This window comes from Idiotropiscis lumnitzeri, chromosome 1 (genome assembly GCF_059441095.1).
Source record: "Idiotropiscis lumnitzeri isolate Australia: NSW breed Sydney's pygmy pipehorse chromosome 1, RoL_Ilum_1.0, whole genome shotgun sequence".
NCBI classification, from domain to species: Eukaryota; Metazoa; Chordata; class Actinopteri; order Syngnathiformes; family Syngnathidae; genus Idiotropiscis; species Idiotropiscis lumnitzeri.
In genome coordinates this window covers 37711952-37784040 of record NC_142391.1, presented here as the reverse complement: position 1 = coordinate 37784040, position 72089 = coordinate 37711952, and the positions used below count along the sequence as shown (strand labels likewise).

At 40.3% G+C, this 72089-nt stretch overlaps 1 protein-coding gene across 1 annotated transcript; it reads right to left on the bottom strand.

The window, feature by feature from the left end:
- Nucleotides 1–24319: 24319 nt before the first annotated feature.
- Nucleotides 24320–71312, bottom strand: lmx1bb (LIM homeobox transcription factor 1, beta b). Its single transcript, XM_088306001.1, has 10 exons — nucleotides 71239–71312; nucleotides 70836–71117; nucleotides 70469–70588; nucleotides 70014–70200; nucleotides 31043–31275; nucleotides 28966–29144; nucleotides 28790–28867; nucleotides 28352–28418; nucleotides 26369–26530; nucleotides 24320–25337 (listed from the first exon to the last, which is right to left on the bottom strand). The coding sequence occupies exons 3-10, from the start codon at nucleotides 70533–70535 to the stop codon at nucleotides 25180–25182; spliced, it is 1131 nt and encodes a 376-aa protein (XP_088162127.1). The 5' UTR covers nucleotides 70536–70588; nucleotides 70836–71117; nucleotides 71239–71312; the 3' UTR covers nucleotides 24320–25179.
- Nucleotides 71313–72089: the final 777 nt, after the last annotated feature.

Genomic DNA, 72089 nt, shown 5'->3' with positions numbered 1-72089 from the left:
GAGGCTGATAACCGCAGCTTCTTACCATTCTTCCGATCTCTATGGGTCTCGTCTCCACTCCATGTCTGGTCGTTCAGGCACAACATTTTCCGCATTCTGAACATCTGAGCGTGGGCCAACACAGGGTACATCATGCCAACTACCTCCTCTTCCTCCAACTCTTCAAATACTTGACTCCCCTCAGATAAGTTTGAAATATTGTTTTTTGAGTCAATTTCTTACTTGCTTTGTACACTTCCTATGTGGAACTCTGTCATAATTGTCTTGAAATGTTTGTTGTTGTTGTCTGTTGCTCGCCATGATTTCACTTTGGAAAAATGATAACTTTGTCAAATATACCACGTAAAAAGTATTTTTTCATGCTTTATTTTTGGTATGTTGTATACTTTTTATTTCGTTTGGCATTACTTGAAAGTACTTCACACAACGTCTTTAAGTTCATCCAAGAGGTAAGTGGGTCGAGGAAAAAAATGAGCACCAAACAAGCTCTAGTGCATTTATGGCCATAATCCAGTATGTTTACGTTAAAAAAAAAAAAAGGATTGGATTGAGCTTTTATGATTGAGGTACTAAGACAGATGTGACTGCCACACATCTCTAAATCAGTATACAGCAAGCATGTACCTATGAGACTTACCCTTTAGGTTACAATGAGCACATATTATCTGCCTGTGGAAGCACATTCAAAACAAATTCTTACTTACTGTATGTGTGTCTGAAGCGAAACGTTTAATTTGATTTGTTTTAGAGTCATTTAAAACAGCATGCACAGTTTTATTGTGGTATGTGTCACGGGGTTCACATTCACAAGAATACTCAGTAATTTCTTGGAACAAAGCAGCCATTACCACTATAGAGCAGCCTAAATTAAAAAACTTGCATGCATTAAATACTAACATGAAGAGTACCATACGACACATTACAGCAACACTTCTGGCAAAAAAAAAAAAAAAAAGGGGGTTTGAGTTCAACACAATATTTTGGAGGCTGAAAGATAGTAATTCAATTAGACAGGAATCCTTGCTCTTTCTTTAGGTCAAAGTTATCCATGTTAATCAGGAGAGACCGGAGACATATAAGCTCCTGGTTTCCTGCTGGGCCTCTTGTGTCTGTGTGCACAGTTGCCAGGGTTTGCTTTTAATATAAAAAGCTGTGTCAATACAAACTCACTGTATTGCGTTTGCAACACGAAGGGATAATTACGTGAAACTGTTCCGCGTCTACTTATTTACAACTACATAAGCCAAGTTAATATTGAGTAAATATTTAGAATTCAAACATACCATGTCCGTTGTGTAATGTTTATCACATATATTGTCCAAAATATTTTACACACGTTCTCATGAACTATTTATTGAATGAGCTAGAGAACAAACATTTGCGAGGTAGTGTGCATTCATGCCAATTTAATGATAGGTCCAATCAGTGTTGTCTTTATACAGAAAAAAACGGTGCATGCGACTCCAATTTATCTGTGATACTCAACATAACGGAGACTGTAGTTTTATGTACAATTTGTTGTTGTCCATGCATTTCTGTTGACAGTGTACCACAATGACACAACGGGCCTCATTCTAAGTATAAACCAACTTGACATTTTTTTTATATATAATTTGTATGATTGCGGTTGCTTCAGTTTGTCACCAGGTGGCATGTTGGAAGCACGTTTAGTACTACTGCCTCCCGCATGTTCTACCCGTGCCTGCATGGGCTTTGTCCGGGTACTCCGGTTTCCTCCCACATTTTAAAGACATGCTTGGTAGATGAATGGAACACTCTGAATTGGCTAGCAACCAGTCCAGGGTGTTCTCCGCCTACTGCCCATTGATAGCTGGAATAGGCTCCAGCACGCCTGCGACCCTCGTGAGGAAAAGCGGCTCAGATAATGGATAGATGGATGTTTATATGGTATTACTGGAACTGTACGTACCCCAGAACCCCAGAAAATAACGGCCCCTCCCATCTGTTCCCTTTGCATGAACTAGGAAGTAACCCGCTAACTCACAAGCAGTTGGACAAACGAGCCTGAATGCCAAAACCTGAATATATATACATATATATATATATATATATATATATATATATATATATATATATATATATATATATATATATATATATATATAGAGAGAGAGAGAGAGAGAGAGAGAGAGAGAGAGAATAGCGTCATTTTAGTTAGCTAAACTTTCTTTGATACATTTTGTTTCACCGTGGTATTCTCACTCCTCCTGTGTCCAATTCAAGTTAGGAATTCTGGACACTTTACAAGATAAGTTGCACCACTATTATTTGCCCTCAGCTGTGAAAAAAAAATGCTTCAATCTTACCCCTACCCGCTCATCTGGCTCTGCAAAAGATAGTTGCGTGCAATGGACAAGCAGCAAAATTGTTATCATGACTCCCCAATCAAGTGAACAATTAGGACGACAGAGACAAACTAAAGTGGGAGATGGCACAAATACTTCTGACAGGGGTGGATTTGATTTTGATAAGGGCTCTGAATTGTTTCAAAAGTGTATTTTGGGCCAATATAGCAGTGTCTCTAGCTATGATTGATCGAGTTGTAGAGAAAGCAATATTTCTGGAACAATTGAAACCATTAAATATGCTTTTAAGATGACAAAGTTCGGATTGCTCACAGTGTCTCTCTGATCCGAACAGTAATGACCTCAGGAGGATGACTGTGATAAGAAACCTAATGTAGAACCAACTAATCCACTGCCAACACTGATATACACTATACCCATCAAAAATAATGTCTTATGAATTATCTTATTAAATTATATTCCTATGTGCGTGTGTGTGACTCTTAGTCTTATGGCTGTGCAGGAATGTGCTTTTCAGTGTATTTCTTCTCCCGTTGCGTCGAGCTGCGGTGGTCCTGCGGCACCAGTCATGTGTCCACAGACACGCTGACTGGGCTAGGTTGGGCTCAGGTATCTCCACTAACCTCCCCTTTGTCCTGCTATAAAATAGCCCCTTTTGTCTGTGTTTTCTGCAGGTCATTGTGAGGAGCGCCTCTTAGTGTCAGCTTTAATTCACACTGTAACCCTATCCGTGATGCCTCCCAATGATCCACGCCGCCTGCCTGGCTCGCAGTTGGTCCTTGGAGAGCTGAGGCTGCATTACACCCTACCATAACTGCACCCATGGGATGACTTTACAAGTTTCTTGCTTAAATATTTAAATAGCCCTTTAATTGACATCCTTCCGACTTTACCCAGAGCACTATTTAAGTGCTGCTTTGTGAACGTATAAGGGAAATTTTTACGTGGGTAAATTGGCAAAAATATACATCCAAACTTGGTTTTCGCCCCCGTTGTTCATGAACTGAGTTAAAATATGTATGCCAGGGTTGGACTCAGATGAAATAAAAAACTCTGATAATTTTGGTTTAAACCAGTCCATTAGCAGAGCACAACTGACATGTAATACATGTATGTGTTCCCCAAGGGAATGTATTTTACACTTACTTTAATCCCATTCAGAACTCAACCCCAATTATTGTGGTGAACTGTATTGTATATATATTATACAGTATGGATATGTAGTCTCTCTTCTCTCGCCTCAAATGTAATTTTACCACCCTGGCTTGACTAAACACGGAGGGGTAGAGATTATTATAAGAAAAGTGCTTTGTGACAGCTCCATCTGTTGTGAAATGCGCTAAACAAATAAGATTGTGTTGTATTGTATTGCATTTGTAATGTTGTAAATCGAAAACACAATTTTAAAATGAATAAAAATTGTTATTACTATAATTGATATTAAATTATTTTAAGTTTTAGGAAACTATCTAAACCAAGCATCTCAAACTTGTGGCAAGGGGCAGTTAGATGATATTTTGCGGTCTTCTACTTGACATTGTTTAACTCACTCACTACCATTGACGGATAAATACGTCAAAGATCCATTTTCTTCGCTCGGCTGATAGTGAATGAGTTAATGTTTGTGTATACCCCACCTTTTTGTTGTTGTGTAACTGCCCAGAGCCTTATATTTATTTATTTATTTATTTTCAATCATGTATAGTCCTCCATAGCTCAGGCTCATGACAGCTTTTTGCAAAACATAATTCTGAAGTGACACGAAATGGAAAAATATCCAGTCACTCAGTCCCATACATGTCTTTTTCAAAGCCCGTCATGACATCAGGACAAAGGTTGGCGACGAGAACAGCCAATTTCAAGAAAAACACGAGATGGAATGGCTTTTGTTGGTGAGCACAGGGGCACCCCGACATGTCTTGGATACACTCGGAATTATAACGCATCAAATTATTTACCAGTTTTCACATGGATACCAGACACATATGTCATTTTATAATCGGGGTTTTCATGACATTAAATGTAATGCTAAAACCTAATTACTTTTTTTATTTTGACCCTTATATTAAATATTTTTCTGGCTATCATATTGTTGAGCAGTGTGGAATTGATTGAAACATATTTAAAAGCTTTGATGAAACTTTTATACTATAATTTATAAAATACTTTATGACCTTATTGAAAACATGTTTCAATAAAGGTCAAAACTGAAATATAAGATAATCTTCGACTGAATTTTGGGTTCAAGGTTTCAGAACCGACTCCCAAGGAATTGTGACTAACCAGTCACAGAACCTAATTGCATCACAAGAATATCAGTTTGGGTCATCATCCCAATTTGCATCTTCAACATCGCTTCTGTGGTGTACTCACTTTTTTGTTCACATTTAGATATGTTGCTTCAGGTAATACATTATCAAGGAATATTACTAAAATTCCAATCTCTATGACTTCAGGGGTGTTCCTCAAAGTCCACTTGTCTTTGTGACTACTTCACCTTTGATCTATTCATCTGAATGTGAGGCCTGTCAAGATGCACTCTAAAGAGCCTGATTGTTGCACAGGTGCGCTTTGGACTGGTTACAATAAAAGTCCTCTCTCCAATGTGAAGTTCAATCATACCACACATGCCAGAGGTTTTGGAGTATGCAACTCTCATTCAAACAGCAGGAATACCCTCTTGAGTGCAGTAACAAGCTCATTATTGTAAGCCTGCAAAATTGTTTCAGAGAATTTGGCAAAACATCCAAGAGGCCTCACATATGCAAAATATCAGAGATGGGATCAAGCCAGACACGTGCAAGTCACAAGTCGTAACTTTGAAGTCACAAGCATGTAAGGTTGGGCATTGAGAATCAAGAATCAAGTGAAGCCGGGGCTAATCTTTTGCTCCTGTAATGGTTCAGATTTTAAAATGATGGTGCTAAATTCTGATGCTTAGTTCACTGCGTGGGAACAAATAAGAACCCAGGATCTCCTAAGTAGCCAAGAAGTTAAACTGGAACTGAAACAGTTGGTCAACACACAATTGAGCACGAAAATACACATGCAGATTTTGTTAAATAACCCCTTGAATTTAGCCTTTTCTTTCTATAGAAAAACTTCACTAGGTTAGCTAATAAACCATCAAGAGCGATTTAAGTGTTTGCAGCATTATTATATTTACTAGAGATTCTCAACAATTTAGCTTTCCTGTGAAAAATTCATTCACGTTCAAAGGCTTGATAATAATGTGGTTAAAAATAGATTTTGAGATATTCATAGCTAAGTTGACAAACAGTAACAATTCAGGAAATTAAAAAAACAGAGAGAACTTTATACGACCAAAATACAAACAAAAAGTCAGAAGTCATTTTATTTGGAGGAAGTTAAGTCAAAGGTAGGACTCGGTGTATTACGGGTTTGACAGTATAACGTGGTTTTAAAAAGTCAAGGTTTCAATAATTGCTAAAGCTGTCTGTCACCGGTAACAAGCACTTCTTTTCTTTTTTGAAGGGACCGCTAAGCAGGGCACAATATGATTGGCTGCTAACAGATTCGAGAAAATGAGCCGCCTCTTTGAAGTTAATTGCCTCCAATTACCTTGTTTTGTTTTCACTTTCTCAGAGAGCAGTTGTGGATACTTTCTATGAAATGCATTTGAAAAAATTAAGGTGAAAACAGTTTGTTTGCAAGCCAAGCATGATGTGGTCACAAATTGATTTCGCCATGGCCCACCTCACTTAAATATGAAGAAATAATATAGAGTAGCGGTAGTGGCAGGAAATAACTTAGCAATGCCTAAGCCTTTTTGAAACAATTAAAGAGGCTATGCAGATCATTTTCACACCGACAGTCACATCCTCAGGGGTGTAGACACTTAACAACCTAATTACCTCAGTTGTTTATTTTTACTTAACCCCCCCTAAAATACTTTGTTTTTGTCATCTTATTTGTCTGGGTGATAGGTCACATTAATGATGAAATTATTTATTTTAGTTTCTTTTTCATGTCACCAAAACCTGGTATTTGAACAGGGGGGTGTGGCTTTTTCTATATTGACTTCCTTCTATTTTTCAACAGTAATACATTTAGTCTTAATGAAACAGGCAGTTTTCATTTTATTTGCATGGCTAATTTAGTCCGGAAAATAAAGATGTAACTATATTTACGCTGCGCAATAAATAGCACAACTGAGCATTTTGCGTCCAGGCCAAGACTGTTTGTGAGAGGATTGGCCAAGGTGATCAAGATTTATCCTTTTTAATTGAACTGCAGTTCATTATGAAACTGTTACTTCTTTGTTTACTCCATTGTTAACTTACCATTTTGTTTATATTTCACATTAACAGGAGCGGACCGTGCATTTCCCACCTAGGCCTTTAGTGAAGACATGCTTTGTCCTACTTGAATAAATACCCCTCATACCATCATTTATGACCCTATGGCTCGAGAAATATTATACAGACACACACTTATACACTACTGAGTGTGTGACGACCTCGGCTCACAAGTGTGAACTTTTCCCGACAGGTCTGTCTTGAAAATGGACTTGCAAGTATATCTGCAATCAAATGCACAAAATCAACAATTTGCAGTTTACAATCATGTCAACATTGTTGTTTTAGGTATGCTGCTTACTACACGATGTGGATTAAAATATGTGCATATACTGTATGCATTTCTATATTTTTTCTCAGAAATGAAGGATGTGGTCTATTGATATGTGTGTATACTGTATTGAATTGTGCTCAATGGTGCAATGTACAATGCTATATTAGCTCCCCAGTGCAGATTCACAGCCTGTGTACATTATCAAGCTGACAGCTGGGGAAAGAATACCGAGGTAAAGGTAATATTAAATGTAATGTTGTACTCTAAAATAACATACCGGAAGACACGGCAGTCGTGACAAGGGATTCAATGTACAGTAAATCAAATCCTATGACAAGTTTCCTTTTATCAGATGGGCTTGCTGTCTTGTGGAATGGAGTGAAAGTTTGAGTTCGTTTCGGACCAGTTCCCCTCCTCAGCTCACATTCTCCGGGTGAACCCGTGTCCTGGGGCCAGTTGGGCAGCGCAGTCTCATGTCTCAAGTCCTCACAGTTCACTGGGCCCTTTAAAGTGAGCTCACCCACCAGGGGCCCTCTGGACTACAATACTACAAACACTGGGTTTCTGTCTAAGACACACAGTTGCATGCACACGCGGGCACGCGCACACCAACTGTTAACAGCCCATTTATCCTGGATACAATAGAAAGACAATAGCAAGAACAAAGATATCATATGCATCACTTGTTCGAAAGCACGGGTCCCTAATTTTGCACTTGACAGTCCCATTGAGTTCTGATGTTAATCTTCTTTTCAATGTATTTTCCTTTTTTCTTTTTTTCTTTTTTTTTTTTTTTGAAGAAAAGTGATATGCATCCTCAAATAGTTATGGGAGGGAACTGTCACAGAGCAGATCAGTTTTCAGACATGGCACACTCTGGTGAACATACTCACAAGATCAAAGCAGCCTCTTTGCCTACCGCAGTGCATCCCCAACAGATCTGACAAAGTGTCCCCATTGTGTGACCCTTACCCATTACTGAAAATGGATTGCCTCCAGAAACAACACCCAGTACCCCACACCACCGGGCACCCTAACAAGTTCTCACCCAAAGCAGTGCATTGGCATGTTGATGAGCATGTCCTTATTTCATGCACTATGACAAAATTACTAATTTAACTGTATTTTTCATCCATTGTCTTCTTTGCAAACATGTTTTTGAACAAGCTCTCTTCCATGTTAATTTGACTTTAAAGGGGAAGTCAACCCAAAAAAAATGTCTTCACAAGAATTTCTATGCAGTTCAAACACACCATTATGATCAATATTGTGTTTGTGGAATGTGAGTTAAGCAGTTAAATCATCCGTTTTTGTGCATCTTAGGAGGCGGCCATTTTGCTAATTGCTGTCAACTGAAAATTACATCACAGTTGCTCAGGGGTTAAGATAACAACCAATCATGGCTCAGCTCAGGTGAACCGTGATTGGGCGTTACCTGACCCCTGAGCATTCCTCCGAGATGGCTAAAACGGGTGGATTTTGCTGGTTTGCTCCACAAACATTATTAATAAGAATGCCTTGTTTGGAATAGTGAAGAAGGCACATAGAAAATATTTCAAAGACATTTTGAGGATTGACATCCTCTTTAATCATTCAATACATTTTTGTCACTTCGGCATTAGTCAAACAGTGATTTCAAAGTCATTTACGTAGGTTGGGCCTTTGTTCAGAGTTTTAGCGTGCAGAATCACACCAGACTGTACACAAACTTTTACTCACATATACACACAAGCTTTTGTACTCTGCCATGTCAATTGCTTCAGGCATGTTCTCAGCTCCTCCCTCCGCATAATTACTTTAGTGATCAAGGTTAGAGCAGTAGTAAAGCGCTCTAACCTTTCAACCTCATGTGAACTCTCCCATTAGTGCACCTTGGAAGCTGATTCTTGGTGTCAAATGTTGTCGCCCAGGACAAGCCCTTGAGTTAGTATTGGAATGAGACAGGTCTGAGTGGCTAAAGAGGCCTGCGTGTGTCTCAGACGCTGCATCAGAGACAGAGGGAGCATGAGGGGGTCAAAAATGCAGCGTTAGCAAGCGCTCCCCGTCTTCGCAGACCCCCGCCTGGGCTTACAGAAACACGACAGACTCCCACAACGCACCCTGCCATCCTGCCAGCCCCAAGGCCTCCACCAGACAGCTCAGGAATTCCACAGAGGGATCGGACTGGGTCTACAGCTGGGAGGAGAATTTCTACCATCCTCCATTTCACGCTCTTATTGTCTGGACCTTCCATCCCAGTACTCCCTGTCTGGCTCCCTTGTCTTCCCAGCGCAATGTTTTGATATTGTTTTTGCTCAAGGGCAAGGTTCAAATGGGTTGTGACATCTGAGTTTGACGGGAAATGAATAGCAAACAGTGATGGTAATAGAGGTGAGAATTTGGGCTACGACTGACTCGGGCAGACAAATATTGAGCTAAATATTGCCTTTTGTTATGAGCAACATTGCTAATCATATTGCTCTTCCCCCACAGTGATGAGCAATAATCATTAGATTGAATAAGTACGTGATTAGTTTTCTGGCTGCAAATGTTACCAGGCAACACCACCAAAGAGTTTTTCAAACATTTTCTGATGTAACTGTTGCCAGTATGAACCCTCAGTGGAGGCATTGGCCGGCTAAATGATTGGTCCAGGGGACTGTTGCATTTTATACTCTGATGCTGTTTGTGGAGTGCAGTACTACAATAATTTTCGAGGGGGCAGTGTTGAACTGAGAGAAACAGACCCCTCTGTCAGAGAGGCCTCACTATTCACTGCACCAAAGGCAAATGACTATGCACGGATTGATAGTCCTTTGACTAAAAATTATCTTTGTTGGTTACACTGATGAAAGTGATCAAGTAATTTAAAAAACTCCTGACAATATTCAATGGGTACCAAAAATAAAGATGATCTCTCTCTCTCTCTCTCTGTATATATATATATATATATATATGTATATATATCATAAGCGACACAACAGATTTAAGGCAAAGGCCAAACTATTTTGTTGGGCCACTATGTAATCATGTGAAAATAGGGACACATTTTCTAATATTAATACACTTAACGTCTCCTTTTCTAAAAATCCGGGTAGTAAGAGTAACATAAACACAAGTGAAATGACATGGAAAAATACCCTCCAAAAAGTGAAAGTTTATTCTTTTTTTTATTTAAAATAGATACTGGATGGAGGACAAAACCAGCCCCCAGCACCCCTCTAACAAACCCAAAGATTTAATACAAATAAATGTCATGGCTTAATCTGAGAAATCAGCCTGGCAACAGCCTTGACAAAGTCAAATGAGTGTTCACAGCTGAGGCCTTGGTGTTGTTACTATCACGTAGACTTTGGGCAACGTGATGGGCAGATGAGATGGGCAGATATTAGCAGTGGGAGTAAAATGTGACGAAGATGCAGATGGGAGTTGTCAGAGCTGATCCAGAGGGGAGGGGTGTGGGTGGGGGTGGGGGCGGCATGTCAAGAGTGGGTGGACACAGGCAGGGGTGGCGGTGGTGGGGGTGTTCATATCCAGGGAGACTGGGCGAGCAGTAGTATGCAGGTGGTGGCTGGCTGGTGTTCCTCAGCTGGGCCCACCGCCAGCTTGGCCCCTGGGTGCCCTGCATTGAATTCGACCCTTTGTGCTACCCCCAGGGAGGTCAGACAAATTCACGTATCATCATACACTGAGATAGCAATGATACAGGGTAATGACTCAGCTGCAATTTTACCACTGTCTTTCTGGCTACACAAAACAGCTCATATCATGTTTTTCAATCAGCAAATACACATGTTTGAAGATATTGTCATAAACCTTATTAGATTATTACACATATACTACACTATTACTACATGTGATTTAGTTAAGCATTGGCAATCAGCGTTTTGGCTGATGAGATTTAAATTCTATACTTCTGAGTAAATTAGATTAATTTCACTTTGAGTCCAAATGGGAAGCTCATTTCAGTGAAACCCATTTCATTTTTTCTGTAACACTATTGCTAACGTTGCTCATTGTAAAGTGCTACTCAATATGTAAAGTGTCATGAAATTACTTTTGTTAGGATTTCAAATAATATTGAGCTACTTAGGGCTCAAATAACATTAACATTTTAATTTGTTGTCCATCCATTCAGTCCTTCTTTAATAATTAACTAGAACATCTTGTGTGTAATATGGAAAATTTGTGAAATGTTTCCTCCTCGTTTGTGCCATCACATGGCACAGACAATAAAACATCCATCTTCATGAATCTATTTGTTGTATTTTAAATATACATGCATTAGTGCAAGAACAACAATAATAATATAAATAATAATAATATAAACAATAATAATTAAAATATTAATAATCACCAATCCTCTTCACGATTATCTTTTTGCAGTGCAACCTCGATGAGGCCAGGGTGCCAACTTACTGAGACATAGTTGCACGAGTGAACAAGCTCTAATGAGAAGCAGCAGCAGTGAGGTGGCTCTAGGGAAAGGTCACATGGGTTAACTATCAAAGATGAGTGCAAACCTATCCCTGTGGAAAAGACTCAGAAGAAAACATCACCTAGCACATGCTAAGCTCCCCAAACTGGGAGTTCTTTAGCCTAATTAATCCAAGACACGTACCCCTCCCAAACAAATTTTTGTTGGTTCACTCCTCAGAGAAATAAGGGCTAATACACCGACATGTACTCATTTAGTTCGATGTGATTGTTTGATGTTCACATCACATCCTTCATCACTGTGAAAATGACATAATATTTTACACTGAAAATATCAGAAGCAATTCTGGTTTATTCAAGAAAAGAGTGCAGATTTATCAGTAACGTTGGCAAGATTTGCGTGTGTGTATGATGAGACAACAATCACAATTTAAAAAACACACATTTGTAGCCAGTTAAAACTCAAAGGAAAATAAAGACATATGTGGAAGTGTATAATTAAGACCAGAGACAGCATTGACAATGCCATTATTCAGACATTTCTTTATTCCTTTTTAAAAATAGCAATCTTCTTGCCATTGTCATCTTTTATTTTTCCTTATTGATGTAATCTTGAATATTGCACAGATCATATAATTTCGGAATCTGTACAATTTACTCCCGTCAATTATTCTATTTTCCTCCCCCCATGCCTGTTTTCCTCACACAGACAATACACAACCTTAGGGAAATTTTGGCGTTGTGAGACTGTCATTAGTTTTGTGAATGTTTTTGCAGATCTGGAATGTGAACAAATGGAACAGTCAACATCATCGAAGGGGGCTTTAGGATCACATGTTAGCCAACAACTTTCTATTGTTGGAGATGAGAGCCTTGCATGAATGACAAACAATGTTTCAAACTTGCAATTGACCCTAATTCCCTTTTTTACCCTTGTAGAAAGTGTTTGACTGTCAAGCAGCACATTAGTTTCCCTCCATTTGTCGGGACAAAGCCATCAGTGGTAATGGCCTGATAGCCCACAGGTCCTTCGGCATAGGCTACACCATGGAGGCTACATTAAAACAATGACTTTTGACAGACAATTTGAGTAAATGGCAGCAACAATCCCATCCCCAAATTGCACATATATACAAGAGGAAACGGATGAAAATGAAAGAAAATGTCCTGCAAGAAGAACAAATATCCGAACAGCATACAGTAAGAGTCAGGTCAACACTCAAGACTGTCAGATTCTGCTGTATCTGGAACACGCTCATATTCTGTCGCGCTTGCCTCAGAGGAAACAAAGTAGTGTGTTCAGACATGTGCAACGCTTTGTTGCACTTTCTTTCATATCGAAGAAATATAATAGAACACACACGTTGATAATCCGCTAATTTGCTTGAATGATGCAATGCATTGCAGATGTGTTTGTGTAAAACACAACAATGCAAAACATTTCAAATGAACTGAAGCAAGATATTGGTTTCATTACTAACCCTCTGAGGTAAGTTTTTAACCACCTGCTGAGATTATTAATGCTTTCAAGTACTGTGTTCGAACTGAAGCTATCAGACATCATATTAATCTAATTGCAAACACTAAAGACGGTTGGCACCTGTCCCTGCAGGTAGAGAATAGCTGCGGCATCCCGGTGTACTTTGCATATTTATATCTTAATTTTATTGCAACCCACAAGGTCTATTAATAATGTTCTCTTCAATTGCTCGACTGACACAAAGAACGTACCATTCTTGCGCTTGTGTATTTCTCATTCAGGCATACAATTTGAACTGCAGTCTGGGCCTTTGCTTTGATGAGACCACATCTTCACCACAATTTAAACACAACCCAAAGGTTCAAGATAATGCTCAACAATGCACTGCATATTTGTGAATACAATTTTTTTTTCTTACTTGATTTGCTGATTTGTTGCTTCCCTGAGGAAGATAGTCTGTGTACATATTGAAGCGAGGATAAATTAGGTGGTCAGCTAATAACTGCAAACAAGGTTTCAAAACTTTAAGAGATAATTATGATAAGAAAGGGTTACACAATGCAATTTGTCCACATTTGTCAGAAAATAACTCCGCAGAGATCAATTCTGATTGGAAAGCAAAATATTCTTCAAACGTCGGGAAAATAAAAGTATTCAAATGTGAATCAGCACATAACAAAACAAATGAGGCACTGCATTCTTTTCATTCACTTCCAGTCCGTCATGTCAAGCCACTATGTTTTTTTTTTTAAATCCCTTACTTTTCCCCCATTTTATTTTTGCTAATTCCCTTACTCCCCCCCCCCCATTTTTTTCGCTAATTCCCTTACTTTCCTCTCCATTTTTTTATTTTTATTATTTTTTTATTTTCTTTAGGTTAACACTTATTTTAAGTAATACCGGATCCTATTGAAGTGGTATCGTCTGGATGATCTCATGGTTCCAAGGCAACTTGACAAGAAATGTCAAGAGGAGACATGTAGCGCAAAAGGGCAAGCCACAGGCAATGGGGTTCTGGCTCGATTTTCGCCGTGTGCAGTGGTTGCTCTCTGTCAGGGCTTGCTTTTTGAACTTCTACCTAAAAAATACTTGAAAAGAAAATAACCTCATGGCTCATCCTTATGCTTGTTTTCTGAGAAGAAAAATAATGAATATTTGTATGGATAATTGAATTTTCATCAAGTAGAAATGAACAACATAAATATTAGTTTTACATTACGTGATAAACACGGTTGAAAATTATGTAGAATCCTTGACAGCAGAAACATTTTGCATTCCGTTTATCACCTTTTGCCATTTCCAATGAAATAAAGCGAAGTGCATTAATATAAAAATTTAGTGCCCTTTATTTGTGTGTTGTTTGTTTTTAAAGGGGAAGTCAACCCCCCCACAAATTATTTGCACCAATATGAAAATAAGAAATATTCAGTCGTCTAAAGATGGCATTCTTTTTAATATTGTGTTTGTAGAGTATGTTACAAACTCCTGAACCCGAAGCAACTGTTATGTCATTTTTAGTCGACAGAAAGTGCCTTATTAGATGTACAAATTGTGGTGGATTTTACTGCTTATCTCGTGTTCCGCAAACACAATACTAATCAGAATGCTGTTTTTCCACTAGTGGGGCTTCAAAAAACACAATAATTCTTCTTACGACATTTTTTTTTTTGGTGTTGACTTCCCCTTTAACCACAAGGAGGTCTGCTCAAATTTCACAGTGATTTTGCGCAATAACAAATAAACATGTAACATGTTAACAGTGACAATATTTTGGGGATTTTATTATTATTATCAGTCTGTTGGTATTTGCCTTCATCATTGGCCAGTTATTTGAAAAGTTGTCCTCACTAATAGAATGATAAAAATGTCAGGCAAGAAAAATGTAAATCACACAGGAATCTCTGTCAAAATCAGCTAATTTAATAACAAAAGCAAATGTATACACGACCTAATAAATTTGGCTAGGTGTGTTGTATAACAGAGTTTCACTTATTCAACTACAAGGTCCCGCTCAGTGGTGCAGCATTCAACACCATGCAGCGTCATGTCTGGCTTGTCAGCAGAGGAAGTCGACAGAGAACCTTCACTGTGGCAGGCACAGCAAGCGCGATGACATATACGAAGGCAGGGGTGATGAACGTGTGAACTCAGATGCCGCCATACCATCCTGGGAGTCAGCCAAGGGAGAAAGCCAGGGGGAGTGCCTTGACTTTGTGATTCAGGAGCCATATTCCGACACACTGCCGTGAAGGTCTGACTTCACGGTAACTCGAGCCCCGCGCAGAGCCGTGCATGCTGATTTGCACAGCAGAAAGAAACGCATTGGCTGGGGTGAAGGAAGAGCCGAGGCAGGGATTAGGCGAGATATTACTCCTTTCAAAAACATCACAGTGCATGTCTGTGTTCTCCGGTGGTGGCTCCACCTAAGTGACTGACTGTAGTATAATCAATATTTACTCATAACAGCCACTTGGGGAGGTCATGACCTTTGGTGTTTGTGACTGGTTATTATGTTGAATGAGAGTTCGGACATTCACTGATAATGCCACAGAACAAAATAAATAAATAATGAGAATTTAGCAGTGGGATATTATCAGCCAGTTCTTTAAAAGCAAACATGTTTTCCATAGCTATGACTTCAAAGGTCATGCTGTCTTTACCAGACCAACCATTTCATCTTTAAACACATCTTCATTAAACACAGAAGAGGGACAATTCCTTGCACTGTCAACACTTAACCTCACCAGGAACTGCAATATTGTAAAAGAGCAAATCTCTTGCCAAATTGCCCCACAGTTAATAATTAAACCATGACATTTGGGCCAGACACCAAAAATCCATATGGTGAAATTTACTAACCTTTTGGAGAGCTCACCAGTGGAGGCTGTTCATGTGCAGTTTATTTGGGCCGCTCTAGTCTTCATAATAAAACTGTCAAAAACACACTAAAAGGCCAGGCTGTGCACAAAGAAGGATTGTCTGCTGTTAACCGGAGTGGAACTTGAGGCTAATCAATGGGCTTCAAATCAAAGTGTTATTTTAGGGCCTTCATCTCTAGGGGAATTGGACAGAGAGTCACAGCTGATAAATGATATTCATATGTAACATTATGGATTATTAATTGTCCTGATGAACTGATGATGGGGTTGCTGCACTCTACAGTCAAAAAGGTCACTCAGGGCACAGTAGCGCTGACCTCTGTCTTAAAAAAAAATATCATTATCATGTTAGGGTGGGTCATCTCGAAAGGTCAAATGTGACACAAAGGTCGTTAAATGATCTTAGAGCAATAGGTCCGCTCTAAGTACAGCATCAATAGCCCATGTGGCACTTAAAAGATTTACAGCTTTATAAAGGTCTGCGTGGAATTCCCTAGATTCGATCTAATTTATATAAACAAATGAACATGCAACATGACATATGACTTGTAACACATGACCCCAAGGAAAGAGGTCAAGCTTTATTTTCCGAGAAGTAATGTGTTTAATAAATCAGTGATGTTCACAAGAAAGCTGCACCTCTCATCGCGCTCATCAAGGGTACATTGTAAACAAGGCAAACATGTCAGGAAGTGAACCAAATACAGAATTCCTAACAGTTTGCCTTAGCTGTTGACTTTCAGATTTACTGTCCACGCTTAACTGGCCGTGTACACTGACGGTGATTTATCGGCCTCACAGGTGACTTCTGTCAAAACCTGTAGGGCTTGAATATACAGCTGAGGGCTCACCTCGTCCTTTTCAGTATCCCATGTCCAGCGTTAATGTTTGTAGGAGTTGCTGCGGACAGCAACCTTGCTCTGAAGTCATCCTCTCCTCTTCATCCAGACAAGAAACGGAGCGTTAGTGTGTTTCTAACTAGACTGTGTTTTTAAAAAAAGACTTCAAACGTTCCTTCTTTTCATATGCAAACATGTTTGAGGAAGAGGAGTAACACATAAAAGTGGAACCTTATTGACTTGATCATTTGTAAATTGTCAGAGTAACCTAAACTGCACTCTAAACTATTCCCGAACTCTTGCCGACAGGTTGGCTGGCTTAATCTCGCTCACTGACGGCTTTAATACTGCCGTCCTTGGACCAATGTGTCTCCATGCATCACGCAGGGAGACGAAAAGTGGAATGCCAAAAGTTAACTGCAGCTAAGGTCAAATTATATGGGTCAGCTGTGTGTTAAGTTGTTGATTCAAATCTGCAGCTTTACATAATGCAATGCAGTGGGCATTTGAGAACCATGTCTAGAATTACATCAAACATTCTGAGCGCAGTACTGCTAGGTAAGCACGCTGACATATTATTTTCCCATAAATTTCATTTGATTACATTTTCAAAAGCGTTTTGCTGTAGTGTCAGCAGAGAGAATGTTTGGTTCCCAAACCAGCAAACCTGGAGACATAATACTCCAGAGTATTTGGGAAAGGCAAGGGATTCCAAGATAGGTGAAGGGGCGGTACTTGGATTCCAACATCAGGAAAGGCTCCTAGAGGTTAGAAGTGCTAGCTTGTGTGAGACCCTAAGGTCATCATTCCTTCAACTCATGCCCCTGGCATCACCTTCCTCCTCCACTTCAAACACCCTGGCTACATTCCTGGACCATGTACCAATAAGCACTAATAATGCAGAAAAAATGAAAACCAAAACAGATGGGCTGCAATAGTGAGGGGGATTACTGAGTCACTATCCGGGGCTCTATCTGCACCCTGGGCATGGAGAGGTGAATCCCACACCATCTTTTCTCAGGACAAGGGAAAGAGGCGGGAGGTTAAAACATGGCAGCATATCAAATACATGCGTGCAAAGGAGTTCAAATGATCTTTTGCTCCTCAGCATGGAGGGATAAATAATGAAATATACCTGCTTTATTTTCTTTTAGTACAAGATTTTTGGTTTTTCATGAGTCATAATAGGCCGGTGTCCTGGGTGAACCTGTGCTTCCTCATGTACATTAAATCATACAAACAGTGCTGCATGCCGAGGCCGCAGCGTTTTGGAAAATAAAGCAACACACTGCTGCAAACTCACGCATGGTGGAAAGCCTCAAACCAAACTATAGCCTGCCATACCATTACACAGAAGCCCTCAAGGCACAAAGAATATGTATCAATCGCTGGTTAAATGTCTCCTTTAACAATTAACCACACACCATGGAAAATGCCCAATGAGAACATCCAAAACCGCCCCCTTGCTCCCACCGGGAATGCACCGTGAACTCCTGTGAACTCTCTGAAATCAGGAGATCTTTAGATTGTATCTAGCCTGCAAAATATATTTAATGGCCAGTGTTATTCACACTAATTGTAATAAATGACCTTCGGAAATTCAGAATCCACTTATGTTGTCAGTTGTGCGAATACCAAATTTTGTAAAAGACTTTTGACAAATGGGAGCATTGCTTGGTTTTGTTGTTAGCACATGCAGCGACTTACATAAAATTACGATGACAAAAAAACTAACAAAAAAAAACAAACAAAAAAACAAAAAAAACAATCTTTTTCAAAGATAATGCCACAACTAGTGCAAATGGATCACAAACTCCTCTTATTGCATTTCAGGCAGAACATTTCAGAATTTTGACTATCTAGTGAAAATATTGTCACTAGCCTCATTTCCTATGCGGTTTCAGGACAGCAGAAGAGTAAACGTGCGAAGCGTTTACTGAAGGGCGGCTCTTAACGCTCCATGAGTGTGTGTGCGTCTGAGGCTCTAGCTCAGGTTTCAGCTCCACTGTTTTCATATTGAGACCACACTTACCTCAACCTCTGAGAGGCTCCTTTGGCTGATTCACACCCAGCGAACAGGCAATGACGTTGAGTATAGTCACTCATTGGCTCTACTGTTCTTCAGAATTGAAGCTCAGGGAACAGGAGGTGAGGCAAAAAGTCTTAAAGGTTCTTAAAGGATTGCATACATGGCGATAGAAAGGAGGAACACAGTGCACTCTTGTTGAAAAGCTCTTTCAAAAATGATCCCTTGCCACTTGACACTTCATTTTTCGCGGCTTCAGTGTTTTGCAGCTTTATAAGAAATAATAAGCAAAAAAGCAAAAAGACTAAATACAGCCATACATATTCCAGAAAGATGTGTTGCTTCGAAGAGATGACTTGTCTTTGTACGGGCACTCAAACAAGGCGTGTGATTTGTTCCCTCCCGTGAGATCAACCAATGAGTGCATGAGTGGATTTATCCTGTCGGCTGATTCCAGCTACCCTCCTACCAACCCTTGTTGTATCTGCCAGGCTTGTCGTCCACATTAATAAAGAAACAGCGATTTTATATTACATTCTGTTCGGAAATCCATAACGTTATTCAAATGTACCGCTAAGTTAGTCAGTTGAGCAAACAGCCGAGTTCATAAAGAGTGAGCGGAGCGCGCTCAGCCATCCAACAAGCACGGCTCACTCAGCATGACCAAACAACAGTCAATAAAATGTTAAAGTGTTTATTAAAGTTTGTCTTAAAACAGCGTACCTTAACAAGAGTCCTGCGTTGCATTTTATACAAAGGTCCTTGATGATGTTACAAGAATTCCACTATGCCAAATTTAAATACACCAATTTGCTTTAGACCATCTGTTGCAAAATAGTGCAAAATGTAGTCTACTTTTTGTCTCTAATTTGCTAGATGCACTCTGGGATGCACAAGACGCATCGAGTGTAACTCCACCAGTCCTAGAGAAAGATCAATGCATAAGCAGTCCTGGTTATTATATATGTCCGTGCACTTGTCACAAATGCACAATCTGCGTGTCAGAATTATTTCTATCACCACAAATGTCCACTTTATGCTTTATTTTTTGGAGTGGGATAAAATTAAAGCCAAACATCAACATTGTTATGCTCAACAATTTTGCAGATGTGCTGCGGTTCACATTACCTTTGATTGTTTGCCATGACAGCTGAAAGTTTAATTTTCTAATATTTTATTTATAAACCTCTATAGCCATTGAAAGAAGGAAGCGTGGCATTAGGAGATTTGACTTTCCGAAGTGGCCCAGAGAGATCGCCGGGTCGGTGTTCAAAAGATGGTGGATCATTGAGCACATGGATGTATCGGAAGTGGTCTTTGAGTAAGGATAGTGGTTCAGAATGAATCGAAACGAATTTTCTGGGAAAGGCTGTTATTAAAAAGGGTAAAAGTGCTGATTCAATTAAAAGGGGTCTGAACATGAGTAGGGTCTTAAAGACAAAGATTGGGTGCAAGAACATTTGGTGTTTGTCATTTTATGTTGTTATGCAACGAGTAGCAGTTTGGAAAAATTCATTAATAAAAAAGAAAATCTGTAGAAAAGAGGTTCTTGTGGGTAAGAAAATAATTGGCAGTCTTAAAATTACGGTGACGAACTGTAATTTACCAACAAAGAAAGCACGGTTAAAATAATGATTACGGAGTGACCGATTGACAATTAATGTTTTTATTTGACTTGATATAAAGAGGAAATGATGATAACGGCCTGGTGGCCCGGCCGCTGGCGAATGGCGAATGATGGATGGGCAAACCTTACCCCCTTCGTTAATTTGTCCATTTGAATTAAGTAATGAACAATAGAGGTGCCAAAATAATCTAATATTTGTTTAAAAAAAAAAAAAAAAAAAAAGAATGGTTAAAGTGGAATTACTGATGGAAAAAAAAACACAGCACAGCTCAACTATTCACAAAATGTGATTTTGATTCCTTGGCACAAGAATTCTGCACACAAAACTGTTGGTCAGTAAGTAGACTTTGAGAGGTAGACTGAGGTAGATTGAAACAAAGATCAAATTAAAAGTGCACGATCCAGCTATGTTAATCTTGTGATCTGAGTAACAAAAATTTGTTCTTTATAAGCACTGAAAAGACAAACACACTTGCACACACTTTGCTACGTGTTTTATAAAATTAGACAAAGACTATTTGAACGCTTATTATTTTAAGGCTTTTTAGTAAACTAATTCATAATTGTATTAAAAAACAACAAGCAATTCTGTTTAGTAAACCCATGGATGGTTCCTGAACGGTTCCTGGTTCATCTTCCTCCATGTCGCTGCTGTCTCTGTTTTTTCCATCTGATAATTCAATCCATCAAGATCTTCATTTTGGTTGATTTTGCTGCTTTTTATTTACGACTTTTTAATGTCATGTTGTCATCCGTCGGCGTTGAAAAAAGTAACAACTTTGTAACGCGTCAAAAGTATGTTTACAAAAGTAGAAAGTAAAAGTAAAACATTGTTAGAAAAATAAACCTAAAATCAACTCTAGTACAGCACAGCAGATTTGTTGTTCGATATTTGTCACCACTAACAAACGTGGTTCCGCCTGTCACGGCACTCTGCCTGTGGTGATATTCACCTTGAGGTGTTACACGTGACGAGATTTTGTAAACCAGCTGTCGTCTGAGTGGAGATTTAGTGCTGGAATGCTTCAAAGCGTTGACATCACTTGCTCCCTTTGTTCGGGGTGGCCCTTTCGCAGTGAGAGCAAACTGGATTGCAAAACAGCAGAAACTATTATTGGAAAGTTTTCGGAATCTGTGTGATCACGCGACTGTACAGTCGCAGGGTGGAAATCTACATGAGTGCAGTGACGAGCTGTCAAGGAGATGAAGTATTGAAAGCGCGCCCAGGTGGCACTTGCAAGCAGCCGCCAGATGACGCCTGAGGATCTGGGCGAGGTTTTTACACTCCACTGTGTTACGGCACTACAACCACTCCTTCTTGCACTTTTACTGGAGTCATCAGATTTTGTTTGTTTGTTATAAATTCAATGATGTCATCTGTTGTTGGTGTTGCCAATTAACACTAGTATAAGTGTGTATTTCCTGCACATTTTGGAGTATGGTGTGTGAGTGCGTGTGGGGGGGTGTGCGTCTGTGTGTGTGTGGCCTGACTAGTGACCGAAAAAAAATGCGGACTATATTACATAGATTTGATTAGAATCTGTTCTATTAGATTTACAAATAAGTATGAATTGTAAGAAAATAATATATTAGCTGATTATGAGTCACTACGATACATATTTTAATTGAACTAGCAATTTGCAACATGTTTATATAGTCCTGGGCTCTTTTTTATCCACTGGGGTAAATACAAATTGATGTTTTTTCATGTAGATGACTCAAACCAAGATCTGAGTAGAACTACAACCATATGGTCTCTATTTTTGCAGACAGGAGCACATGTACTTGGTGCATATTAATTTTCATGCCAGGGCAATTGTAGTTTATTGTGTGTGGGAATTTGGCAGACCTTGCTGTGCCTTTTTGGGTAATCTGGTGGACTGAGGGCATTTTTTATTACGCACCCCCTGCACCCCACACACCTGACAATTTGGGGACAGAAAGTAGACTAGACTTTAGATCAGGTAAAAGCAGGTCTAAGTTGTGGTGCAGGTGGTGTAATGTGACCTTGCTGGATTTGGCCCCAGCACAAGCAGACACATTTGCAAAATAAATTGGCACACAGCTGATACATGTGGTGAATGTTATTGTATTTCATTCATAAATATGACAACAGTGCAGCCTCTGAATCCTTGTAGGAATATATCAATTGAATGCATTTATTATTGCCATCATTTTTATTGTATTTTTTTCAAACATTACCCTGGGCTGTCGTTCACCTATACGGGACTGAATGATTCAGATCGGACTTTCATCGGTCACATCAAATGATCCACTAGAACAGCTTTTGGTGACTGAAAGTCGACGAAACTTTATGGCTGCTGGAACCACTTCTAACTATTGGCACATGTTGTGAAGTGTAAGTGAATTTGATTGAATCTTAAAAATAAACACTTTTTAAATTTTTAAGCAGTTTTCTATGACACTCACGTGTGTAGCTGAGCGCACCTGTTCCTCGCACTCAGAAAATGGTAAATTTGGTAGATTCCCTTTTACTCTAAAAATATATATATATTTGGTCCCAGTAAAAAGAAAATAATAATCTTAAAATTCACAGAATAAATGAACGCAGAATATTCTATTCTAAACAAAATTTACTGCGTATTTGCCTTCTCTGCCGGGTTCTCCCCAACCAGCGTTCACAATGTGACACACTCCCGTAACAACATGGTGCACTGCGCCCGTCATTTGTCGCGGAAAACGTCACTTAAATTGAACATGTTAATCCTGTGAAAAACTATTAAAACCTGAGATTTTCATGAAATTCTAAAACTTCTCTGGACGCACGGACAGAGTGTAAAAAAAGTGTGCAGGTGTGGACAAAACAGGGTCTTTGGTTACCCTAGGCCTTAGCTTTTTTTTTAAGTTAGCTCTAAGCATTCATTGTGGCGACTGACTTGACTTTGAATTGAGGCTGGCCTGACTGCAGTAAAGACGACCGACTGACCTGGAGTATGTTTAGTGCAGTGAAAGGATTGAACTGGATCGCAATATTCAATATCCAGTTGTCGGCGCAACACTAATGTGTAGCCCTGCTTATAAATGTAGTTTGCGCGCCTCGACCTGCCACAGGACACGTGAATCAGTTTCTTCTTTTGCCATATCAAGGATTGTGATTCTCACGCAAAGATTTTAAAGGGAATTTGAGCAGCCGCTTCGATTGGCTGCAAATCAAGTCTGCTGTGTTCAAGGCCCCAACGTTACAAAACGCCCTTTTCTATCTGCGCCAAACTGCTTGCATCTGCGAAAATACCAGAATTTTCTCCTGCCCGCCTCCATGCGGAGTTGGACAAATTGCCAATCTAGATTCAGGCTGGGCTCGGAAGTAGAGTCCTTAATGTTTAGTTTTTACCTGTTAAAGTTTAAAAGGAAGTGCAGTCCTTCCATTACACATGTGTCATCAATGTTAAGACTCAGGGTTTTGAATAAATGAATTTCTGTTAAACATAGTTAACTTCTTTTTATACCAGAGGACAGTTGCAGTCACTGAAAGTGTAGTGCTTCCTATGTAGTGACAATGTGAATGTTGTCTGTCGCTATATGTGCCGAGTAAATCGCGGGCAACCAATCCAGGCCTTTCGCCCAAAAGTCACATTTTGCATGTCATTATTATTATTATTATTATTATTATTATTATTATTATTATTTATTAAAGTTCACAAGTTATCAAGTTTCTGTTTACAGTTTCCACACTGGAGCACAAGTAGTAAGGTTTATAATAAACAAGAGACTGATTTCCCCGTCTTGCCTCTCGTCAGGTGAAACGTATCAGCATGCTGTCAGTTTTCAAATCGGACGGTACATCCTGTATACTGTATTAGGTGTTGAGAAAGATTTGTGCATCACTCAGCTTACTGCCTTGTGTGACTCAATTGAATCAACCTCCTTGAAACTTGAAGCTGAAGAAATATGATGAGAAATAAACATTTGTTCATCTATTTATGTCCCGTTATTGTTATTGTAATTTCATTTTTTTTCCAATTCTGAACTCTGAATAAGGCCATTTATTCCATTTGATCAGGAGAAAGACATTGTTTATTCATCAAACCAGTCAACTTTGGTCAATTAGCAACTTGAACATTTTGAGAATGCACATATGACAATGACAACAAAGAGTCTATGTTCTGTACGAAATAAATAGCACGTTGCTCATTTACAGCTTGGCTGGGAAAAAAGGGTTAATCTTCATATTCAAATGGCACACAATTAAGTCATGAAACTTGTGAACTCACTGATTGCTCAACAAAAAAAAAGTTCTCCTTTTTAAATAAAGCTTTTCATTTTTAATATGTACCTTCAAGAGCCTGTTATAGTTAAATAAATAGAATGCTTTCCATTTTTATCATGCACATCCAATTTGCCTCGGAAAAAGTATTTACATTTCACTGATCTGGCTAGTCGACCATTTTCTCCACCTTTTTTTTGTAGTCCGCTTCTTTCCCTCCACAAACTCTCAAAAATACACAAATGTACAGCCACGCTTGCAGACATGCTGCACCTATTTACTATTAACACAATATCTAGTACCTATCCATAGTGATCAAAATGCTAGCAGTAAACATGGTAAACCATGTAGTGTTAAGAAGGAACAATCCAAACACCACATCTTAACCAGGGGGGGATAAATTAGAAAAGTTTTGTTCACAATTGTTCATGCATTGTATAAATTGACGTTGTTATTTGGTTTGAGAGTGTGTCAGCGGCTTTAATATCTACTTGTGAACAAAGAAAAGAGTAATACAGTATCTCCTGTTCGGGATACACCATCCTACTGAATGGTTTCTAACAATTAACAAGTCCTTTCGACCAATGTGTCTTCACTGTCCTGCAAGTGGTTTTTCAATCTTGGAGTAAGCGCCCACGCATAACCTGGAGCAAGCCAACGCAGGCACTTTCTTCTATCGTATCCGTGCTTGTGTACAAACTCCCGAGCGCCAGGCTTTAGGTAGAGATGCGCAGTTTGTTCTGTGCTGTTTTATTTTCTTTGTCTTTTCATGACGCAAAATAGGAGTTTTGCATGGAGTACAGGCGGTCGATCGGGTTTCCCACACGGGCCTGCATGGAGTTGACTTCTGATGACGCCATGAAGCAGTCACTTAGGCTGGTTAAAGACGTGTCACTGTCTATGTCGTGGAATGCAGAATCGTTACCTGTGTGGGATAAAGTACAAAAAGCTGTCACCACTGAGAAGAGGAAGGGAAAAAAAAAAAAACATATGCATAAATCAATGTAATCCTGCTACCGATGGTAGCATTGGGAAATTATATTTACTAATCGTCACTTTGAGGAAATTGTGTTTTTGTGTCATCACGACTGTGAAAACTGTTTCCTCAGATATCATCAAAGCTCACTTTTTGCTGCCCTCGCTGGGACAATTGTGCTCTGTGAGGCCGCATGTAAACAAGGAGCATCCTCCTAAAAGATCTGGCTAATCGCAACTGTTTACGCCTTTCATAAAACCTCAACATGTTATTTCTCTGAAGGGAATAGTTAACTTTATTACACTCTGGATCTTAATGATAGTGCACAAAATGGGGACAGTGTTTTGAGACATATCTTTTAATGCCTTGCCAATATTGCTCTTTTCCCCAAACCGAAAGAGAGTGATGAGACCGGGGATTTAGGTTCTTACTATCAAGAAGAACTAAATGGAGGCAAATTATAAGGAAGTTATGAACTTGAGGAAATGGTCCCATTGGGGTTTGTTGAGGACATCACTCAGAAAAGTGTTATTCCAGTCACATCCTGTGGATTAAAACTTGATTGACTGATATTTTCCCCCTCCTCTCGTTTGCAGTTTAATGTCTTTGCAAAATCTGTGAGTAGTTGCGCTCACTTCCTGATGTGCTGGCAGATACGACCCCCAGTCTTTGTTTGCGTTGCGCTCCGTTTCCTCAAAGCGCTCCACACTGACTGACCACATGTTTTTAACCGCCAACATCATCAGCAATGGGATGCCTCAAAACTTGGGGGCAGGGATCTTGAAACCACATGATCCACAAAACACAAACACGTATGTGGACGATTGTGTTATCATGTGGGAGGAGAAGCTGTTGGCACTTAAATCAGGTTGCTGTGGCTTAAAGATATGTTCCCCGTTGGGGAGCGATGAGATTGATCAAGGGGAGTGGGGTGGGGGGGCAGACAAGTAAGCGGCGATCACGAGTTACTGGATGCGCACCATATGGGTTCATGTGGTCCCCGGGCATCTGTGGGGGGGTGAGCCCCTGTTGGAATGGGTCTGTGCTGTAGCCATTCTGATCCATGGAGACCAGCTGCTGCTGTGGTGGAGGCAGAGGTGTGAAGGAGCTCATCATCCCCTCCATTCGATTTGACATTACTTCTGCAAGAAAGGGAGCACACATGAGGGCAGGTTTGCACAATGTTGCAGACACATGTAGATGGGCTTAAGCAGGAACAATTGTTGAATCAATTCAAGAGGCATCTCCTCGCAGGCTGCTGGGAATAAAAACAATGCTTCCTGTATTTCTTTTTAAAGGCACTCATTGGATTTTTTTTTCTTACTCACAATTTCAATCCATTATATTACATCACAATACGTGTTTCTAGCTCAAGTGAATGTTATTATTTTTAGTATGGGCAATAATGTATTTACTTTTAAATTACTTTGAATGATAACATTTTCCTTGTTATATATTTCTAGTGGTTAGTCGTTTTATATTTGTATTTAACAAAGGTTACCCAGAAGAACCCATTATAGATCAAATCTTCAGGCCTATTCTGGAGGTGGATATGATTAAAGGTACAAAAGTTTGTAATGATTTATTAATCCAGTCAAGTGAGACTAATGAAAAAAAATCTGCAGTTCTTGTGAGATAGCAACAAGCCGCAAATACCAAAGTGGCTTGGATGCCTTTGTTAGTATTACCTTGGAAACCTCCGGAAACCCACTCAGATCCAGTCCCATAGCCAGTTTCTTTTGCAAACACTGTTCTTTGCAAAGTGACTAATGAAGACACAGCTCTGGAGGCTTCTTCCTACTCAAGCCCAATTCTTTGCATATATTAATAAAATGCCATCTATTCCACAAACTTATACACATTCAACTTTTGATATATGGCAACATTTAAAATACTTTTGGTGTGATTTTGTTCACACTTAATTATTATTATTATTATCACTGAGCGGGAACCGATCCCACACTGCCCGCACACATGTCAGGCATGTGTAACACTACATCATCAGTGACTATTATTATTATTATTATTATTATTATTATTATTATTATTAGTAGTAGTAGTAGTAGTAGTAGTAGTAGTATTTAATCGAGGCATCACATGTGTATTTAACAATTTAATGTCATGTTTTTTTCTTGAGTGAATGAAAGCTAATTATGAACAATAAAGAAACAAAAGGGGACTATAATGTTAGATTCAGTGTTTCAATTATATTTTAGTGATGCTTTAGTATGTTCCTTTTATATGCTCACCATGGCTTGATCTTCAACCCATCCTGCATGTACTATATCTGTCGTAAGGATATAATTAAAATATAAAATTTAAAGGGAATTAAATAGTTATATTTTTTCTTCATTAAAAAAGTCACTAATAATATAGTGTGTCACTTTAAAGTGTCAGTGTTTTAAACATCACAGTAAATAATACAACGGCATAATTATAATGGGGGGCCGGCTTGGTGGAGGACAAGTTCATAGATGGGTTCGATTCCAGCTGTGGCCTTCCTGTGTGGAGTTTGCATGTTCTCCCCGTGCCTGAGTGGGTTTTCTCCGGGTTCACCGGTTTCCTCCCACATTCCAAAGACATGCATGGTAGCTTAATTGGTCACTAATGTGGCCCTAGGTGTGAGTGTGCGTACGAGTGGTTGTTCGTCTTTGTGTTCCCTGCGACCGGTTTAGGGTGTAAGCGGCTCAGATAATGGATGGGTGGATGGATAATTATGATGGTATCATAATAAGACAATATGAGATCAGCACTCACAACTTACGTGCGCTGATGATTTTTATTTATTTTTTTACTATGGAAGGGATTTAAAAAATAGTCTATATTTTTAAGAGAAACAAGATTTTTGCAGAAAAAAAGCAAGGTATGTTTTCCTGTTGACTCAAAATATACTGTCAAATGAGATAAAAGATAAATATGCAGCAGTTGAGAAATGAAAGCTCCTTGTGTGTATCAGTCGTTACCTTGCCCAAGTCTCTGGGAATTCTGTTGTTCTTGTTGTTGCTGCTGTCTTCTGGCCAACTTCTTCATCTAAACGAAAGAGTCAAAGTTGTGAGGAACTCCCAAAACTAACATACACTCTTTAATTTCGAAAGGATGCTTCACGCTCTTCACCCTGGCGTGAACTGCATGAAATCTGCATCGGAGTGCATTTCATTGTCAACTATCAAAGGATTTTACAAGATACTCATCGGCCCGAGGGAGGGCGTAGACATTTAGTGCATCAGTGTGCTAGATTTGCAACTTCAAGTGATATTTCTTTTCTTTTTGCAGTCGTGAAAGGAATGCAGCGATAACTTTAACACACATAGTTTTGGTGATTTATTCTCTGAGCTCTTTCTGTAAATTCAAGATGGAAAAGGGCTGTTTTGTACATACGCAAATGGAAGAATTTCTCCCACCTTAGCTCTCTGGTTCTGGAACCACACCTGGACCACCCGAACACTCAGTCCTGTCTCTGCAGCCAACGTCTCCCTCACCTGAAGACAATGATTTTTACATCATGAGCAACGTATAAAGATACACCACGATGGGATCCAAACGGATCACCACATGCTTCTTGCTGCCTGACACATACCTTCCTGCAAGGTTTTGAGGACACCTCAAAGGAGGCCTTGAAGGCTCGTCTCTGCTGAGTGGTCAAAATGGTCCGTGGTCTTTTGGGTCTCCTGGGATCCTTGCTGTCATCCCCTTTCCCTTGGCCTCCTATGCCTCCTTTCTCAGGCTTGATGTCCAATTCCTCATCATCACTTTTTTCTGCAAAAACATTTGCGTCGTTAGTATGTGCTTGAACGAACTACGGTACACCCTTTTGTCAGTGACAGTCTACTGATGGATGTAATTTTGTTCTTCGCTCTTCGAGGAGATTCACACACCACAAATGCATAATCAAAGGACACGCATGTGTTTTGAATATGGTTATCAATTAGTTTCAAAAGAAAACTGTCACATGCATGATTGCACTTGCAGAAGTCCACAGCGTTCGCTTGGAATGCACAGTGAACTATGTACATTTGTCTCGGAACTGGACATCGTGTCACTTGTAACATATTGCCCTCAGCTTTAGCTGATTTGCGGAAAATCAATCTCTGATAAGAATACTATGTTAAAGTGAAACAAAGGCAATGCTCAAACATATGGGGAATGCATCTTCTATAATAAAGCCTAAAAAAGGGATTCAGAACCTGAACGTGTTGCTATATTTTTATAGTCATGAGCAGGATATTTGTTAAAGTAAAATGAGAAAATAGTCTATCCAAAAATAAAAATAACTAAAACTCTGTTATAGGCACACATGTAATAACATTGTACCATTTTGGTGCAGACTTGCTATAAATTAATTGAATCTAACCTAAACATGTTTTTTATATGTAACTACATTTGTCCATTGCAAATATGTATTCTGTGTACCACATACTGAGGTTAACCTCTGTTCATGTCAACATTTCCTCCATCTTGAAATTTGGAGACATGCACAAAAGCCCGTGTGACACTGTGGGACACGAGCGAACAAGGATGAGGCAGAGCAAATATTCCCACAAGTTGACAAAAGTTGACATAGGCACAGATGTATTTGACAAATTCCCTGCTTTTGTGCATGTTTAAATGTGAGCCAGATGGTAGTGAACAGTGAGACTTGGCGACATGCCTCATTGTGTGAGGAGGCTATAGGCGAGGAACACTCGAGCCGATAAGATTGGAGATGCAGCCGTTCTGTAGGAAAGGCCCCAAATCCCTCTGTCACTCACCATGATACAGTGATTTAATTCTTTCCAGCACCACTGCCTACCCACGCATGGAGAGCCATTATAACAGAGGGGCTTGGCTGAGTCCTGGATCAACTTCCTACTGTATCATAAACTTGTGCTCCCGCTCAAATTAGAAAGATACCAAAACAATAGATCGAGTAGTGTTGGGAACTTTTACAGTAAGTGATGTCTGCTAAATTGCAGCTGTTTCAGAATAAAACATATCACTGTCTCTTTGCTATACGCTTGAGAAGCACATCTTTTAGTACACCTGCGCAACCCAATACAAGTGCTGTAAAAAAAAAAAAAAGTTTATAGTGACTGAGCTGTATCATTACTAAGAATTCTCTCATAACCTTTTGGGGGTGCTGACATGGGACAAGAAAGAAAGTATTTGGCACATTTCACTTTTGTTTAGGATAGATCAATATTACTTTACAAATCCCACAAGGGAAGTTTAAGTGGCTAAGCAGCAAAAAGAAAAAAAAAAAAGAGCAGCGCTGAGAATTAATTCACTTAATTAAAGAGTAAGAATTCAAATGTGCTACGTAGCAAAAGGCAGACATCTCTTAGCAGTACAGTTACACACACATTTAAATTATAACCATAGCAATTATTAAATAAATAATCACTGGGCTATCAAAATCAAGTGCCATTAAAATCTGCCTACTACAAAAGTAAACATGACATGGGAAACTATATATGTTATATGGCACACATAAATGTGCTTGATGGCGCGAGATGTGTGGCCAATGTGTGTGTATACCACTTCACTCCAGTTAGGACCTCTGCGCTAGCTGTCACTGCAGTGGCACAGCACGCACACAACCCAACACCTCAGTGTCATGTGATGATCACACCACAGTGCTGTTCTCACTCTGCTGTGAGAGGGTGCACAGGGCTCACCTGAGTCCGAGTCATCGGGGCTGACCGAGCTGAGCAAGTCCTTCTCTCTCTCGTAGTCGACCTTGCACAGAAGCTGACCCTCTTTCAGGACAAACTCGTCCCCTTTTCTCAGCTGGCGGTCGCACACGCAGCAGCAGAAGCAGTTCAGGTGGTAGACGCACTCCAGAGCTCGCATCACAAACTCTGTAGGGGCAATCTTCTCCATGCACCCGCTGCACTTGGTTGCAAACAACCTATGAATGAAAAAAGGATTTGTTTTTTTCCCCTCTGAAATGCTTGTATATGTATATAAAATTGTTATAAAAAATGTATATCATATATTCTTTTCAATCAATACTACTTGGAAGATTACACTGGTAATGATTCCATAATAATGTCTTGAGGTGAAGCACATACTGTAAATCAAGGGAGCCCAATTAAACATTGTTGCCGATTGAGAATATTTCACAGATTTTTTTAAAATTTAACTTTAACTACAAAATATGTAATTTTAATACAATTTAAATGTGTTAAAGCAAATCTTTGTGACCGATTCTGTTTATAACCTTTAAGGACAGAGGTTTAGGGGGTGCAGTTTGGTGGACTACGTATTATGTGTCAGTTTTTTTGCAGATGATGTGATTCCATTAGCTTCATCAAGCCAGGATCTTCAACTTTTGCCATTTATGCTCCAAATGTGAGGGAATGGTCCTCACTCAGAAAAGTATCCACTTCAGGGTGTAGATGAGATCCCCCCCGCAAGTGGAGGAGTTCAATACGCTAAAAAATGCTGGGTTGTTTTTCCTAACCCTCTTGTTGGGTCGTAGTGGACTTTGAACAGATTGGGCTACTTTAACCCAAGAATGGGTCAATTATTTTGACCCAGTTGATTGGGTTGGAAATTAGATTTGGGTTGGCCGAAGAGCTGAAGTTCTGTTGTGTGCTAAATATGAAGTAAATTTAAAGTAACATAAAAGATGTTGACGGTTGGATGGCTCAGTGAGTAAGACTTTGGAGACTGGTTATGGGGTGCATCCAATGTGATGGGTGAAATCCTCAACCCAATGAACTGGGTATAAATAACCCAGCTCAGGCTCTGTCCCATTTGGTCCCAGCACTGTGTTAACTATTTCACTTTATTTGGATGACTTTAACCATCAGTTTTAAGAGTGAAGTATCTTGGTGTCTTGTTCACAAGCGAGGGAAAAATAGAATGGGTGATTGCTAAGCAACTGATGCAGCATCTGCGTTGATGTATTGATCTGTCATGATGAAGAAGGGGCAAAGCTGGAAGGAAAAGCTCTTGATTTACCAGTCGATCTACTTTCCCGCCCTTATCAATGTTCTTAAGCTTTGGGTGTGAGCAGAACAACAAATACACGGATACAAGCAGCCGAAATGAGGAAACACCTTGAGATCCCCCCCAGAAGAGCAGGACAAAGAGGCTTGGCAGTGGTGACCACCGAGATTACGAAATGGTCGGGGGGATGTGATTGTAAAAGGTTTTTATTTTATTTTATTTTATTTTATTTTATTTTATTTTATTTTATTTATTTAATTTTATTTATTTTATTTTATTTTATTTTATTTTATTTTATTTTATTTATCAAGTATATTGCCAACGTTGGGGGTAAACCTCCATTGTCCAAACTCTGTACTATTCGTCAGTCCCCACATGGGTCTGTTACCTACACAAATTATTGGCCAATTTCATGTGATGAAAGTGTCTTGCTCTCTTTGCAATGTTAACGACTCGACAAACATGTCTTTTATTTAGTTTCCTGAAAAGTGATGGTTTTGGAGATGTGCACAAGGTGGGTGTCATTGAAGGTGTTCCAATTCTATATTCATCAGATAGAATATCAGAGACCATGATTCATTGCTGCCTGCTGGGTGTCATATCTTATCTCAATGTCTGACATCATGCCTCTGTGCTGCAACACCGCCTCAATGGTCCAATACCTCCATCTTCTTTTGTGGTCATTCAGCAAGATGTTTGCATTGTTTTATTGGTGACTGTGAGTCATTTAATTTGTGCTTGCTTGTTCAGAAGAAGCCACATAAAATGAAGCAAGGAGGCAGCGAGCGTGGTTGATCTTGTCCAGCCGTAAAGCTGGATTTATTAGTAGCTTCTTTGTTTGTCCTGGTCAGGAAGACAGCTGGCAGTCGCCTATCTATTGGTGGTGAACATCTATTTCATTGTGCGACGCAGGGAGGCAACGAGAGGACTATTTAACATCATCGACTGTTTCGGGGAAGGGATGAGCGATGGTGATGAATATAATGTGTAAATATGAGAAGAGGGTTTTGTTATGGTAATTGTGTTCTGGGTGCTGATTGAGTGCTGATAGGGTGTGTGTGTTTGACTGTGTTAACACGTGTGCAAGCAGCATCAGGCAGCTGTATGCATGCTGGAAAGAAGTGTGGTTTCTATTGTTAGATATATGCCGCGCTTTCAAATTGATTGCATCACTACTGCTCAGCGGAAATTTTTATGTTACCTTAAATACACATGAAGAATTGATTGGTTATTTTAGATAGACCATCAATTATAATCTAAATAATCACCTGTATATGGACTAACAGTGGACTATATGGAATTTGTTTATACGTTATTAACTTTTCAGCATTCTCACAGCAGCAATCTCGACCTAGCAGGTTTTACAAAATCCTATAATCTTTCATTTATTACAATAAATTAAGACGATTATTATTCAACTATGGAAAAATCTAAGAAATAATCTCATGAAAAAAAATGTTGGCAAGTTTCTAAACCGAGCGTGCGTCTTGTTTGAGTGACCTGCCAACCTGGATATATCTTCTAAACAAACCACCATTTTTGTCCACTGGATTAAAAAAAAAAAAAAAAAGGAACAGGACCATTTTTGATAAAAAAAAAAAAAAAGTAGAATCAATTTAAACAAAGCGTAATCTTAACCCGATAAAACTGAATATTCAGGGACTCGTTTCAAATTTTCAGAAGGATTACTTTGTTACATGCTGGGATCAGTGGAAAGAAGTGATGAATCTCTCAAGACAAGTTCCCAGCCCCAATGTTTAGCTAATGATTGACGGCTTAGGCTAAGAAAGAGAGCGAAAAGTTGAGGAAATGACTTGTTAGCACGGTTTTGATACGTCCAGGATTCCGCCGTCACCTACAGCCGCTCTCTCAAATCTTCCCATCTAGATGAAAACATTCTCATTCAGCCCCCTTTCCTTTCTTCTCTTCCGTGCACCGAGTCTAATCTTGTAAGCCATTATTTTTCTATTTCCCCTCTCTGTCACTTTGCATTATTTTTGCTGCTGTAATTCCTATTCGTCCCTTCTGGAATCTTCCTGTCCTGCTTTGTCCTCGACTCTAATCCGGACTTTCTGCCTGTTTTCAGCCCCTGGTCTCCATTCTCTGCGGGGTTCAGATGGAATAGCCATGCATGACGCCCCTTCTATGGCAACCACACCTCCACAGGAAGGCAACGGCGACTTTTCGGATGGGCAGAGAGGGCCTTTGAGAATCTGGCAGCAGAAGTAAATCCTTCTCTAAGGAACAAGGAGAATTAGCAGGGAGCAGTGGACTAGGGATTTAACCCTACCCCTCTCCTTTGAAAGGCACAGTCAGGCCCACTCCTGCGGCTCGCCACAATCAAACAGGAGAGGAGTGGGGAGGTGGCAGTGGGGAGAGAAGAACACAAACTCCCTGAATGACACAAGCAGTGGATTGTGGAGGAGCCTAATCCCACTTTAATACCTTTCCAAGTTCAGCTGCTAAAGAATGCTCTTTAAAACAACACCGCTGTGTGAGCAGTGAAGGTTGACCAGGGGGAGGCACGCCATTCAACCTCCCCAACATTACCTGATTAGTGGTTTGAGGTCCGGGGCCGCTGGGCCAACGTGCCTGCGGGAGGCAGTCGGGAGGACATAAAAAATGATTTCGTGTCTACGAGAAGCATAACTGTGTTAACATTACAAGAGTCAAAATCTATAGTGGGATACCCCGCTTCAAAAAAGAAGATATTCGCCCAAAGCAGCTTTTCAAACTGTATAGCCATGGCAATTTTTATTAGTGGGCTTGGCTGATGCTTATTTATGTTCTGTTAAATTAATACATGAACAGTAGTTCTGACAGAAAATTTGCTATGACTGTTCATAACTCTTCATGATTATGCTGTGCAAGTAGTTTTAATAAGTCATTTTAATCATTTCGTGGAGCTGGGTGAGGATAAGCAGTTGAGAGAATGGATGGACGGATCGATGAAAAAGTATGGCTGGTCAGTCAGTGTATGTCGTATTACAGCACTACATGATATATTTTGTAAAGTATTTGAAAATAATTTGGGAAATTCTACCCTAGCATGATGTGGCTAACTTCTTTGTAATAAGGACACGGAAGATAATGTAGAAAAAGGTGGATGTATATTTACATCAAAGCTGTTAGTCAAGCGTCATGGAAGGCAAGCAGTAATGGCAAGCCTCAAGAAGTGGTTTTTTTTTATTTTCTGACATTGCGTCATATCCAACCTCAATGTGAACCAGTGGCTGACTGTGTGGACGTGCAGCTGCCTGCGCAACACGACTCCAACTGTCGCACATAGGACCACCAGCATTAACAATTCTCATCCCGCCTTTCGCTTTCCTCCTCCCACACCTGAGCGCACGGATCAAGGGATGAGCGCCTCCTCTGTGGATCAATGGCTGCATCTCAAGCAGAGAGCTGTCAATATTTACCTAGGCCTCCCCAACGGATTCATAAATGAAAGAAGAAGGGCCTATCTCAGCACATAGCCTGCTCCCGGAGGACTCATCACATCCTTCTTTTTAATCCAGTGTCCACATTCCTGTAATCCCTTGTCTGTTCTTTCTCAATTTATCTGTGATTGGCTTCATCGACTCTGACAGATTATCACACTGGTGGTAAAACGCTGTTTTTAGTAAATATAAAAAGACACAGCCAAGAGTAAAAAGTATTATATAGAAGACAAGGCCAACGGGGAGCGGCACTTATTTTGTCTGATGAACACTTCAGGCTGGCCAAGTGCAGCTGAGAGACTTCGGCATCGTCTTCTTCCCCCTTTTTACAGGCACTCTGGAGAACTATGCACTCTCCCTTTGAACAGATTATAGGCAACTTAAAGTGTGACAACATCTTAAGCTCTCACCACATGCTGCCAATGATTTCCCTTCCACAGACATTACATTTAATGCTTCTGCTGCAGTGATAAGTATCAGGAGGACTGGGCAGGATGAAAGAAATCGAGAAGCATAAAGAAAGAAGAAGGGGGACGGGGGTGGTGCTGAGTTGATCATGCTACATTTAGCAACACGTGCGACACACTCGGATTTTGCTGACCGGTACTCTGAGAAATACCATAACAGTTTCGGGAACAATACACCTCGGCCTCTTATGTCAGCGACTCTCATCCAAGCCTGAGGGGATCAGGATTATCCCGGCAGCAGCTGTAAACTATTACTTTTAAGATTGTTTTGGCTAGGCAACCTGTGGCCACGCCAATCATGCGAAGGGTGTGACATGATGACTGTGTGACGGGTCAGGACAAGGTCTTGGGATGGGTGACACGCTATCTGTAGTATCTTCGATTTCTCCAAAAACCTTCTCAAAGTGGATGGACTTTTTTTTTTTTGAAAAAAAATAAAATAAATCACAGTTGTCTGTGATGAGTGTCAGCGTGCGTGTGTGTTAGGTGTTGAGTTAGAACATGCCAAACATGCAGACCACATGATGATTTCAGTTATATTAGGAAGGTCTAGCTAAAAAAGGGATTTTTCTTTCCTTTCCAACTTTGCCGTTCGTATGCAAAACAAACAAAAAAAAGAGAGGAATGTCCCAGCTTTCTCCTTAAAAGTGAACATTGGTTTTCTGCAGTAATATGAGGAATTTTATTTAAATAAGAAACATTTGATTCCTTCATATTTTACTTCTTGACAGTGAACAAATATTTTCAAATTTTATGTACATTATAGTCAACCCTGCAACCCTGACATGGCACCCTGATTTATGTTAATACAAGGGGATAATTATTTGCAGAAAGAAAGAAAGAAAGAGGTAGAACAAAGCTTCTGTCCTCCTGAATGTCCTCCCAAAAAGTGTTAAAATAATATTGTCTGTGTAAAATATGTCAGTGGCTGACCTTGTTTCATATAATCAGCATTTCTCTTTGGACTATAGATTCATGGAGAGTAATGAAGCCAAATAAAAAGTGCCATCCTTCTGCTCCCAAGGGCGAGCTCCAGTCAGCTCTAAAAGCTGCTTAATCACCATCCCATGCTTACAATATTAGCATAATAATGGCCTTTAAATTGAGGCTCTTTGTTTTTTAATTAAACTCCCAGCAGGTAAAAGTAAAACACATTAACCAGAGATGTGTACACCGTTAATGGCCCAATGGTGCCTTCTTCATCACACGGCTCTGGCCACGGGGTTCTGCTCGTTCCCCTCCCCGGAGCGCAGCACCGGCTGCCGCCGAAGCTCACCGGGGAGGAATGAGACGACCTGATTGCGCTTGGCATGGCGAAGACAATGGCGGAGACGTTTTGGAAGTGTCGGCGCACGCGTCTGCACCTGCCTTACATCGAAGAGGGAGAGAACACTTAGGGAAAAAGCTGCTCAACGGATCTTAACTGAATCTGTAAAAACACACGGCCAACAGTTAGTTTGGAGCTAAGTGTTTTCCAGGATCATCTATCCCACAAGTCTGCTAGTGTGAAAATAAATATGGCCGCTTGAATTCTATGGCAGCGTGAGCTCTCAAAATGAGGAGTGTGCAGCTCCTGAGACGAGACATCTCTGTCTGATATCTGTGCGCGGATACCGCACAGCTGCACAAAGAAATCCTAAACCTTAATTCATTATTCAAATGGTGTCACTTTGGCGAGTGCGCATTTCAGATTACCGTACACAAAGCCCTCCCTAAAACATGCATAGAGCTTGCATGTAACCGTCTTAAAAGTGCCAAGTGTCTTACGCCTTGCAAGTTGTGCATGCACACGATAATGTTACACACGAGGCTGCACATCGCTCCGAAAGCGGTGTGCTGAGAATTGTCTTGCAGCATCAAGTGAGCGCCTGCTTCTCATTCACATGTATCTGCTAATGAGTCTGAGGGGAAAATGGGATCTCTCGCTTCTCTTTCTCCCTCTCCCTCGCTGAGGGTGGAAATAATCCTCCTCCCAGCCACACAGGTAGAACAAAGCTGACAGAGTGAAAGGGACAGTGTACTGGGCAGCGGAGGAGGCTAAGTACACATCTAAATACAAGAGTAAGCAGACAGGCACATAGGATGCTGTTTGGACAGCTGGTGTTCCTGAGTATGTGAAATGTGTGTAACATCACATTTAAGCTCATTTTTCAACTACCTTAGAACAAACAGGATCACAATGGAAACATCGTGAGGAAATTATGAAAAGAAAAGATTATCCGTAAACTTAAATTAAACTGCCAGTGATAGTAATAATATTATTGAAGAAAATAGGATAATTAAATAATAATGTGAACATGAATATGTAGTATGTGTATAAATACAGGTCATGATTGCTGTATTTTGCAATCATTATTTTTCACTTTGTCCTCCTCTTCCAAACTAATATGCACCAGCTAACAATTGAGGGCTCGGCCTGCTTGACGAGCCACTGGGAGCAATTGCAGCTTCTGAAAGAGCTGGGAGAGCACAGAGAGTGATGGCTACAATAAGGCTAATGGCTATCACATGTTATAGAGCTCTAACTGACTATAACTGCACACAGAAACATGGTTCCCCCTTGTGCAACTTTCTGCAAATTCTGCCTTTACAACACAAGAGAGGCACTGATTTATCAGCAAGTTTGTTTTGGTATTGTAGCTCGAAGTGCTATTGAAATGGACTGTCTTATATGAGAGGTGTTTAATATTTTGGCCACACCAGGACCTCTAAATACATGTTCTGTTATACAAAAGGCCAGTCATAAAGAGGAGTTATTGTATTTTAAGCAGCGGAATGAAATTCAAGGGAGAGAAACACGCATGCAATTGTTAGTGTGTGATGAACTAATATACATTACTTTTATTTTATTTACTTGCAGTATCTCGGCAAGAGGATTGACATAAACGATAAGTCATGAAGCTCATCATTTAAACTTATTTTATTTCTTGATTAAACAATGATGGATTTCTCGTATAATCAAAGTCAAATTCAGTTTATTCGCATTCATTCTTATCTTAAAGAAGGAAAACAAAATGCACTATTTCGGTTAACAAAATAAACTTCCCGAATCAGTGCTGGAGTGGTTAAAAAACAACATTTGGATTGGCGGGCTCTATAATTACTACTGACCCGGAGGTTCTGTGTATAAGAAATAAAACAAACAGTAATATGAGGTGTTCTAAAGCACAAGTCTGCAAATATGCAAAGACAGGGTCTGGTGGAGAGCATCGCGCTTTGGCTTCTTTTCTTCGCTCCTAATCTGGGGGTCTACACAATATTAAGACGGCTTTGGAGCCACTTGTGACCCAGCTGTGCACTAATGAAAAATTCCACAGTGCTGCGCAGAGGCCAATGGAGCTTGACCCCTTTCCACCACGAACCAAGCAATGTCCATCTTGAGGAGTTTACCATTGCTGGAAGATGCTGGATTAATAGATATCAAAGGAGAATAGGAGACAATCTGGGGAAGGCTGTGAAAAGCCCCTATGCGTTCCTCCTCTTTTCTTTCTCTGCAATCTTGTGTTCTTCTGACGTATTGGCGGAAAGTAAAGTGTTTGACCAGGTTTTAATGGTCTCAGATGATCTCGAGATCATTGTGATGGACATGGATTGTGTGAGGGGGGCTCTGTTTACTTAACAGAGATTCAGTCTAAGACCAAAATTAGTTTGAAGAGAGGGAATGTGAGGCGACCAGGAATTAGTTGTTGTTCACAAGATCAGTGTTTGTATGTGTGTGATCGCGCTGCCCTTAATCCAACACAACCGCTTCTATGGAGAAGTATACTGACTGCTGCAAAGTCACACAGTGAGCAGCCTCTGAGGAATGCATTCCATGTACTGTATACTCACATGGGTTGTGGACCCCTGTTGAACAATACAGTGCTCAACAAAAAAAGAGTCCACTTATTTAATTAAACTTACTCAGTTTCGCAACATTGCTACGAAAAAAAAAAGAAAAAATTAGTGTGTGGATATTGACAAATAGAATAAATGTCTTTTATTGTCCAGTATAGCAAGGTATAGTATTGAAAGCCAATTCTGAAAACATTAGATGTTTTGATGACGTCTGGCCTTTTCTTTGGCCCCTTATGTTTTCCATTGATTTATTATTATTATTATTATTATTATTATTATTATTATTATTATTATTATTATTATTATTATATTATTATTATTTATAGATGATGGATGGATATTATTATTATTATTATTATTATTATTATTATTATGATCATTAATGAAACATACACACAGAACACAGGGATTAGCCACTCACTATTCCTAAATTGTTTCATATAAACACAAAATCATCCAGGCAAAATCTACATTTGGAAATGGTCGTGGAGGTACAATTCTCAAAAAATTACAATGTCAGGAAAGTTTTTAATTTTAATCGTGGAGAAATATTCCAGAATGTTGCAAAAATGTTGCATTTGATAAATATATACAAGCTATATCTTCTGAAGAATTTATCAATAAACTTTCAAAATGACTGTTACAACATTAATTTAATTTCTAAATAGACTAGATAACTTAAGCGTCAGTCATTTCACCAATCTGGTTACACATTCTAAAAGGCATTCTATTAAAGCCTTGAGGGAATCGAATATTTATTGAAAGTTGCGAGTTGGAAGCATAGGCTTGAGAAAATGAAAAAGGGGATTGCAAATGAAAAATAAACAGTGGTTGAAAGACAGCATGCTTTAAGACCCGAGGGCTGGGGATTAACATTCAGATTAGCATTCAATTAATATATTTGAATTTCTGATCAGCAATGCTCTTCAAAGCACAAAATCCCAAGATTAGCAGGTGTTGTGCTAAAAAGCTGTGTTTTTTGTCAGAACGTAGATACACTAGCCAAACAAATATGTCTGAAGAGCTGACGTGGATGTATGGCTGTAACCATGACGACCGAATAGTAGTTTGGGGCCTTGGAGAAGGGCGCAGTGTTGGAATGTGTCAAACAGAAAGAGGGGCGCACATACACCCACGCACACACCTACACACACGTGCACACACAAACACACACTCAGAGAGAAAACCAAAAACCTGCTGTTTCACTAAAGAGTATCAGCCACATTATTAAGACCACCTACAAGGTCCAGGGAGCTTTGCAGTGAGACGGAAAAGGTTATTCTCCATCATCATGACGTTGTTGTTTTGAATATATGCACAATCTAATGTGATTCCATCAATTAATTGTATAATATCCACATGCAAAAAAAATGTACATGTAAATGTGCATTTCATCAGTACAACAAACTAAAACCAAATTGATCAAAATTGTGTTGAATGAATATCCACTTTGCAGTCTCAACTCAAACTGTAATCTTTACAACGCTAGATTTTTTTTCTTCTTCATCTGACCAGGTTGCGCTGTTGGCAGTGAGTGAATCATATCCTCTGATTTATTAGTCCATTTCATCTTGCATGAGATAGTAGGTTTTTCGTGTAAAAGAAGTTTTTAATGGTACTGATTTGAAACATGTTGCCCAAAACTTTCTCACTTTACACATGGAAATCGTGCACAACTTGATAATGTACAAAGAGCATGTAGAAAATTGTTCAAGAAATCGTCTATTCGGCAGCGTAATTTTGGAGCTTATCAATGAACTAAGAGCTGATATGGAGCCATTCACAAGAAGGAGTCATGCCATATCAACAATGAAAAAACTACTGAGGTAAGTCAAGTTGAGTTGATCTGAATTTAAGTGAGATGAGCGGAATGGGCCTAAACTTGTACTTCCCATTTCCCATAAAATAAAAAAATAAATAATAAAAAATAAAAACAAATCAAATAAAGGGCTTTGTTGCAGTTGCTGCCTTCGGGAAAATTAGCATTACACTCGTAATATGTTTGCTTCCGTCTTCCACTAAAACTTCCAATTCCATAACATAAATTTTTCCTGTTGCGTGAGTGGCGCTCTCCCAATTGTTCCATTGTGACCAAAACCCTCTTTTTAATACTGGTTACTGGTGCTGTCGGGATGTTTCTTGAGCAATACCATCACCCGGGAAGCGACAAAACCGGGCTGTGGTCCTCCTCACCTTCAGTTAACCAATTAATACCATCCCAGGAGATAAGTGTTGCTTGTCTGAAGAACCGTCCCTGGCGAAAAAACTTTGTTGGTGGCTGTTGTCCATGCAGTAATTAGAAAATAAAACAAAGGATGTTGTGCTGATAAATTTTACTGAGGACATTTAAACTTTCTTAACCTTCATCCAATTAATTGCCCATTAATTACTAACTCATATCCTCCATTAAGTTTTGTAGCCCTTTTACACTTGTCCGTAACAGCACACACAATGCGAGTAGAGTGAACATTCAATTGATCCCCCAATATTTTGGCTCAACTACGTCAACATCCGTCAACATCAGAGGCAATCTCTGAAAGCAAATCCACAATTTATCATCTGCTAGTTTCAGTTTAGGCCGTGTCACTCTGTGTACGGCATGCCTCAATCATCATCAAAATACAAGTGGCACATATGTGTTCATTGGCTATTTTATCGATAATTGATGTTTTACAATGTGGAAAACCCATTAATCGTCTCCTTTCGAGATATGTGCAAAAACCGACATTCTGTAGTCACATTTTTCGTTTGAGTAAAACACTGTCTCATTCGAACCATCTTAAGTGTCTGTGAAACTATTTTGCTCTTCTTGTCTCAAAACGCTCAACAATGACTTTGGCCTTAAGCAACTCTTAGACACAAGTTGCCTGATGCCCTCTCTATTATTTCTCTTGACTTTCTTTCGCAAATCCTCCCCTGACCAGCCCACACCCCCAATCCCACAAAGCACACACACACAAACACACCCCCACGCACACACCAAAGAGAGCACCTCTCAGTCATGTGTTTGGCGGCGTGTAAAATCTCATCTCTCCAGCTGGAAGAGAACAGGTTTGACAAAATTCTCTCTCCTCCACATGGAGCCTCGGAGGCAAAGAATGGAATGGCAGAAGCATGGCAAGGCACGTCTGCTCTCTTCGCACACCAACTGACAATGTTTCTGCATGGCCCCACGGCGCTGACTTGGAGTCAGCTCAGTTGTCTTAACGCGGCTCTTGAAGTGACTGCATTATGACCCTAACACAGCAGGGTTTTTTCCACCTTCAGACACACACATACTGATAATAATACACAACGTTTCAAAGTGGATGTTTTGCTTTGTTCTTTTTTTTTTATACGACATGGATAAAGTATTCACACACTAAATTTCGTAGAATACAGCTTACTCTACAAAGATTTAGTCTCAGTAAACAGGGTAAAATTTGAGAGTAAAATATTCAGCGTGAAATTCTGTGTAAAATTTAACCCAAGAATTTTACGCTAAATATATTATTCTAAAATTTTACTCTGGTTCCTGGGACAATAATTGTCTTTTTAGAGAAAAATGTACTGTATGAAATTTACTGTGCAGAAACTCCACTTAAAGATTCGCTAAAAAAAAAATGTTTTTCTCAACCAATGGAACACTCATGTGAGAATACTAAGGTGGCCCCTGTGCACAAAACTGAAAAAAAAAATGACTAAACAACAGCACGTCAAAAAAACACAAAAGCAGGTAAAAACACACATGCAAAAAAATTAAACATAGCAGCAAATCAAAAGAACAAAAAAACAAAACAAAACCTTTTTTTTTTTTTTTAAATGAAACACAATCGTAATTGAATAATCTTGACAAAAAAAAAAAACACGACCAACCACTTGTCGCTGGGTTTGGGCTTGGGTTTGTTTTTGCAGTTAATAGTTTTTTGTTTTTTTTTGTTAGTTTGATTTCATCATTTTGTTTTTTGTGATCACATTTTTGTTATTGTTTAGATATTTGTTTTTGTCATTTTTTTTCCTGCGGGGTTTAGGTTTTAGTTTTTGGTTTTGATTTGCTCTTGTGTTTCCTAATTGTGTGTGTGTTTTTGCTTTTTTTTTTTTTTTTTTTTTTGCTCGTGTGATTTTTATTTTGCTGGTGTTTAGTTATTTATTGTTGTTTTGCACTCCAGGGCCACTGTAGAATACCGCGTCAGAAGCTAAATTTTTAACGAAGGACTCATTCAGAAGGCAAATATGTGTGAAATCACACGGAAGGAGCAAACATTTTCCATCAATCAAGAGGAGCCTAAATCACAAAAGGAAACTAAGATGAGTTCGGTGTGGAAACATTTGAAAGCGCTGATTTCAACTCCATGAAATGCTTTAAGGACGAACCTGAGAACATCCGTTTCCTCTCATTTTAAGAAACTCTCTCTGAATCGATGGACAAAAAAAAAAAAAAAATCCAACAGACCCGCCCCAAAATCTCAACGGAAAGAGAGTTTTAGCTGTAAAAGCTCCAAAACAACAAACATCATCTCTTTCTCTATTTTTACTTTCCATATAGTTGTAATGCTTTGGTCTATATCATCTACATATATGAGGTATAGTTTAATGGCTCGGTATGAATTCTAAATAGACGGCAGCAGCTGTAGATATGCATATTTGGCCTTAAAGGAGGACATTGTTCGTCACCCTACCACTCATTGTTCGCATTATTGGGCTGATATGGATCCTTATTTGTCTTCAGATGCGATGACAAAGTCTCCCGCCGTGGTGACACCCCTGTTCAGCCCTCTCAGCAAGGAAAAAGGTTTTCATTCACGAACAAATTTTACACCCTCTTTGGAGCCACGCGCGTCTTTGTGTGCTGGAGAGGAGCCCATTCTCTATGCCTGTCCGAAAAAGCAGCTGTTTCTATAATGCTGTGGCAGCACTATATGCTGCAGCATGATAAATGAAGGGGAAGGAGGAGAGCTGCAGCTGAAACACACTCGAGCAGAAACAATAGCATAGGCGTGTCTGTGCATCGCAAGGATATGTCATTTCTCTGCGCGCACAATCAGTCTTTACAGGTTAGACTCCCGCAGCTCACTCATAGCGAAAGGTTATTTGTGTGTGTTGATGCAAGGCGGGGTTAATAGATGAACACAGGCCACCAGCTCCAGTGCAGACCCAGGGGAGTGAGCGGTTGAAGTGGCTGTCCTACAGGGACCCGTCGCTCCTCTGTCCTCAGGGCAGTCATCTTCCTTTCCACCACCAACCTAATGACACTGCCCCGAGGCCCGGTCACCCCCACAGGCCCTCACCCGCCTCCCAGCTTCTCTCTTCCCGTTGTCCTACCCAGGTGCCAGTCAGAGGGGTGTCTGTTCCGCAACTGGTGTAGCTGTCCACATAAAGGCAGCAACCCCCCTCCCTCTCACCGATCCTCCTCCCAACGGCCTCGGGCTCTGCCTTTCATTTTGAAGTGGCGCAAGCCAGCTCTGCAGCAGCCTGGGCCTTCCGCCTGCAGCCTCCTCCATTGTTTTGCCTCAGAGAAAGACTATTATTTCAACTCAATTTACTGTGAGTAAACACTGAATGATAAGGCGGCCTGTCCAATCCCTCACACGCACTCAGACACAAATGCACGCACACACACAGACACACACTTTAGGGATCCCTCCCTGACCGTGAACTGTAATATACACGGCCAACAAATCACTGCTCACAGGCCATTGCTATCACTGGCTTAAGAATGGAGCTCACTAATTCACTTTCCAACAGAGAGCTTTGGACAGGCCTCATGTGTTTGAGAATATGGTGCCACCACCAAGTGGCATTTAAAGGGCTTGTGGCCCTATGGTGGACTGTTATAAATTGTATGCAACAGTACTGCCACATCTTTAACATATACAAAAGAAACACAGTCAGGGTAATATGCAAATCACTAAACCGCGATTCCGGTTGCTTGCTCTTGGCTCCGATTCAGCGCAGTGTCATCATGGGAGCATTTTTTTTTCACATAGACGAAGGTCTAGTGACGCAACAGCAGCAACAACACTTTGTAGCCACTACCAGGAACATGTTATAAATATTGTCTATGCTTTCTTGTGGGCAAACCAAGCAAAAAGATTGTTGCTATTTTTTTTTTCCAAAAGATGAAGCCTAAACACAAAGCCCGTTCCGTGCTCCTTATTACTGCGAGAAGCTGTGCTATGTCATAATAATACCGAATTATTAGCCATCTTTAAATAGCTGTCGTTTGCACCGTCGCTGCCTTATACGCTAATGTAATTATTTGGAGCCTACTTTATCTTGGGTCGAAATAGGCTGACACAGTAGCACACACTAATGTGATAAAAGCTTTGCATATCACAGCTTGATTCAAGGATTCTAAAGGTGAGTGCTTATGACAAGGTAATAATGCCTCGTGCAAAAAGTGGCTCTGTGAATTGGTTAGTTAAGGTATGATGGATGAGGGCAAGCCTAACCTTATTTCCAATAAAAGTCTGTTGATTTCTAGAGCTGAGGATAATGAAGTTGATGTAATTAGGCCATCACTCATCTAATTAAGAATGGGGGAAACCTGACCCTATGTGCAGATTTTAAGTGAGCATTACAATAATGACATATGTGCAGTACTTTAAAACTGGAAAAAAAGAGCAATGCTTCTGCGACACAGCCATCACATTAGCAAACATTTGCGTGGATCCAACCCATCTTTCAAATCATAAGGAGCAAAATAATTAACCAAAATGCTCACAGGTACATTATTACATGACCGACCCCATTAAGATATAGTTTAAAGGATATGACCAGATTTACAGCTATAACGATCCAATTAAAGTAGTGATTCATCTTCAGATTATTAATGAAGTTAGTTGGGATCTTATGCAGTATTGGTAATGGGCTACGTCCCCCAAAATCCTCTGGGTGGACCTGCTCTCTACACCGCCAGGGTAATCTCTTTAAAGGCTGAGGAAATCCAGAAAACAGCCACCCTAAAGGCACCCACCAATTCCCTCTCAGTGCGTCCCCTTACAGGCTCGACACCTCTCATTAAAGCTCCAACTTTTCCACCTTGGAGGAAAACTATCTAAACTTGATCATCGTGGCAGCCCCAGGTGTTGTATTTGTCATCCTCCCACTAAATGGACACACTTGCAAGCTGATGGTGAATATTTCTTTTTCACAGTTAGATTTGGGGACTGGCTGTGATCTACCTCAGGCTGGGTTAACATCCACTATGTGGATGGCTAAAATGTGTCAAATCAGCCATTATTAACCGCACAGACTCACAGGACTTACAATACTTATCATTGCCAGTTCATCCTATTATGCTCCTCGAAAACTGAAAAACAAAACAATGCACACCTCATGGATGCTTAGGTAGCACACACACTACGTATCCAATTACCTGTAATACACAGTTGAGTTTATCTCACTCCCAGTCATTATCTAAATTGCCGACATATTATTAAAGCACCTGCTTGAGACGTGTATCTTTTTCTCTACTAATAGAGCCCAAAGGGAGTGTTGTTTTGGATGCAACCCTCTGCAGAGGCCAAAGGAATGGGCTTTACAACCATTTTCCAAAACAGGCAAGCGAAAGTGCACAACGCCTCACCATTATGCACTGAACAAAAACGTATCTGTCATGACACAGTGAGTGGTGCAATCGGGAGATTAATTATGTGATTGTAGAAAAAGAGCTCACCTCTCAGTCAGTGTGGTTCCTTATTACATTATCTTGGCCTCTGGAGAAGGCCAATTGACTTTAGCGGCACATATAGCTCTGCCACAATGAGCCATCCACGCAGCAACATCTACTCTGATGGAGAGCAGTGACAACATTTAAAGGTGCACCACATTTACTCCTTTGCCGCAATTCCCGCAGTATCAAATCAGACCGCTTAGGTTAAATGCATCACTTGCCTTCAACGTGGGAGTCAATTAATGTTTGGATTGGATTTGTTTATGTTTGTCAGACAAAAAGTAGCTTTGGGCTAAGAAGTATCATTCTTAAGATGCAAGGACAACGTGAGTACAGTAGTTTTCAAAATAAACGGATCAGGCAAGCGCTATAAAATAAGACAAGTGAGTCAGTCATCCACAAAGGCTGAAAAAATGTGGAATTGTGGAAATGTGAATATTTAAGTCATGTGCACCGCTAAATTTTCTGCTTGTGCTCCTAAAATTTCAGGTAAGGGGCCACTTTTATCTTATGAAAAGAAATTTGCTCTGTGGGTGGAGTTCCCTGATTACAAAAATGTGCGTTAATTGAAGATTTAATTGCTCAAAGATGTGAATGCAACCACACTCATAACCCAAATGAGGATCAGGAGTACACAAAATGGCTGTTTGGATCGTGTATTTTTTGCTTAATTTTCTCACAAACAATCACATGATGAGACAAAAGAAATAAAAATCAACAAACGTAATCAAGCAAATATGCAAAGTAGATCAAATGAATCAAGGTAATTAACTCATATTTAGGAACAACAGTGAAACCCTGTTTAAGACATATGCATATTAGCATACCAATTCAGAGTCTTTTTCTGATCCCAAAAATCATGAAGTGGGATGGCAAATTCTCATTTAAAAGATTAATTCATGACCAATTTATTTTGATCATTTTTATAATTATTTGATTCCCTCAATCACGCTATCACTTGTCGAATAAAAATCAAAGCAACACCAAAACGGTATCCTGGTGACAAAACGCAAGAAGAAGAGCTCAGATATTTTTGCACCTGTAAGACAAACGCTTTCAATAACACTCCCTTTCGCAGTTTCCCTTTTCTTAAGGGCCATTCTGGTTGTTTAGCGCTTTATTTACGTCTTTGGGAAAAGTTCAACATGTCTCTCCAATCTCAATTCATTCAATGCGGCCACTTCTGGCGTCTGTCATTGGGTGCATGTATTGAACGTAGGTGGAACTTCCATCTCGTGACAACATGCAGGGAAGGCTATATAACGTGATTACGCCAACATTATCCGTTCATTCTCTGAATTAAAAATGATGCTCAATTTTAATCAATAATAAAGACTTTATTTATTTATTTATTTATTTTTTGCTTTATGAAAATGAAATGATTTTCACAAATGCAAAGGCAATTTATTATTGGATGATAATAAATACAAAGGTGTAACTTCCCCCTCCATATGTAACCGCAAACTGCAGAGTAGTTGAGTCGGATCCTTTTAAATCGGAATACATGGCTCCATGTAATCCGGGCTATAGATCCATCCGATTGTCCAGGCCAAGACCATTCGTATATGGAAAATAGTATGTAAATAGCAACTCATTTATTTTCAAATTGTACGTAAAAAGAAGCATTTGTAACTCGAGGTTCCACTGCACAATGGAATTACAGTTAGTAAAAAAAATAAATAAATAAATAAAATAGAATAATGAACCACGATCTAGGAGGGGAATACTGTATTATATTATGCAGTACATTCTTAAATATTTCTTCATTTCAAAAAGACATTTATTTATTACAGAGAGATTTTGTTTTTCCTGATGACACATGTATGTTCACTCTTCTCCTTGGTAGCCACAAGTATTTAATCAGCAGCCCAAATTGATCCAAGTCCCAAGACCAACCACAACACACAGAAGCAGAAGTGAAGGCCGATCTCACCTTGTATCATTCAAATCCTGTCCATGCAAGTGAGACAAGCTCATGACGCCGCCCACTCCTTGGAGAGCCACATATGCAATTGCAGCATGGCTGAAAGGCTGAAAATGTCTCATCCATAGGGACCCTCACAAGCAATAACACAATATGAGAGACAGACAGCTAGATTGAATAGAGCGACAGCTAGACAGGCAGAGATCAAGTCCAATCCCGCTTCCGTCATGAGACTGGATGTTCGGCGGTCAGGCTTGGTTAATCTAATTCCTGTGCTTTCCCACAAAAAAAGCCAAGTGCCACTCAGGAGAAGTGGCGGGGAGAAAGAGGGCTTGGGAAGTGAATGTGGAAACGAGAGGGGCGATGGCGCTGGTGGTAAGCTTGAATAATTATGAATCAGGGAGCTTAACCTTCAGGGGAGTTAATTTGAGGAGCACTGGGGATAGGGGAGTGGGACTCTTTATTTCCCTGGGGTGCCCCTAATGCCATTGTGAGGGAATGGAGAGATCAAGACACGCAGCAATATTGTGTCTGTTAGCCACCATATGACGAGCTGACCCCCGAGCAGCGCTCACAATCACACCTGCCGTCAACACGGCTAATTTGCTAAACATATCAATAGCGCGCAGCCGCTGGCCTTTTCTTGGCTGCGCGGGGCCATTGATTCAAGCGCTGCTCCGAGTGACAATACCTGACCCCTGAATCCCTCAAACCCCAAACGCCTACTGCCGCGGCCAGACTAATCAAATCCTTTAGATACTTGGGCTTACATATGCACTGGATTTGGCTTCCCAAATGTTTAAGGAGTTGGAAGATAAGATAAGAAGCAAAAGAGATCAATGAAATATCACTTGGCACTCAGCAATTTTATCATGTCACATTATTTGGGGGGGATTACCACCACCTTTTTTTTTTTTTTTACCACCCCAGCTGCAGGCTTAAAAACAGAGTGAAGGCCAGGCAAAGACCAAAAGTGAACAGAGACACAAAGCCCGAGTTTGATAAATCACATTATCAGGTCTTGGCTCAGTGTGAGTTGGAATTCTTTTATCTGAAGAGGGGCCTCTTGTCATGTTTGTAGCATGTAAGCTGAAAGATGGTCTGGGCGCCTGGCAGAAAGACCCTGTTGTGTGGCAGCGGACGTCTTTGGCAGCACAGAACTCGACATCTGGATCCAGTTTGCAGGGAGCACACGCAGACACGCCTGACTCTGCCAACTGGGAATCTCTCTCCTTTGATACCAACTCCCATGGTTTGCTCTAATTGTCATCCCTCATTATTTAGTCAAAGGTGGAGGGATGAATCATAAACTATTACAGAGCAGTGACATTTCCTGATCCTCCCCAACCTCGCTCCCCTGCTCGTCTCAGCTGATAAGAGTGATGAATCTCGTCAACAGCCTGAGTGCAAACATCTCTTGTATCTTACAAGGAGGAGCTTTGCGTTCTTCTGAAATCCCACTGATGCAAGAGGGGAGGGGTTGTAGTTGCAGCTCAACTGATGACAGTCTTCAATTAGACTAGGGCTATTTGCTGTCTGAAATGTCTGGAGATGAAAGTGTCTGTTCAAATTGGGCCTTAACTGCAGCAATTGCAGGGATTACTGCGAATAAAAGCAGCATGTTTTCTGCGGTAGTGTAAGGAAAACAACCCCCCATGGAGTGGCTGAAATACTATTTTGTGAGTGAACACTCAGAGATGTTTATATACTCTGAACAAATTTAGTTCTAGGATCTAATTAACGGTATTTGATGGATTTGTAACTCTTAACACTTTGCTAAAACAAGCAGTTCAGTCTGGACGTAACATCAGATGCATTTGTTCCAGCCACATAAAAGCTGAACGAAAACTGTTGCCTTTAAAAATAATACTCAAGTAATAATAATGAGTTGAGAATTTTTTCTTTTTTTTTTTTTATCAACACCTCCTCACTTCAGTGTGATGCAACATGATTCCACCATTGAAAAATGCACTATAATAACGGCATTTGTTTCAAACAAAATTAATAGTTTCCTTCAAGTATGCTCAACGCATATACTATATTCCATTATTGTTGAATAATAAAAATGATTAGGTCTAATTAGACTGCGCAAGTGTCATGACATGAAAAAAAATACACTGGATCAGCAGGACACAATGTGTGTCATTGTGTCATACGAAAGAAAAATAGTTTAGATTTGAAACTACACAGTATTATGCTTTTCAAAGCCACCTGAAATGACACCTATCTACTGTAGTACTGTACTGATATCTATTGTATAATACAACTAATTGTATATGTGTTTAAATTTATTTTTGTTCTTTTTTCCTGATCATTTGTATTACACCATATGAAATGTGCTTTGTTACAGCTCCGTTGTGAAATGCCCAAGACATGCTGAAACTTTGATGTTGAACTTCGTGAAGTGTGAATACTGTTGCGGTGTGGCTGTTGGATTCAAGGTGAAATGGGTTTATGCCCGTCTTATTTTTTGTGTCTTTAACAAACAAAATATAAATGCAATGCAACGGTGAACAAAATTGTTAAGAAAGAAATTAGATTTTTTTGAAATTGCCTAAAATGTCGTGAGTAAGTTGAATAAACATTAATAGAAAACAACGGGGCCGGGCACGTAATTCTTGGACCAGAAGTTTAAGGGTGCTGTACGGGCAAAATAAATGTCATTATTCTATACCTTTTAAAACAATTTAATTTTCACATTTCTGAATAAACAGCATAACACCTTTTGTTAAATCCGATAAAGGTTATTTAAATCTTGAGCCACCGCAAAAGAGGAATGAATTGGAATCATAAATTAAAGATGCTGTTACCCAATTTACTGGGAAATAATACTGCAGCACCTCTACATAACAATTAACGGAAAGTATTTTTCTGGAATCAATGGCTTGCCAAAAATAAACCGAGGACTTTTGGAGATTTTTATTTTTAATTTACTTTTTCTTTTTAAATGCAATGTGCATCATGTAAAACACATGAATAGAAACCGAGTTTTGAATAGTCTAGTATAATAATCATTGAACTCTCTTCACACCTCCCTCGCATATCAAGGGCGAGGTTAATAAGGTTAATGCGTATCCAGCCAGGAAGCTATTCAGTAGCCCATTGGCTTTATTATATGACATGTACATGGCACAGCAACTTCTCTTGTTCCAATTCACAAAGGTGACAGTGGCACTGTCTAACCAACTTAATTGTTTCCTTGCTAGAAAAAAAAATCCAACTTCCACCTAACCATATGAACAGTGACACATAATTAAATGTAAAATGTAAAAAAAAAAAAAATAACGTTTAAAATGAGAATGGGTAATGATAATAGTGTATTGGTATTGAGTGCTTGAAGGTGAGAAGTGTAGCACGTATAAGAGTTTAAGATGGAAAGCAGGAGGTTGATATATGCCCAGACTGGGAGAGGTGGGAGAGATTGGGTGGAGCAAAACATTTTTGAGGCAATAAGGAATGGGGGGGCTGTTATATTTTTGTTGTTTTAATATTTCATTTCAAGCAAGTTCTGTTTGGTTTTAACATTTCTAGGTTGTTTAAAAAGGACATACTCTTTAAAAAAAAAAAAAACATCTCTAAAATTTTAGGGGTGTTGGGAATAATTTTATTTGTAAAATGGTCTGGAAGCACATATGTTGCATAGTATAGCGGTTGTCTCTTTGTCGTCTAGACCAAAACAAATCAGTGTGTCTTTTAATCATTTTACACGAATACTGCAGAATTGTAATATTTATTTAAGCGTTTAGCACATTGCTTTGACTTATCTTTTTACAGTGGCCATCTCTCACTCATCGTCGAGTCGGTGAGCCATTTTTTCCTATTGAATGCTGAGCCCAGCAGCAGATTAAGAGGGCTTTGATTTCAGTGTTAATTGCGCACGTCCACTTAAGGAGCTGACAGCGTGGAGAATGAGGATGCTTGCAGGCCTGTGCAGCACGACACTCATCCATCACAGCCTAACCGATTGCATCCCTCGGTAGGCTCTACACGCTAACACCATTAGCTCTACTGCTGGGCATCTAACTAGCACATCACTCACACGGCTACATGCTAACAGCATTACAGCTAATGCTGCCCCTCTAACTAACACATCCGTCAAAGGACTGCGAATCCTACAGCATTAGAGAATCACAAACTGTTGTGAGAGACAATCAGACACATTATTTTGCCGCTGTTATTTGTGTCCCGCTTTTGTTCATATCCTTTATCGCTGAATACTACTGATACGATGCTATATTTGTGATCGTATGGTTGAATAAGATTGTGTCTGGGTCGAATTTACATCTGATTAAGATTTCACAATGACAATACACCTCTTGGATGATTTTTAATTAGAAGAAGAATCAGTGAAATAATGGTGGACGGAGACCATAAAATGGGGGAAGCATTCATCCATGGGATGATTTTCTTGCTTTATTTAAGATCTGTGCCAATGTGCTAACAGCATTAATGAAGTTATAAAGAATTATGAGAGGAAATCAAATTTGCCTCGCCACTTGAGCGCCACTAAAATGCCAAACAATAAACTACCAGATTGCAAATTAGATCAGTAAAAATATCAAACACATTGCAGTGCAGGAAAATCCATAATTGCATTTAGAGCCTTGCCGCTCCTGAGGGAAGAGACACTAAAGATCATCAGCAGGCTACATGGGGGCCGCTATTGACAGAGTGGTAAAAATCGACAGGCTAACTAAATAAACACTGCAGGCTCCATTAAATATTCAACTGCTGAGATTTGACAGTCGAGCGTTCCTGCCTCTCCCCATTGCCTCCATTGGCTTCCCCCTGCAGCACATCTTCTCTGTCTCCCCTTATCCTGCACACACACAGCATCCGCACACGTACTCTTACTCTTCCCCCTCGCTCCCCCACCTCTCCTATGTGGCTCCTGACAGCAATAAATGATGCAGTGCCTGAGGGTGCTGTACCAGTGGGAGACCTGAAAGGATAGAGCAGGAGAGCAAAAGAAATAAAGGGGAGACAGCCTATGACCAATGGCCATTAACCAAGGACTGAGACAGGGCCCTATGACATCCAATGATATCCACCCCTCAACACACACTCTTCTCTCAGGCAGAAGCACACACACATACACCGTTGTCACCTCTGCAGGAGAAATACAAGGTTAAAAATCTGCTCGACCAAAGACGTTATTTTTGTGTGCAAGTCAGCAGGATGAGGCAAAACCAGCAAAACTAATCAAACGGGGACATTGGAGAGTTGCTGGATACAGAAAGTCGACTCCAAGATTAAAGTGCATATTTTGGAATGTTATTTTAATGCTGCATCTACTTAAATAAATACCAAAAAAATCATCTTAAAAACAAGTGATTTCTGGAAATGTCTCTCAATGTAAGGCTTCAGTTTGAGGCTCGTGAAAATTTTAGTCGTGGCCAGTCCTAGTTTATGTTCCGATACTACAAAGACTGTCAAGCCTGTTTATACAGAGTAGTTATGGAGCCCTCGCTGTTGCTAATTTGAACAATTGACTCTGCGTTCGAAACAAATGTCACACCTAAAAGGAGGTTAAACCTTCCCTTACAAGAAAGAAATCAAAGACACCACATGCCACCTACTCTTCTAGCCTTTGGACAAGATCTAATGCATTCATCAGTTGTGGCGAGGCGAGTGACTTTATGCAAATGAGAGATGACAGTGTTATTGCACAAGGAATATCAATGGAGTAATTACTGTTCCTTGTCGGGCTGTTGGCTCACTGCTGCCGCGCCCAGCCACTGCGCTTCATTTCTCAGCCTTCCTCTCAGGGGAGAGATGAGCGGCGGGCTCCTGAGAGCAGAGCTAATAATGGCAGCTCGGATACAGGCATGGCTTAGACGAGCCCCGGGGTCCTGTGCTGCAGACTGCTAAACGTTCAAGAGAGCCCCGCAGCAAAGATGAAATGATTAAAAAACAGCCCAACCTGACTGACAAGCTGACCAGCTACCTATAACTCTTGTGCTGTGGGTCAAACCACCCGTGTGCCCTTCAATCATAACGGTGGGTGACCTCTTTGGACACTAGCAAGCTATGTGACTCTGACTCAATATGATAAAAAAAAAAAATAATAATAATAATAAAAAAATACTTAATGGTTGCTAGAGAGTAGAGGCAGCTGATTATAGACTGTTAAAAAAATAATTGTTTGAATCATTTAGGATAGCAGTTAAGTACACATATTAACACGAATACTCTGCAACAATCATATTTTGTGAATCAAGCCACAGAACCAGAGCGGCATGCTCTCCAATAATATGTATGATAAAAATATTTCACAAAATCATTACTGTATATTGCTGGTGCATTTAAGTCAAGTGACAAGTATTACAATGAGATCTAGTGCCAGCTATAAGGTTAAATACAAAGCGATCAAGTATGTTTAAGTGTGCTATCATAATAATAATCTCATCTATTATCCACGGGGCACACAGATTTGGCAAGTGAAGTGAAGTGTCATCAAATTTGTTTGGGGGTTAAACATAGCATTCTTTTCAACGTGCGATACCAGTGAGCGCCTGTAACGTGTCAGCTTCATCATCTTTACATGTGAGGGAATGTGTCGTAAATAAAAGCTGTGAGGGGCTGAAAGTTCACCTGGTGTGAAGAAAGCAACGAAGGGAGAGATGCCGAAGAACAAAGGTGGGGATAGGCCCTGGAGCTTAGTGAGCCGAAGGAATGCTTCTCCCACACACCTTAAAGGAAAAAAAAAACTTCTGCAGATTTAGGATTTGTTTTTATCTTTTGAGTTTAAGGTTGAACTTCTTGCATCGTCATATATTTCTGTCACAATCTGAGACATTTCCACTTGCAACAAACAACTGACAGATGAAAAAGGAGATCCTTGTGCTGCACTTGTACCATCACACATTCGTTTCCAGGTCAGGTGCATCTGTCACACTGACCAGACACCTCATTCATCTTGCAGCAAAGAACCAGCTTATCTCCATACTTATCTCACCAGCAATAATTCCTACTTATAGCTCTAGCCGCTAGCAAATGGCTGAACATGATGGGAATCGCAGACCCAGGTGGTACACCACTCCCACTTCGGAGTTTACACACGAGAAGACGCCACTGAAACAAGTCATATGACCACTGCAGAACGAAAGAAAAAGAACGATAGAACTGCGCTTAGTTAAATTTGTGCAAAAAGATCAACAATGGCACAACCAACAACACAGCTGAAAGTCATGAGTTCATGAGTGACCCACCACCTGCAGCTAGTATTACTGCAAATCACGATTTGAAACGGACGATGAACGGCGGTCGTAACGTCACAAATGTAGCGGTCTTTTAAAGATGCCATGCGGTATCACATGAGCATTGACAAAAAAAATAATAACAACAAAAATGTGATTAATTGCAATTATTTACACATTTTCTGCGATTAATTTGTTAATTTGTGGCATGTACAGAACAGTTTTGTACTGTGAATGCACATAAAGGTACCTAAACAGATTGTTAAAACAGTGCCTTTTAATACAGCAACAACTTTTCTAAATGAAACAGAACAGACCCAAGAGAAAAAAGAAAAAAATGTATTTAGCATAGTTTCCGAACTATAGAACGCTCCTATCGGTGAAACAAAAATCCACTGAAAAGCTGCATCGTTGTATTAGCCGCATGATTCAAAATCTCGAAAAGAATTAGCGTATAGTCCGGAAAATACAGTGTACATATATATATATATATATATATATATATATATATATATATATATATATATATATATATATATATGTATATGTACACACACACACACACACACACACACGGCATGTCAAATATCAGTATTCACTTTCCTCTGTTTGTATTATCATAATGAAGCTACAGCGATCAAGGCAGTCCCCTTCATCCTGAACAATCATGCCATGCTGTTTGTGGTTAATAATGCAATACAGTTCACGTAGAGCCTTGGAACGTTGCTTCCGGAAAAGAAAACCTGGCGCCGCTGCTTTTCTATTGTGTGCGCAGGTCAATCGCCATGTCGGTGGGTGTGAGTTGGTGACTTAAAATTATTCACAATTGTCCAGTTCAGTTGGCCTCAGACACAGACTATTTTGCTGAATGTTGCAGTAAAAGTAGATCACATCCATTTTGATATGGCAGAGAAGATCGGACAAAAGGCCTTGTCTTCTATTGTTGTTTATACCCAACTGACCTGTTTTGGGACTTGCTTTTTCCATGACAGTAAAGAATAGCAGTGAAGATACCTACTTCTCGCCATCATTATTTCTACATGTTTGACCAACTGGCTGCTTTGTTCATGATTGCTGCTCTATTTGCTTTACATCCTTTGCACACAGCTTTGATCCTGCTAACCGTATGTGTGTTCACCGTAAACACATACCCTGTCCAGACATTTTAATCATTGCAGAGCTCAATGCCAGGCATGTCCATGGATATTTAGAAACAGATGAACTTGCTACTTGCAAAGGCAAAGAGGACAACAGGCTCCCAGCAGGGAATGCAATACTGTGCTATTTGGTTCTGGATCGGACTGGATATTTATTTCATGCAGGAATTTTTGGTGTTTTTGTGAAGGAAGAGGGAATTTATTGAATTTCCTTGTGAATCCTGAAAAAGGAGCACATTGTTTTCCAATTTCGCTTTTTATGTCATTTTGTCCTTAAATACGCTGAATTTTCTTAGAAATATGTATGTATATTTTTTTGATTTGATCAATTTTATTTTGTCAAATGGTTTTAAGTAGTTTTAAAACATATTTAAAATATTTATCTGGAGCCAGAGGATTTTATTTTACGCAACCACTTGACAAAATAAAATTGAGTAAATTAAACACTATTTTAAGACTATATAAGTGTAGATCAGTGTGGATGTTTGTGACTAAATACTACTTTGGTGTTGTCCCGTAACTACTATTAGTGCTCACTTAAACAGAAATAATTTTGGAAATTAGTCAGCAAATTCAAACCAATGTTTCAACTTCAATACTACTACTAACAATCCATTTGAATATATATATATATATATATATATATATATATATATATATATGTTGTATGTACTCAAAATCTACTCTATTATTTCTATTATTTCAGCTATAACTCAAGGCTGCAAGACTGTGTACTTCAAAGACAAATGAGTGGTTATCATAATTAAAAGAAATTGAGGAGCTAGAAAGAAGGGAATGTAACATTGCTGTGCAAAGTAAGATTTTCCATGACGATTTGCCAAAATACCATTAAATGTTATGGGCACACACAGCATGTTGGTCAGCACAGTGGGAGAATGACATCTTACACTGTGCAGGGCCTCATTCCGGACCATGCAGACGGCTTCAAAAAGAACGTAACCATCTTAAGCCACGGCAAAAAAAAACAAAAAAAAAAAACACCACTCACTGTGTGAAAGGCGAGCGTCATGCTTCATGTGTTATAGATAGTTACGCAATATTCTTTTAATATAAGCAACAACAAGCGGATCGTAATAAGGAGGCCAGACCAAAGGCTGTTAACAAGGAGAATCAGGTAAAATTCTATAAAACTAATGATGCATAGCGGCGACACTGTGACAGAAATGATGGAGCTCTGCTGCCCACGAGGGATGGTTCAAAGCCACTCCAACACTTGTCAGCACAGTTTATTACTTCCTTGAAATATCTGTAAAGGAGGAACCATTGGGCAAAAGAAAACTGTTTTAGAGCTGGTGGTGTAAATCTCTTTTAATGCTGCTGCGTTATAGTGCCGCTTCCAGAAACCGCTCGCTGTTTCTCCTTCCCCATGGTTCCCTCATTATACATTGTCTTAAAGAAATGGCTACCTTTTCACTTCGCCCTCGCGAATATTACAACGTGTAAGCACTTTCCAAAGTTGTAACTGCTGCCATGGTGTCAGCCAAGATTCTGTCAATTGCAGTTAAGTTTTTTTGCTCTGTTATTCCTGTGGCTGTTGTTTAAGGAGGCCACGACGCAAAGCCAAACTTGTGATACGCACTGACATGCTGTTTAAGTCCATACTTGATATGGATATTTGTGATACCATGCAGCAGATTCTGGTGACGACTGGATGACTAAGTCAACTTCACTCAAAGTATCACCACTTCGATCAAGCTTTGGATGTTTTTTTTCGTGCAGAGAGGAAGGATTTAGACATGAGTCCTGAAGCCCTCCTCGAGCTCACCCCCAGGATAGGTTAGTTCCTAGTGGGATGTTTTTGTGTGGAGAGGCCAACTCTCTTTCTTATCTTCCTGTCATCTCTGTGGGACAGCGGGGCATGACTCCTTCTCTGGCTCCAGAGCCACAGGCTTCCCCTGGACACCAAACCGCTGCGCCTGGCTCCACACACTTTTGTGAGGGTGGTTGTTTAGGGTGTGTCAGAGCCTATTAGAGCCAGAATGTGTGAAAAAAGCAGAGCAGGGTGAAGCAGAATTTGGAAAAAAAAACAAAAACGTTTTTATGGCTCATTTTGCTCGTCTCGTGTGCCAGCAGTTCTGGCTTTACCACATAAGGTAGTGAAAGCGGAAAGAAACTTTTGGACAATCATCACGTCTGTTTGGTCTGTTCAGGACCTGCAGCTTACCTAAGACCATCTGCATTTTTCAGAGTTGGTAAACCACATCCAACTGATATTTGAATCAGATGAAATAGCACTGAAGAAAATTCAAACATTCATTACTGTAATTATTTTTAAAACGCTGCCTGTAATTCTACACCTTGATAATAGTTATTATGTCTTGGTATTGATGAAAACAGTAGCGTTTGAAATGCGACAAACTTTGCGGTCATCTTTACAGTATGCATGATTTTCATTAAAACCTACAATCCAATGATGAATAGCAACATTTCTTTACAATGTTCCTCTATTAGATAAAGTGGTTGGAAAAGTACAGTTCAAGAGGGACCATGCATCCGTGAGAACGAATAATGAATTTGTGTTGCCAAAACTACTAATTTTGTCTGCACCAAATATAGGTCAATGCTTAAACTTAAAATGAGTCGAATGTGGTGGAAGCAAATTGACATTGCATGTTTGCTGTTGACAGCTTCAGACGGCTTCATCTCTCTCTGGAGCATGCAATGACACTTTTGACCTGGGTCGTGCAACCGTGGCTTCTGGTTAGTGTAAGCAGCATGCAACTGAAAGCTACCAGGTTGCCTTCATGTGATGTTTCCAGGGAGAGATGGACCAATTAATCTGATAGTAGTTGCAAATCTTCCGTCACGTGAAGGCCCTTCTGCAGCCATGTGCCGTGCAGATGTGTATGAGTCAGTAGGTACCTGTATGCATCATAGCAAAGGTACGGCTAAAAATATACACTACGTTCTCTAAGATTTATGACAATGACATTTTGCAAATATGAATCAGTCTGATGAATGGGCATGGGTTTGTTAATGCGAGAAATGGAAGGGGTTGTAACTGCATAGAAGCAAAAAAAGTGTCCACTGTTCGGAACTCCAATTTGAAATACGTGTAAAAATAGTAAATGGTCTGTCAAAGACGGCAGTCTGTTTAAAAACACAACACCCATATACTGGGTGGCTTTAAACAACCATCTTTCATTGGCATGTCTATATGAAAAAGGCGATCCTTACAGTGTCAATCTTGAGATGCGAGTCAGTCACAGCTCAATGTACCGGCAGGACTCAGTGAATGTTTGTACCACTGACTGCGGCCGCTTATGAGGGCTGCTGAGGAAGTGGAATGGGGAGCTGACAGACAGAGCCTGATACTGCACTTCCACTCGGGTCCAAACCCAAGCAAACCCCGGTGCTGACAGCCAGGATATAGCACTCATCCACAGGCCACAGCCCCGGCACTGGGGCCCAGGAAAGGAGAGCAAGGAGAGCAGGGAGAGGGCCGCTTGGCTGATGATAGAGACAAGGTTGCGGGGGAAGCAGGGGGGGGGGTACGCCATGGCGGTTCGGTGGCACGCACCGTTTACCGCCTTTGAATCAACATGACCAGGAGGAGAATCCACAGACTATGTCGCCTGCCAGCAGCATGTCCAATCCTTGGCCAAGTGACAGACCCACTTCACAAACGCAACCGGCAGCGTTCCTCACGCAGTCGTTTGGTTACACACGCGAGCCGTTTCACACAGGAATGCAAAACACACGATCAAATGCAGAGATAAACACACAGTATTAGTAGAAACTGCAAAGACACATTCAAGGCAAAGAGTCTATAAGTGACTTTTTTCCGATATCATATGGTTATTCAGCAGACTCAGGTTTGAGGGGGAACGTTGAACACAGTCATAACAGATGGTGGACACCACTATAGTCTCACTGGCAGTATGTCATTACTGACATTAAAATTCACACAAAACATTCATCTCAAAAAAAAAAAAAAATGAGCATTTTGAGTCACCGAACCTCTCCAGCCAGATGAGTCGATAAACATGACCTCATCAAAACTTCAGCCTTCTGGTATTTGTTGCAAAGCATTTCCTTAGAAGTGACTGCAAGTCAATAAATAATGTCGTTTGAGTGTGCTCAGTGCAGAAGCACTATGGTGCGATGGAGGTTGAGAGGCCACTGGTGACCTCTGCTGCATGCTGCGAGAGGGCTCCACTCAGAGCCGGAGATGTCTCTCCAGCTGGGATCACAACACAACTTTGGAGCTCGGGTTTCACCCAACAGCTCCGGCTCGGGCTGGGATGGCGCACCCCTGTGTGTTTGGGCCTGCGGGGCTAACGTGAGGCAGACAGATACTCAGGGGGCCAGTGTGCTTACTCAGCCCACTTACTCTCAGGAGGAGGCAGCGACGTGCATTGAGGCCAAAGATTGATTGGGGGCTTCTTGAGATGGCATATTTTGTTCTTTTTTCAATGTGCTTTGGGGGAGTTTTCGTCAATCCTGAGCCAACAGCGTTTATTTCTGTTGAGCCATTGAAATGACCCTAAGCGGGAAGACTTTTGGAGTGATTCTTATCGTAACAAACAGAATTATTTGGCCAAAAATGTAAAGAAAAAGCCCTACTCATTACTTCTCCTTGAATATTAATTAATCATCGTTCCACATGATTTTTGAATATTTCTATGCTAGGAAGAACTTGACTTGAACCAGGACCTCAAACCCATTTTGGATGCACAAGCAAAAATACTGGGAAGCAGGCCAATGCCTTAAGATTTAAACTAAAAACATCTCTGGCCTTATAATCAAATTTATATTAATAGAATATGCAAACAAGCTTTGACTTCATAGCACTTTTAATTCTCATGACCATAGACTACATGTTGGCAAAAAGAGCTGTATAAGATCACATGCGCTCAGAAAACCCTTTGAAATTCTTTGCGTTTTATCCTTTTAGCCATCAGCCTCACAGATCAGTTTGCAGGAGTCAAGACTCAGTCCCGGAATTTCCCCAGAAGATGTATTTGAAGCAGCTTTAAGAGAAACATGAATACAGTGCTAGGAGAAAAAGAAAGGTAAAGGAGCAGGAGGAGGGACTAAGTATGTGCAGCAGGGGAGCGGGGCGTAGAAGATCAGTATCATTGCTACATTAGGATGAAATTCCTTTTCTGATTTTTACTGCCAGTTATGTATCGCATACGCGTTTAGAAGGTAGTCGCCTTCATGAGGATGCAGAGGGACGCTGATTTTCTCGACACCCGTCTCCCAACTCCCTCATCACCAAGGCTTTTTAATGTGGACTCTTTACATCTGCCTTGGCTTACATCAGCTCCTACCAAGTCCCCATCATCTCTGCCTCCCTCCCACTTCTTCACTCCCCATTCAGGATCATCCAAATATTTCCCCTGGCTGCTTTTTGAAGCTTCCATGGGTCACAGGACCTTATGCACAAATCACACTGGCTGGCTGTGGGGGGGCTGGTCATAAGGAGCGAAGTGAGTCAGACTCAAAGAAACCCAATCTGCACTCTTTTCTTACACGGTTACTTCTCTTGCCAAGACAGCCATCAACAGTCAGCAGGCCGAAGCTAACCAGCGTATTTTGAGAGCTGTCACTGTAGATGCCATCCTGGCAGCAGATTGCAGCCATATTCCCCAGCCACACCAGGCGGACAGACAGAGAGTAAATTCAGTGAGTCTGACAGCCTGCAATGGTTTAACATGGGGTTTAGCCCCAAATACATGCTCTGGGTTTATGTTGATGGATGGATAACCAAATCCATCTCAATGTTGGTAAGAAAACATAGATGTTAGCTTTTACACTGTGACACCAGGCAGATCGGATTCTGAAAGAGCATCTACTGAGGAAGGGTATCAAACAAATGTGAACTTAAAGATTGTATGATTCTGTGAGCTCCTCATCAAAAAAGAAAAAAAAAATCAAATCAGACTGTAAGACTTATCGGAAAAAAAAATCAAATCAGACTGTAAGACTTATCGGAATATATTCAATTCCAGACTGTAGAAAGATGAGCCGGCGTGAAGCGTTCCTCCGACCTACAGTGCTCTGGTTGAGTCGGAGAGAATCTGCAGTGCCGGTTAAAGTAATCACATTGGTCTCACTGCATCTGATCTGCAGTCTAACAGACTTCCAAACAGTTGAATGAGTAAATAAAGTGCCCCAGGGGACTCCCGCAGGAGATGGATTACCACGAGGGTGCGTACACAAAGGAGCTGATGCCCCACAACCCGATGTGAGCTGAAGACAAAAGCCAGCGCTGGACCTTGACCAGCGAACCGGCAAACTTTATTAATCTCATCCTCAACTGAATTGCATGATTTTGCAAGTCCGAGGTGAGCATTTCAGGTACACATTCGGAAATTACGGCAGCGCATGTGTGGATGCAAACACAAAGACATCGCATTCGTGCCGATATTTCATCATCATTCTTTTCTTTCGGTGTCGTGTACATGTCCGCTCGGGTGCAGAGACCACATATGATGCGTCTCATGCTCACTTGGCTGTGGAGGCCAGGTCTTGGGGGGACTAAGGGCTGCGGCATTCTGTGGCCTGGCCCCATTCTCCCCTCTTTCTGGGTCTGACACAAATAAAAGGATTAGGAGCCCCCGTTTCCGTCAGACCCTCTATTCAAGACAAAGCTGCGACCAGCTTAGTGTCACACTTAATGATAAAAGTGCAGATCTCTGTCAGTCACCTCGGAGCTGGAATACCGGTTTTGGGAGGCTAATCTCCTTTGATGAAGATTAAAAAGTTGTAAGGAAAGAAAGACAAAGAAATGTGTTTTGTAGTGTCTCTACAAATATCTAGATTGTTAAAATTGTGAATGACGTGAGGCCAGCAAGAAAAGTGCTAAAATGAGGAGAATGTGAACTGGTGGAAGGAGCTTAGATTAAAGACAGAGAGTTTGTTTTTGTGCGCGTGTGCGTGTGCGTGTGTGTGAGTGTGTGTTGGGCAAGTGCACATGCACTTTTACCCACACCCTCACCAAATGCGGGGTGCACGTTGGCAAACGCACTGCTCTGCCCATTGCCATGTAGAGCTAGAATGTGTGACATGAGTGTGAGAGTAAGCCTTGAGCACACAAGAGTCTGAATGCAGCACTTGCCACTGTGATGCCAGTCCTCTCTAGTGTGTCTGTGAAAAGCCTACGTGTTGGAAAAACATTCCAGGCTGGGATCACATATACTCGGCTGGGGCCAACAGTGACACTGTTAGCCAGCAGCAGAGGCCGGCTCTCCATTTCTCATGCACGTTTCACCAGGCTGCCTGAAGAAACAAGTGGGGGCTATTTCTAAACAAATACGCCTCGCACATGAGCAAAATGAGAGAAATGTGGCAAAAATTTACATCAGCTCGCCCATGACAATATTAGACGTGAAACATTTTAGAGAACAATCGAGCCACATTATGACATCTTAATTCTCTGTCTTTAAATACATAATTGGGCAAATTATAATAAAAAAACATGCTCAGAGAGATGCAGAAGCAGTATTTCACACATTTAGACAAAATGTAATTTGTAAATTGCTTTAATGGTTTGTGGTTACGTTCCCTTTTGTTATGAAAAGTTGTCATGCTGGGAAAATAAACCTGAAGGCCCGAGGACTTGGAGCCAGTAATGAAAATGACTCTGTTGCCAAGCCTAGGACTTTCTCTCTCCAGTGTCACTGATTAGCTTCCCCGATTGACTGACATGTCCCACTGGCTGCCTAACAGCCGGCTTTAGGAGATGAGGTTAAATTGTGGCTACCAACAAATTGCATGCTTGAGTTCCTTTGCACCCCTCCGCTATCATGCAGTGTAATGTGAGCACACCAGGCAGATCCTTCTCCTCCCTTGTACCCCCGTACCACTGCATCTACTCACCCATCACACTCGCGCGCACACACAAAGCCACACGGCCCTCTTTTCCACATCCTTCGCCACTCGTCTGGCCTCTAAAGTGGTGATGGCATTACCATGGCTGAGCCTCTGTGGCTTCACAGAGCATCTTGCAAAATGCTTTAGTTTCCCAACTGCAGTGCATGCACGCACACACACACGCACACAAATACATATATGCATACATACCTACGGCCCCGTATTAATGCCCACTGAAAAACACCACATCATATACTGGTAATGCATCAATAAGAATAAAGCTTTAGAAAAACAGCTAATTTACTTATAATGATGTATTTTTACTACCTTATATTTCGTGACACCTTTTTAACACCGTTCCACGCAGCAAGTAATGCGCACTAAACAATATGAGGATTTGTTGTATGTTTTTTTTTAATCTCTGAATATTTCAAGATTGTTTAAGATGTGGTATTGCAATAATGCCACTTGATTCAAATGGGCCTAAATGTATAAAAGGAACAGTTATGGTGAGATGACAAAAGATGCATCCGTGTGTGCTGCTTGGGCAGGCCAGGCCATGTTGACATAGAACCTAATACTTCCTTACAGAGGAACCCGGTTAGTTTGAGCTAGCTGCTCGCCGAGCACTAAAAATCCCAGCAAGCTGAAGCAATATTATGCAGCTTAACGTTTCTAACATTAGAGCACTCTCCTTTTTATTTACCCGAGAACAGTGGTGAAAGGCGCATTTTTATCCTTTTTAGGGTAAATTTGCAAAATTCAAAGGTGGAAAAAAGGTCTTGCTCAAAGGAAACAAACAAACATCAATTTGGAAAAATGCTTGCTTGTTTTTGTAGCAGAACATACGGATAGTCTTTAATTAACTATAAAATTAGCCCGCTGGGGAGACACAACACAACACATCCTTTTTTTTTTTTTTAACTTTAGTTTTTTGTCTATGGGCAAGAACATGTACACAGGCCGCACGGGAGTGTCCTGGACTGAGGAAAACACACACACACACACACACACGCACGCACACACAGTGGGCCAGCCAACATCGAAAGCCAGCCGTCAGCATCTATCCGGCACACTGCTGCAGCGTCACAAGCTCAGCTAATTAAAAAACAACAAGTTCACAGGAGGGTACTCCAAACAGTTCTAAAAAGGCAGCTCTCAGCACACTTGGGGATCGTCCAGCGTGCAGGGAGGTGAGACCGATTCTGGGAGCTCCATTTTTATGGCTTCATCAGTGCTGTTTTGATCAACTCCTTATACAACCATGACCTGATTTGAAATTTTGCTTACAATGTGTGTGCAAAAAAAAAAAAATGTCCAGGCTTATTCGGACATGTTACAAATATTGTTGTGAGTTTCGGCTTGTCCCATTTAGGGTCACCACAATAAAAAAATATTCGGAAATGCTGCTGGATGGTAAAACATTATTGTGCATTTCAAATCATCCACAGTTGCTGGCTAAGTTATATGGTGTCATATGATGAGGGTTACATTTGTGGATGTAGCCCATGGCACTTTCTAACAAGTATTATTACAGGGGTGTTGCCCGACAACTCAGCCCGCGGATGGCCTCGCAGCATGGATGCTTGCTTAAAGGAAAGGTCCCTCTAGGGAAAAGATCACCTTCTTTCTAATGATGCGTGTTTGACCTGTGAGCACCGGGGTGCAAACACAAACTCTCTCAGGGTGGTGTAATTCCAGCACCTGTCTCGCTCAAGCTTGCTGACTGCCATCCATCCCAAACATCTCAACACACTCACGTTCACCCCAAAATAATCTCGCATTTTATTATTTCCCCTGTTTAAAGGGCCCCACGTAAAATTCAATTTTCTTGAATTTAGGTCAAGACAGCAACAATAAACACGGGTCAGCGGCATGGTGTTTTCAAGAAGGAAAAACATATGGGATAAAAAGATAATAAAATCCAATCTTGTTACTATATAATTGCACTATATGGAGCAAGACAGGTTGAAAATCATGTTGGTGGGAGTTTTAATAACCATGGTACACAATTGTTTTCCCCTGTCTGCACTTAAAGCTGTACCAAAGGTGTGAAAAAAGACTGCTTGCCAATTCCTTGATTTATTATAGCTGGTGAGAGCTGATTACGGAGCATGAATCAGTTGCTGTAGGAATGTAATTAGGAAGGAAAACCTAGAATGCTAGTAGCTTTCCTCGCAGCCCCAAGCAGTTTGTGGGCTGACAAATGCATCTTAAATGGGTGTCATAAAAGTCAAAAAGGTGCCAATTACATCCTTAAATATCCCATCACTGCAAGTGGAATAAACAGGAAAACGGGACACGTACACGAAAAGTGTACAAAGAATTAAAAGATGTGTTGAATAATAGCACGTGAGAGCAAGACGGCACCCAGCAGGTTGTTGTTCTGCTCTGCTCGACTCTGATTTCATGCCACACATGCTGACACCATTCCAAACAGCAAATGTAGCAAGGACAAAGGGAGTTGTTATCACCATCCAATGGACTTTTGTATGATTCTCATTTCTTTACAAACACACTCCGACAACTACATATAGGCCTTGGTATAAGAATAGAAAAAGGGAGGTCGGAAGAAGAGATCCTCGTCTCTCTCTCTCTTTCTCTCTCAGTTTCCAGCACCTCTGAGCCTTGACGCCATGACTCTGGTATCCCAGAGTTACTGCTATGATTTTACCCCCATTGTTATCCTGCAACTACACTGTTCACAAAGCTGAGTGAATGGCACACACGGCGATGGATGTAACTCTTTGTTGCTTGCAAAGTGTCTAGCAGGGAGCCACCATGTCCCAATAATGGAAGTAGAATTCTTAGAAAGGCGGCAGACAAAAAGCTGAACATTTGATGACAAGCATGAAAAGCACCCATGCAATGAGAAACATAGAACACCCCCGGGTCTTCAAGGCCTAAAAGGCACTGTTAAATCTGTTGCAAGATTCGCCTCAATGTTATGTGATCATGTCTGTATATGCGTATATATATATATATATGTATATATATATATATATATATATATCGTGTGTCTGAGTGTGTTTGTGTGCGTGTATGAGCGTGTATGAGTGTATGAGACACCTGCGCGCACACGCACTTACACACACACACACACACACACACACACGCACCACAATAAAGCATTAAATTTAATAAAAGCTCTACATTCGATTATTTATTTATAAGATTTTTTTTACATTTTCATGATCAAATCACTGCAATTACTCTTGTAATTACACGAAAGCAAAATTTCGTTCTTTTTTTTTTGTTTGTTTTGTTTTTTGTTTTTTGTTTTTTGTTTTTTTCTGGGAACCTCTCAGTACAAGAGTAATTAGTGAACACCGAACCGTCAAGTTATGCATATCGACCGTGTCTAATTATGACGCTTATGTTTGTGTGTTAGGGAGTGGCGCACGTGCGCAACGCTGGAATTCTAATAATTCCATTTAATCAAGAAAACCGCGTTAGCGGGTTGACACAATTCATAAACCGAGCTGTATAAACCACTAAACGACTCGCATGAACGTTTTGTCCGCCGCATGGTAAAACGGAAGAAGAAATACAATTCAGTATAATTATATAAATATATAAAAGCCATGCAAAATGATGTTTAAACAAACGTCAAATAACTGCCATTACCGACTTGAAATGTCAGTATAGATTTAGGGAGGAATTAAAATCCAAATTTCATATTTTATAGACGCAAATAAAACTTTTTAACTGGAAATAGTATTATCTTGAAAACGGAACGAATAATAAAAAGGTTTTAGGCCGTTGGTAATGTTTTCTTTTAAAAATAATAATTATAATAATAATTACTATTGTTATTATCATTAATACTATTGTTGCTGTTATTATTATTATTATTATTATTATTATTATTATTATTATTATTATTATTATACAAACGTGTCTGAAATAATTCCAATTTCAGAATAGGCCTACGCAATTGCACACGTTTTGTACCTTTCTAGGACGACAGTATAATCTTCCGGGAAACAGTTTTATTTAAACATTAATTAGAATGCATCTATTAAAATGTCAAACATGTTTAAGCACTCTTCCAGAAGAGACCTCTGACATAAAACCTGCGAGCAGCCAAATCATCAAAAAACATCCTCAAATCGCGCACATGCAAGTAGAAAAAGAAGACAAATCGAAGAGGGAAAAGCCGTTCTTACTGTTGGTAGTCGTGCTTGCAGTAAAGTTTCCTTTCTCTGAAGTAGCAGCTGGTGATGAGAGGCTGTTGACACACTGTGCACTGCAAACACTCCTCGTGCCACGACGACTCGTTGACCCTCATCAGGAAACGGTCAGAGATGGGACGGTGGCAGCCTTCACACACGGCCTGGTGGTGGCAATCTGTCCCTGGAAACCAAAGTAAAGCCTCGTGGCTGCATCCACTTGCACGTGTATCCAAGCACAACAACATGTCTTCAAATTTAAAAAAGAGAGAAGAAAGAAAAAGAAAAATGAAAAGGGCCCACGGTTACACCCACCCATCCAATTAAATGTCAGGATGCGCCTGGCAATTAACGTAAATTAAAACAACCATTGTACCTCAATGGTATGTGCGCACGCGTTACATGCAAATGTCTTGCTATTGTTTATCGTTTACATTTTTTAACTGACTCACCGATCATGACACCCAGCGCTTGTCCTGATCGCAGCGGATGCTCTTCTATTTTTATGCCGTCCAACATGATGCACGTCTCGGATTGCTCCCCCACGGGAAGTCGTCCCAGTGACACAAGACCTGTTGCAAAATCCATAAGAAGACACACACGCACACGCGTTCACATACAAACACATGCAAACACACAAGGACGCAGTCAGAGCAGAGAATAGAGTCCGACACCGGGAGTCACTAAGCGGCCGTGTTCGGAACTTGTTGAGCGGCCCCAACCACGACTTTATGTGACACATCAACACTCAAGTTGGTCGTGCATAGATACGCCTCAAACAGAAAATAAAAGGAAAAAAGTACGAGAGCTGGCTGTCACCTGTGAAAATCAGAACCGCGAACCCGTTTGCGTGCTGCTCGAGAGCCGAGTGCCTCGGAGCTGGTTTGGGGGTCCAATCAGAGTTCGTCCAAGGAGAAGACAGCAGACAACGAGGTCCAAAGACAGCAGAGTGAAGATGTCCCGACACCAACTCATGCAGAAGCTTGCTTACTTGCTTGCTTGTGTTCGTGTCGCTGTTCAAGTCTCACGTCGTGATTGAGGCGAGTGGATGGAACCTCCCACTCGTGCATGCATGGCTGCACTTTTTTCACTCCCCACTCACTGGCATTGGGATGAGATTGGAACAGAGTGGAGTGAATCCACGCAGCCCAACTGCAATGCACTACACTAATGATAAAATTGCACAAAACAATGTTCATCAATAGTAGATCGCAGTAATTACCTAAAGTCAAGCTTGCAATTTAAACGACAAGATTTGGACCTTTTCAGAAACAACTAAAATATTTGTGCATCCATCCACCCATTTTGCGAACCGCCCCTATAGAAAATAAAATCACAATATGCCTCGTGTGTAATTTATACTGATGGGGCGCGTGTGTGAGAGAGGGAGATGGTTTCTTTGCTCTTTTTGTGGCTTGTTTCCACTGAAAGATGCTGTCTCTTTTCAACGGATGCACCTGGTGATCAGAGGTGATAATAGCAAGATGACGACATGGCTGACCAACAAAAAGCAACAACCACAAAAGCATCCATTCCTAAATAATAATAATAATAATAATAATAATAATAATATGATATAATAAGAAGAACATCAATAAGAGGCAGATTTTTTAATACTAAACATAAAAAAATCACTGCCTTCAAAATACCGTTAGGTGGGTGTACACCTTGGTTGACAAGTTGTGAGATAGTAAATAAATATATTTAAAAAAACACAGAACGAAATAAGTCTTTAAATTACGTTGAAAAATATCCACAAGCACAATTCAAGTTGCTCCGATGGTAACAATGATAAAAATGATCCGCGTCGATTTCCGTTTATGAAAGAAAATGCACGTATACGAAAATAAACCTAAGGGCCCATTTGTGATGATTATACCGATTATTTATAATCATGTTTCTCTTTTCTTTTTTTTTATTTTGCGAACACGATGTGTTGCTTTGTCTACTATTTAAGAGACTAAATCACGATGTGGCACAGAATGCAACATGTAGGTTGCTATATAGCAAACAATAATATACTACTACTACTACTACGACGACGACGACGACGACGACGACTACTACGACTAC

Excerpts from the sequence above, each read along its gene's own strand:
- lmx1bb (XM_088306001.1), bottom strand. The coding sequence starts at position 70,535 with ATGTTGGACGGCATAAAAATAGAAGAGCATCCGCTGCGATCAGGACAA. Across the intron at positions 28,868-28,965 it reads CCTCAAAACCTTGCAGGAAG|GTGAGGGAGACGTTGGCTGC; the intron begins GTATGTGTCAGG and ends CATTGTCTTCAG. Across the intron at positions 26,531-28,351 it reads TTCCCAGAGACTTGGGCAAG|AAGTAATGTCAAATCGAATG; the intron begins GTAACGACTGAT and ends CCTTTCTTGCAG.